The sequence below is a fragment of the Trachemys scripta genome, chromosome 1, assembly GCF_013100865.1.
Source record: "Trachemys scripta elegans isolate TJP31775 chromosome 1, CAS_Tse_1.0, whole genome shotgun sequence".
Lineage (NCBI taxonomy): Eukaryota > Metazoa > Chordata > Testudines > Emydidae > Trachemys > Trachemys scripta.
This window is the reverse complement of record NC_048298.1, coordinates 85,477,368-85,543,395: the sequence shown is the minus strand read 5'-3', so window position 1 is coordinate 85,543,395 and position 66,028 is coordinate 85,477,368. Positions and strand designations below refer to the sequence as shown.

The 66,028-nt window shown below is 45.2% G+C and overlaps 4 protein-coding genes and 1 pseudogene across 5 annotated transcripts; all 5 read right to left on the bottom strand.

Annotated features, from left to right (window-relative positions):
* Positions 1-243: 243 nt before the first annotated feature.
* Positions 244-1,085, bottom strand: LOC117870041 (histone H1). Its single transcript, XM_034757272.1, has one exon. It carries the CDS (start codon positions 1,065-1,067, stop codon positions 414-416), a length of 654 nt encoding a protein of 217 aa, XP_034613163.1. The 5' UTR covers positions 1,068-1,085; the 3' UTR covers positions 244-413.
* A 1,870-nt stretch (positions 1,086-2,955) lies between these two features.
* Positions 2,956-3,915, bottom strand: LOC117879149 (annotated as a pseudogene).
* Positions 3,916-10,214: 6,299 nt separating this feature from the next.
* Positions 10,215-21,356, bottom strand: LOC117879144 (butyrophilin subfamily 1 member A1-like). The gene is made up of 8 exons (XM_034774128.1): positions 21,211-21,356; positions 19,994-20,071; positions 17,199-17,546; positions 16,531-16,809; positions 15,310-15,429; positions 14,875-14,895; positions 12,894-12,920; positions 10,215-11,663 (listed from the first exon to the last, which is right to left on the bottom strand). The coding sequence occupies exons 2-8, from the start codon at positions 20,064-20,066 to the stop codon at positions 10,912-10,914; spliced, it is 1,620 nt and encodes a 539-aa protein (XP_034630019.1). The 5' UTR covers positions 20,067-20,071; positions 21,211-21,356; the 3' UTR covers positions 10,215-10,911.
* Positions 21,357-34,057: 12,701 nt separating this feature from the next.
* On the bottom strand, positions 34,058-50,368 carry WBP11 (WW domain binding protein 11). The gene is made up of 12 exons (XM_034774114.1): positions 50,146-50,368; positions 47,387-47,500; positions 46,688-46,719; positions 45,508-45,601; positions 44,779-44,975; positions 43,143-43,276; positions 41,818-42,017; positions 40,171-40,362; positions 39,375-39,476; positions 38,304-38,612; positions 36,113-36,295; positions 34,058-35,213 (listed from the first exon to the last, which is right to left on the bottom strand). Exons 2-12 carry the CDS (start codon positions 47,448-47,450, stop codon positions 34,795-34,797), a joined length of 1,926 nt encoding a protein of 641 aa, XP_034630005.1. The 5' UTR covers positions 47,451-47,500; positions 50,146-50,368; the 3' UTR covers positions 34,058-34,794.
* Positions 50,369-57,683: 7,315 nt separating this feature from the next.
* Positions 57,684-65,822, bottom strand: SMCO3 (single-pass membrane protein with coiled-coil domains 3). Of its 2 annotated transcripts, XM_034774094.1 has the most exons (3): positions 65,399-65,822; positions 62,475-62,698; positions 57,684-58,725 (listed from the first exon to the last, which is right to left on the bottom strand). In XM_034774094.1, exon 3 carries the CDS (start codon positions 58,722-58,724, stop codon positions 58,047-58,049), a length of 678 nt encoding a protein of 225 aa, XP_034629985.1. In that variant the 5' UTR covers position 58,725; positions 62,475-62,698; positions 65,399-65,822; the 3' UTR covers positions 57,684-58,046. The 2 variants fall into 2 exon arrangements, with proteins under 2 accessions (XP_034629985.1, XP_034629993.1); XM_034774102.1 differs by lacking the exon at positions 65,399-65,822 and having other exon boundaries at positions 62,475-63,368.
* Positions 65,823-66,028: the final 206 nt, after the last annotated feature.

Genomic DNA, 66,028 nt, shown 5'->3' with positions numbered 1-66,028 from the left:
AAAGACTAACAGATTTATTTGGGCATAAGCTTTCGTGGGTAAAAACCTCACTTCTTCAGATGCATAGGAAGAAGTGAGGTTTTTACCCACGAAAGCTTAAGCCCAAATAAATCTGTTAAGTCTTTAAGGTGCCACCAGACTCCTTGTTTTTGTAGATACAGACTAACACGGCTACCCCGATACTTAGTATCCACAAAATATTTCCTCTTAGCTTCCCCCAAAACGACAAAATAACTTTTAAAAAGTTACTTTGTAATCTTTCACCATTTCGTCACAAAGGGGAAAGGATTTGTTACTGCTGTTACGGTGAAGGCACGAGTGTTTCAGCTCCTTTTGGAAAAGGTGGGTGGCTCTTAAAAGAGCCGTTGGGTTTGTTTGCACGAGTTAGACTCTATTTTCCTTTTCAAGCCGCTTTACTTCTTTTTGGGCGCTGCCTTCTTAGCCTTTCCTGCTTTAGGTTTGGCAGCCTTGGGCTTGGCAGCCTTGGGCTTCACGGCCTTGGCCTTAGCCGGGCTCTTAGCTGCCTTTTTAGGCTTGGCGGGTTTGGCCTTTTTCGGGCTCTTGGCCGCTTTCTTAGCCGCGGAAGCCGCTGGTTTCTTGGCTTTCTTCGGGCTCTTTTTCACGGCCGCAGCTTTTTTGGGTTTCTTGGCGGCGCTGGCGGGCTTCTTAGCAACTGGTTTCTTAGGCTTTGCCGCTGGCTTTTTCTTAGGTACCTTTTCCTTGATCTCGCCAGGCTTCTTGTTGAGTTTGAAGGAACCAGAAGCACCAGTACCTTTGGTCTGTACCAAGGTGCCCTTGCTCACCAAGCTCTTCAGTCCTAACTTGATGCGGCTGTTGTTCTTCTCCACATCGTACCCTCCGGCGGCCAAAGCCTTCTTAAGAGCGGCCAAGGAGAGCCCTTTGCGCTCCTTGGAAGCGGACACCGCCTTGGTGATCAGCTCGGTCACGCTGGGCCCCGAAGCCTTGCGGGCTTTTGAGCCTCCTGCCGCCTTCTTCGGCTTTTTAGCAGAGGTTTTTGCCCCAGGAGCGGACACAGCAGGAGTGGCAACAGGCGCCGTTTCCGACATTGTAGCAGACGTTCCCTACGAATCAGAAGAAAACAATTGGGCTAGAGTAGGTCAGATGCCTGGTATTTATAGAGAACAGCTACTCTGTGATTGGTGCGTTAAAGAGCCCGCCCAGCTGCAAGCCAGAAAGTACTCTTCTTCCCGTTCAGTTTGTGTTTCTTGGAAGTCAAAAAAGTGTGTTTTTTGCAGTATATCCGCCACCGAATCACCCCCACTTTATAGCCTGTGGAAGGGGAAAGAGGGTATTTTCATTCAGTAGAGTTTCCCGTTGGAGAAACAAAAGGTGAGTTTTAAAAGAATCAATAAACCGCGAGTCCTGGACCTGGAGAGACCTCGGGAGAGAGAAACTTTTGTTTTTCCTTCTAAATAAAAACTGCACCGTGTACAATGAAATTTCCAAAGTAATGAAATGTTATTCTTTAAAGGGTCTTCTCCCAATCAAGGCTCAAAGCCAGAAATTTGAATCAATGTTTTCATAGTAAATTGATTTCAAAGAGAAGGAAGTAACACAAACTCGTCCCTGAGCGTTGAATATGGATTAGAAATTAGCTTCTTTGACCAAAATCTTTTACCCTCCTTAAAACATGAAATGTTAAATTAACAAACCATGGAACAATGCGAGGAGCAGATTGAAGTCCCGTGAGGGACTGTTTGTGCCCCAAAAGTGGACGACTTGTTAAAGCAGAGCAGTTCGTAGTGTGCTGCCCTGTGTACAATACAGAGCTGCTAGTTCTCTTATTCCTGTGTTACAGGAACATTCATTATCATAGTAGACAAGGTCATAGTAACTTCAGGTGGAAGAATTATTGGCGAGGTTTTATTAGATTATGAAGAAAATATTAACATTCATTAACTCAACACTGCGTTTCTGAACTGATCCAGTAACCAACTTTTGAAATCCTAATCCATTGTTTAAAGGGCATGGCTATTGCTAAAGTCTTTTCATTCTTGTACATTACAAACTTGGGCAAATTGTCACTGACCTTTATCTTTGCTCTAGGTCATAGGGGTTCTCAAACTGGGGGTCGGGACCCCTCAGGGGGTCACGAGATTAGTACATGGGGGGGTCGTGAGCTGTCAGCCTCCATCCCAAACCCTGCTTTGCCCCCAGCATTTATAATGATGTTAAATATATTAAAAAGTGTTTTTAATGTATAAGGGGGGGGGTCGCACTCAGAGGCTGTGTGAAAGGGGTCACCAGTACAAAAGTGTAAGAACCACTGCTTTAGGACTAGAACATTGCATATTACACATTATTGTTCAATTAGTGATGGATTTATATTAATGAGAAAATTTAAAATAGAAATAATCACACAAATCTCTCTTACAAGATAGAAAGGCTTGATGCAAATTTTGAGAACAAAATTATAGAATAACGCTAACACACACAGGGAAAGAAACAGAAGAAAACATTCCCTTATTATTAAATCAAATGCAGAGCTCTCCCATAATTGGAAGGGCGCATCCCTTTAATAAATCACAGGTTTTACCTTGTGTTGTTACAAGTGATTCCTAATGGTACTATATATTAGAAGGTTAGATTTTAAATCAAGAGTAGCCATTTAAAAAAGTATTTTTCCTGTTACTTTTTCCTTCCATTTGTGACATTTTTGAACCGACAGACCAGTTTCATATGCAACATCTAATCATAAATGGGGACGAAATCTCTTTTGTTATATCAAATTAACCAATCAGTAACTGGCAATATCCTCAATCTCCCACAAACCTTAATGTATCCAAACTACAGAGGAAATGGGGTTAGACAGTATGTGTTATTCTAATTTCTATATTCGAAATTAAACGTGTTAAAAACTGTTCTATGTAACTAAGGAATTTGAAACCCCCTTTTAAAGGAATTAGGGTTTCACTATTATTTTGGGTTCAAATGGACCAATCAATATTTGGGAGACAGTTCTTTAAATATGAGCATAAAAAAAACCAAGGCAGATGAGATAACTTGGGTAAAATTGTTATTTGTCACAGCAACATTAAAAAAATTATATAGTCAAACAGGATGGATTCAACATAGAATTCACCATAATCACTTATTTCTATTGAATTAGTATTTATTTTTCTCGTTGGTTTACTATATAATCTGTTTTGCCCCATCGATATTTATGGAACCTGGAAAAACAAAGGCTTGATGCCTGGTTTCCCCTCCCCCGAAGGGGCTTCCATTACTCATGAAAAGTAATGGAGGAGAGGGGGAGAAGAGAATCACTAATAAATGTTTAAGTTGTTTGTTTGTTTTTTGTTTTTTTTGGACGACCCATACTAAATGGGGAGTTTTCTATTTAACAAACAGGGCTGCTCCCTCTGTTTGATGACATGCAACTCTTTTCATGAGACAATAGGTGGCTCTGAAAAGAGCCTTTGGTTAGTACTGAAGTTGAAGTGTTCACCTTTCTTGGTCAGTTTCATTTGCTTTTGGCTTTATGACTTTCGGTTTTCTTGGGCAACAGCACAGCCTGGATATTGGGCAAAACACCCCCTTGAGCGATCGTGATTTTCCCAAGCAGTTTGTTGAGCTCCTCGTCGTTACGGATGGCGAGCTGCAGGTGACGGGGGATGATCCTGGTTTTCTTGTTATCGCGAGCAGCGTTGCCGGCTAGCTCCAGAATTTCAGCGGTCAGATACTCCAGCACCGCGGCCATATAGACCGGAGCTCCGGCACCCACCCGCTCAGCGTAATTGCCTTTGTGGAGCAGGCGATGCACACGGCCCACCGGGAACTGCAGCCCAGCCCGCGAGGAACGAGACTTTGCCTTAGCTCGCACCTTACCCGCCCTGCTTTCCTCGGCCTGACATCGTAATCTGCTCTCTAGTAACAACTACCAAACGCACAATGTTATAAAGCTACCCAGGCCGCGTAATAGCGCCCTAATTTCTGTCCTTTTATCCTGTCCGTATGACTGCTAATGTAATTTGTGATTGGCTAAAAAATTAACATGGTCTGTTCAACCAATGGTGATGCGGATCTGAATCTGACCAATGGCTAGGCAGTAGAGCCTCTAGTTTCACCTTTCCTCCCTCCACGCCCCCTTCCCTTCCTGCATTTCCCAGAGGCTGTCTTGCTCGATCCACATTTCCCTCAGTAGTGACAATTGATTAACCTGTCTTTATAAACGTGAGGATCTTCTTTTACAGCGTGTACTTTGAATATGTATCTCCTAGAATATTTTAATGCTTTTCTGGCTGCAGAAGTAATAACTGGTCCTTCCACATCGGTGTGGTGGGATATTTAGTTAATTATAAAATTGATTCAAGCATGATTAAAAGAACAGAGTAGAATGTTTTTTCTCCCCTGCATGAATCTTGCCATAAATGAGATACTTGTATTTAGTTTGTTACTTGCCCCCAAGTGAATAAAAAGGGGATAATTAATGTCTTTTTAACATCTTACCAAAAGATCCAAGTATAATTTCACACTTAGCATGTATTTTATTTTATTGTCTGAAAATATCTCTATCTAAAATTTATACAGTCAAAATACCATTGCTGTGAGGAAAGCTCAGTAGCCATTCTTTGGTAGCAAAAATGTACAGCTATTTAGAAGAAAGTGTAAACAATTTGTCTCAATAGCAATCATGTATATCTTTTTAGGAATGTTTTTTTTAAATAAATAACCAAATAAGAGTATGTTACTCTGGAAACAAATCATCCAGGTTAAGTTTTACAGTGGTCAAGGCTAGACAACATTATCCCTTTGTATGTTCTGGAACCTAATACAGTCTACAGGACCGGCTCTAGCGTTTTTGCCGCCCCAAGCAGGAAGGGGAAAAAAAAAGCCATGATTGCGATCGGCGGCAATTCGGCAGCAGCTCTACCGCCGCTTTGTTCTTCGGCAGCTAGTCCTTTGCTCCGAGAGGGAGTGAGGGACCTGCCGCCGAATTGCTGCGGAAGAGTTGGACGTGCCACCCCTTGCTGTTGGCCGCTCCAAGCACCTGCTTGCTGCATTGGTGCCTGGAGCCGGCCCTTATGGTCTATCTGTGTGAGGAACAGTTTGTGATACCATTAGACAAAATGAAAAATATCTAACTATACAAGTCCAATTGACTTCAGTAGGACTTGTCCAGGTGTAAGGCTATCAAAATCTGACCCTAAAAGAGAATCATTAAACAGGTTCAGCACCTCAAGTTGGAGCAAACAGAGACCCTAACCTCAGCCCAGTTGTAATGATCTGCCCATGATAAAGATGTCATCACTGTTACCCCCTGTATTCAATATTTCCAGTCCCACCATGAATATTAGCCATCAACCAAATCTGAGTCAGAAACCACCTGGGAGAGGATCTTCATTGTTATGGAAGCTACCATATGTGGTTTAAGAGCAACATATAAGAGTTAGCAGCAGCACAGATAGTGAAATTACTGAGCACAGTAATGGTCTTTGCGAAAGAGACTGTCATTTCTGATATGTTTACCACAATGGGGACATGGCCTGACTCAGGTGTTTAGATGCTACCATAAAATGCATTTTAAATAATGATTAATAATTTGCAACTTCCTCAGATCTGTAAACAACTCAATTAGATTTGATTGAAATCCTGAGGGTCAAAAGGGGATAGTATGTAATTCTTAAATTAAATTTGTCCTGGAACTCTCAAAGTACTCTCAAACACCTCAATGAATCCACCTTCAGAGTGAAACACCCCTAATCCCAAGGTCTAATTCAAATAGTAAAGCCATTCCCCTTCCCTGGCCCTTCAGCAAATTAATTTGAAGTGACTATGTTGTTGGACAGAGCTATGCCAAATCACTATTTGTTTCAGCCAGCCAGATCTCAGTAACACAAACAAGGGTGAGCATCCCATCCTATATTTGAGGTGGAAACTGATGGTTTTATTAGTAACTTTCATGAATTAAACAGTACATTGACGTCACTGCCCGTTTCCCTAGATGCCCAAGAAAAGCATTGTTAGATGTCCAGCCACATTAAGATGACCAAATAGTGGCAGTGGCCAGGAAGTTTTGGTTTGAGGTGATTTTGGCTGGTTGGTTGGCTGTTCTATTTTGTTGTCCTATCTGAATCTAGTCCATGGGTTGTTACTAGAGCAGGTTGGAAATTTTCTGATCAAACATTTTTCTATCAGAAAATGCCAATTTATTAAAATTCAACCTTTTTGGGTGAGTGTGTCAATGTTGTCAAAATTCTGATGGAAAAAAAGGCAGGTTTCTGATTAACACTGCCATGGAAACCTGCCTGATTTCCTGTCTGGCTCCTTGGCAGTTCACCTGATGAGAAGCAGAGAGCCCAGAAGCACAAGTTCCCAGGGCATCAAGGCCCTGGTTCCTCAGCAGCCTATCTGGTAGACCACAGAAAAGCCCAGATGCTCTGGGAGCCATCGTGGAGGGCAGGCAGCTGAGCAGCCATTCCATGAAAAAATCCAAAATGTGTTGATGTTTCACTACAGAAATATTCCCCCCCCCCCAAAAAAAAACATTTTTTTTTTTCATGGAACAGAAAATCCCATTCTCATACAGCTCTAGTTGTGACCTTTTACATGCAGACCTCCCTTCCATAACCTATGCTTTTGGCACCTTTTAGATGGACTTTTCCAATGCACTCTCCATAGGGCTATGCCTTAAATCCATTTGTGAACTGAAACTTGTGCAGATTGTGGTAACTCATTTGTTAAGCAGGTTAATTCACAATGCGCACATGACACCAGTGTTCCAGTTTTGCACTGGTGGCCTATACACCTTGACGTGAAGTTTCTGTTTGTTGTAATGAAGCCTTAAAAGGACAGGCACCTCCCTTTATGAGGGATCATTTCTCTCTGATGTCATGTTGCTGCAACTGAGAACAGAGGAGGCATTCAAGCTGGAGATCTGTTGGTCTAGAAGATAAGGAGTTTGGGAGGACATTCTCCATAAGTGCTCCTCAGCTTTGTAATGCATTCCTTCCCCCTTTAGATAGCTCCAAAATGCTGACTGTTTAGGAAGATAGCAAATACTTGGTATTTTTTTTAAACAGGGACTTAGGATACACTAAAGGAGATATGGGGGAGGAGGAAATGTGATGAGTGGGAGATTTTGACTTGTAAAATATTAAATAACTGGTAAATAGCATAGCTGGTAGAGAAAGGAGACATGCTACTGAGGAACCTCCTTCACTGCTCCCATACCAAGGAGCGCCTGCACCTCCTGGATAAGGAGTTGCAAGTGAGAGGGGTCCCTGAAGAGAGAGGGCAGGAGCAGAACTGGAAAGAATATCCCACTGCCACCATAAGGAGGACCCAGCCATCTGAAGTTATTTGGGACCAAGCATGGTAGAAGTGGCACAAATGATTCAAAAAGGACAGGGAAGGATACGGAAGTGAGGCTGGTGCACCGTCCTCGGGCACCCCTTCAAAGAGCCTGTTTGGAACCCGACGATGGTTTAGTTGAGGGGGTTAGAAGGGCCAGGCCATTCCTACCCCTTCTCCTATAAAAATCCTGTCTCAGCCGAGGAGGATAGGATTGCTGCTGAGGCCTGAAATGTTTGCGTTGGGTTACCGGGCTGTGCATACCCAAGGATTTCATGGTAGCTCTAGAGTCCTTTAGGCTGTGGAGCCTAGAGTCAGTCTTCTCTGCGAACAGACCTGCCCCATCAAAAGGTAGGCCTGCATTGTCTGTTGAACCTCAGGCAGGAGTCCTGAGGCTGCAGCCATGAGCTATGCCTCATGGCGATACTGGAGGACAAGGTGGGCACCACTGAGTTTGCAGCATCCAGTGAGGCCTGTAAAAGGACCTGTGCCACTGCCTTGTCCTCCTCCACTATAGCTCCAGTTGGAACCAGCACCTTAAATTCGAGCATCGAGTTCCAGGAGTTGAAGCTGTATCTACTCAGAGTTGCCTGCTGGTTGGCAATCCTGAGTTGCACCCCCCTGTAGAGTACACTTTGACCCCAAATAAGTCCAGGCGCTTGGTGTCCTTGGACTTAGGTGCTGGGGCTTCTTGCCCTTCCTTTTCTTCTCGTTCACTGCAGCAACCACCCCCGAGTAAGGCTGTGGGTGTGTGAAGAGATATTCGTACCGCTTAGATGGGATGAAATACTTCTCTCCACGCCCTTCACAGTGGGAGGGATGGAGGCCAGGGTCTACCAAATGGTCTTAGCATTGGCCTGTATAGTCTTAATGAGGGGTAGAACCACCCTCAATTGGCTTTCCAGGGCCAGGATGTTGACCACTCCACCACCTCCTCGGCCTGCAGGCCCATGTTTTGCACCACCCTGCAAAGGAGATCCTGGGGGTGTGGCTGTCTATGGAGGGCAGTCCCGAGACAGAGCTGCTGGCAACCGCCAAATCCGGGGAGGAAGACAAGGCGGCCAATGGGGGAATAGGGTCCTCCTGACCCTCTCGCTCTCTAGGGAGCTCCCATCCTGTCTTGCTGACTGGGCCAGGCAAACCTGGATCAGGCTCAGGAACTGGGGTTGGTTCTGTGGGGGGTGAGAAACAGTACCTCCTTGGCACCCCTAGGGATGGGGCGACTGGCTAAAGCCTCCTGCACATGCTGTTCAGAGGTTGCCAACCGGGAACCTTTAGAGTCCATGGGGTCCAAAATGGCCACTGCACTGGTCTCCGCCACTGCGCCGGCCACAGCCCGGCTCCCACCTCAGGGCTTTCCCGGCCCAACCAGTGCCAGCCCCATTCCGCGTATCTAGACCTTGTTTCCAAGCCCAAAGACAGGGACCAAGACCACGATGGCCAGGGTGGTGCCAAGCAGAGCTGGCCTAGTGAGCGGTGCCATGAGGGTGGGGAGCGGTGCCACACTCTGGATCTGTGGGGGGTTACTGATCAGTGCCAGGATGACCAGTGTCGGGAGCAGGACCTGCTACACAATGGGGATCGGAGTCACGAGCGGGAGCACTGGTGCAACCTGGAGCAGTGCTGCAAGTTCGATGGGTGCCGCGATTGTGACCGGCACCGGGACTCTGAGTGGTGCTGGGACACCATCAGCCGAGGGATGGAGCATCACCAGTTTGCCTCGAGATGGTGCCATGTGATGCGGTAACGGAGGCTTGGCCCAAAGGGTGGGCAACCTCGGCGCTGTCATGGCAATGAGGTCCCTCATGGCCTCAAAGGTGTATGGAATGGATGGCAATTCCACCTCCTTGATGACCTGGGCCATGGAGTCCAACGGCACCGGACTCAACAGTCCCCCCCTGTGAGGCCAAAGTCAACAGTGCTGTCTCCAACCACTTGGGCACTGGATGCTCCTCTGTGGGACACGCCCCACTGACCGGTGGTGTGATGGGTTTGGTCACAGAGACCCCCTTAGGACTGCCACCTGATGTGCTGAAACTACCTCTGAGCCTATTTTCTCTGGTGACTTGGGACTCCAGAACCCTGTCTTGTTGAGCCAGACATTGTAGCCTGCTCCAATACAGACCCAGGGTCCGAACCACACCCCCAAAGCTACAGCCTTAACTGAAAACAGCTCAGCAAGTACTTGTGTTTCTAGCACCCAAACACCTAGCTCCCAGTGGGCTCCAAACCCCCAATAAATTCATTTTACTCTGTATAAAGCTTATACAGGGTAAACTCAAATTGTCCACCCTCTACATCACTGATAGAAAGATATGCACAGCTGTTTGCTTCCCCAGGTATTAATCACTTACTCTGAGTTAATTAATAAATAAAAGTGATGTTATTAAGTATCAAAAGTAGGATTTAAGTGGTTTAAAGTAGTAACAGATAGAAAAAAGTAAGTTACCAAACAAAATAAAACAAAGCACGCAAGTCTAAACCTAATACATTAAGAAACTGAATACACCTAAATCTCACCCTTAGAGATGTTCCAATAAGCTTCTTTCACAGGCCCAAACTAGAAAGGAGTCTGGTCTAATCCTTTCCCCTTGTTAGTTCCAGCTCAGGTGGTAACTAGCGGATTTCTCATGACTAGCAGCCCCCTTTGTTCCATTTCACCCCCTTTTTAGCTTTGGCACAAGGCAGGAATCTTTTCATCTCTCTAGATCCCCACCCCTCCTTCTAAATGGAAAAGCACCAGGTTTAAGATGGATTCTGGTTCAGGTGACATGATCACATGTCACTGTAAGACCTCCTTCTTCATTACCTAGTAGCTTGAAGATGCACAGAGAAAGGCTTGTAGGTAAACAAACCCATTCACAGTTCATTGATTCTGAAGCACTCTTAATAGCTTCCACTTAAGATGTTTACATCAGTAATACAAGTTTATAATTTATTCTCTTAACTCCAGACATAGACATAATACATCCAAATAGGATGAACACACCACGTAGATCATAAGCTTTGTAATGATACCTTACAAGAGACCTTGTGCATAAAGCATATTCCAGTTACATCATATTTACATTCAAGCATATTTCCATAAAACATATGGCATGCAACATCACAGGTGGGTCTCTGGGACAGAGATCCACTCCTCCCTTGCTTCCGGTGCTGCTTCTGTGCCAAGGAATAGGAGCAGTGCTGGGTCAATCCTGCTGGCTTTGGCACTGGGGAGCGGCTGTGTCGAGGGCCTCTGCCAGCGTCCTTCCACGGTGCTGCTTCCACCACTGCCACTGGGGCGCTGTGCACCAATGAGGTCAGTCCCAGGTCTTGCCGCACTGCTGGAGGTTGTGGTCTGAACACAGCCTCCACAAGGAGCTGCTTGAGGTGAAAATCTTGCTCCTTTTTTGTTCTGGGGCAAAACCCTTTACAAATCCTGCACTTGTCTGCTTGGTAAGCCTCCCCCTGACACTTTAAACAAGCATCGGGGGTGTCGCCCATTGGCATGGGCTTGTTGCAGGATTTGCAGGGCTTAAACCCCTGGGACTTGGGCATGTAAATTCCCCCAAGGAAATGCAGTCAGGGTAAACCCCACAGTCCAAAACTAAGAACCTATCCACATTTGTGCATATTGCCATATAGAGGGGATGGCTCCTCCTTCTGTACGAAAGGAGCCTGGGGTAGAAATGGAAGGGTGGCAGCAGCATCGTTGTTGAGGCTGGAGTGTTCTGCAGCCACATCCTTTCCATTATTGCCACCCAAGAGCTCTAATGTGGGGGTAGGAGATGAAGGAATGGAAGTTGAAGACATGGGGTCACAGAAGCCATGAGAGGGAAAGCAAAGTTGGAGAGGGTCTTTGTTTTTCCCATTTTTGTTCAGACCAGGACAGAAATAGGGGTATACATCCAGAGAGGAATTCAGGGTAAAAGTGTAGATGTGAGACATTTCTGAAACATCATAGAAATTTAATCTCTGAGCCTTACCATCCAAGAGAACCCCAACTACTTCAGATTGTTTGCCAAGTCTTAGTTTAACTGGAGGATCCACTAAGGCTATATAATCAGTATTGTTAAAAAATCGTATCCCCCAGTACCCATTCTCTGGCTTCAAATCTTGCCAGCCTTTCCTATTAGCCTTCCCGTTTGTTACCCCAAGATCCCAGTCTGTCTTATTTCCCACATACACTTCCCAGTAATATTCTCTCTCAGCTCTGAGGGTTTCAGATCCTAGCACGCAGGCCCATCCATCAAATCTCTCCGGAGTATCTGTCACCTCTTGCTTCTGGTCAGTATGGTTTACATGTTGGCAATCCGATGAAATATAAAGGTTGGGATGGGCTGTTTTAGGATCCAATCTGATTTGCACTGTACAGTTAAATGGAGACACATGGGGGTTAAACAAACCAAACAAACCAAACAAACCACACGCATGGGTGATCTTTCACTTCCTACATCACCCAATTCATAGAAGCATCCCCTACATTCACTACCTGTCTTCCTGATTCCCTGAGGTCCCTCTACAGCCTTAAATAATTTTCAGAGTAGAAACATATTATAGTAAACATTGTTTCTTCTTACTCACCAGAGCTGTGCCCCGAGTGTATCCAAAATTATATCTGCTTACTTTACTGACTAAAATACTGCTTCTTGCTCCTGTGAGTAAAGCTCTGCGCACATACAAAATTTGTATCTGCATCTGTGATCCGCAAACGTGGTTGGCGGATATAAAGCGGATACCTGCAGATTTGCAGAGTTTTACCTGTGAGTGCCACACAGATAAGAGAGTTATCTGGATTCCATTCCTTCTTGTAGTTTATTAACAGAAGTCTTCATTAAATCTCAGTTACACCTGGCCAAATGCACTGAATGGGGGTTGCACAGGTGTCAGTGATGGCTTAAATTTGGAGACACTCAGATTGCAGGAAAGACCCTAGCTGGACTTTCAGAGCCCAGATTGTGTTTTATAACTGGTGGCTGAAAAGGTATCTTTTTATTAGGAAATTTTGCTTAATTTACAATGGAAATTCTTGACAGACAATAACTATGGAATCCCACTGGACTGTTTTTACAAACAATTTTCAGGGGGGGGAGGGGGAGGGGAAAAAAATTACAGTGATTGGCAGAGACTCCCTTTAGGTCACTCTGGAAGGTACTGTCCAATTTCACACACATTTAGAAACAAACTCTGCTCTCAGTGACACCAATGTAAATTAGAGTAACTTCAATGATTTCACATAACTACTAACTTTCATGTGGATTTATCCCTCTGCAATGAGGTCTAGTCAGGTCCCCAAGAAACCCAATAATAAGAAAAAGGAATTTGACGCAGTGGTGACAGAGACTGGGACTGTGAGCTACAGCTTTCAGGAAGGCTCACCAGTTCCTCTCCTTTTTATAGTTCCCTCCCACCCATTCTTTGAATAATCATTCCTCTCCAGCAAGAGGGCAAGACACTAGATTTAGCTTGTCCACCTCCATTACTGAGGTAAGTTCTTCAAGTACACGGAGCAGAGGACAGACCTTCAGAATGTGATGCTGGACTAAAAAGGAGGTAATTTCACTGAGATCCCGAAGTAACTTTTTTTGGTTACTCACCAGCTGAGTTTCGGGCCTTCAATAGCTCTGAAATGTGAAACAAGGGAAGTTAGGAAAGAATACCAAAGTTAATGGAGTTTGCACTATAAACCAGATTGGGACACTCCTCTTACAATCCACAGAAAAAGAACTAGCAGTCTCAAAACTGGTAAGTTAGGTATGTCACTGAGATAGAATTCTTCTGCCAGATTTGAAATGAACCGGACAAGGAGTTCATTGGTTGTGACCCCCCCCCCCCTTTTTTTTTTTTTTTTTAAAAAGGGCCAACTCCAAAAGTTCATACTTACACTTAGACTCCACCTATATACACACTGAAATACCTAAAATAAATTACCTGACTTTCTAAAGTATCAGAGGGGTAGCCGTGTTAGTCTGGATCTGTAAAAAGCAGAGAGAGTCCTGTGGCACCTTTAAGACTATCAGAAGTATTGGAGCATAAGCTTTCGTGGATAAATACCCACTTTGTCAGATGCATGTCTGACGAAGTGGGTATTCACCCAGGAAAGCTTATGCTCCAATACTTCCGATAGTCTTAAAGGTGCCACAGGACTCTGACTTTCTAAAGTGATGTATACCCAGCAGCTTCAGTGAAATCAATGGGAGCTGCTGGGTGGTCAGTACTTTTGAAAAATTGGGCCTCTTATTTTGCTATTTAAATATGAGCTTAGAAACTTAACTTTAAATACTCACTTAAAAAAAAATGTCCATAGGTATTTAGAGTTTAATATAGACAGAGATATCTATACCTGTGTATTATCTAGCAAGAAAAACAGAACAAGGCAGGAAGATAAAACATAGTTTACTGAATTCAGTTAGTTGAGATCTAGTGCACAGGACCAAAGATTACTTTAATTTGATATTTTAAATAAGTTCTCCAGAATGGAACGTTCACATCTGTCAAGCTGATAGGAAGTTCTGGAGACCAAACCAGGGAGCAGCAGGAAGCAACCAGAGAAGGAGTCCTTCACTCCCCATGTCTCTTCCATGGAACTCAGGTAGCAGGTTGGAAGAAATGCTTTTTTCAGCATGCTGCCATTCCCCCTGCTGTCAAAGTCCTCCCCCTCCCTTTATCCAGCATGCACTTTGCCCACTATTACCGAGCACTTTGACATATGCCAGAAGGAGGCCCCCCATTTTTGAGCAACTCCTATGGAGGAGTATTTAGGAGCATGAAGAACGGAGAAGTCAAGACAGCATGGGGAGAAGTACATATCCTCCCCTTGCACATGCACCCCCCTGAGTGGACTTTCTAAGGTCTGATAGAGGTCACTAAAAACTAGAGACTAAGAAATCTGCTGTTTCTAGATATCAGTGAGATACATAAAGTTAGATTTTTCAAAAATTAGAACAGCAGTCACTCAAATCAAAGTCTCAGATTCCCCAAACTGCCTTCTCAGATTAACCTCAACTTTCAATATAAATAAAAAACACCTCTTCATGCTATGAGATCACACATGCCAAAATTTTAAGAAGAAAGTAAGTTTGGGTTTTGTTTGTTTTAAGGAAATTATAGACAAAGGTCAAAAATTGGCTTATAATGACAACTGTCTTCGAACCTTAACTATGGAGTCACTAAAGCAGCTCAAAAAATCTAACATCAGAAAGACAGGATCATAGAAATCCAGTCACAGCCAGCAATATCCAGGATACCTGTGTGTTCTATGTGTGGTTGGGGCGTGTGCCAGCAGGGCATGTGTAAAACATTAGTGAACTTGAACACGTTACAAGTTATAACGGTTATCCCACACTGAAAAGGAGAATCACCAACTGTCTCACTCAACAACCTAAGAGGGGGGTGATGCACCCATCAGTGAAGAGACAGACAATTATCCTTCTGAACGAATCCTCAGGCTCCTGAGAGAGAAACACAGACAAACATGATAGAACAGCAGGGACTGGGAGAGAGAGACAGTAATGAAAAGAGAGAGGAAGATGCAGAGAGAGATCAAAGGAGTCCATTCTAGAAAAACAAATTACATACCTTTTGCAATTTGAAGCTTTCCTGAGGGAAGAAAAGAGAAGAGATGAATGTGCAAAGAAGAGACCATCAACTGGTATTATACCTACATCAATGTGTCCATCCTGAGCCAACCTATGCAATACCCTCATCCTGAGTTGAGGGTACATTCCCATGATCAAAGGGTCTCCTTCCTACAGAGATCTACTTCAGCAAAATATGATAAAATGTTGGTAAAAGTAAGAGCCCGGAAAAGCTAAATGGCCCTGAGAATTTCCTCTGTTACAAGAGGCAGAACCAATCAGTCACAGGAGCTGAAAATAGTAACATTTGTATCTTATTGATGTTTCTGTCCCATCACACATTCCCTACCTATTTCTTGCTTTTAATCTCTATCTTAGGATGCATTTGTCTATGGAGAATATTCTACACTGGGAAAGGACCAGGAACGTAACGTACCTTTGGATTCTCTCTCTGTTTTGAATATGAAGCCTGTAACCACACCCAATATAACGAGCGACAGACATAATATTACTGTGGTGACTATATATGGGTGTTTATCATATGGGAATAAATCACCTGAAATGAAAGGAGTGGGTTGTTAGTTCAGGAAGAAAATAACTTTAAAATTGGAAGGAGTCTCAGGGTGTCTCACTGATATTCTTCATGCCATGTGTCCACATTTAAGACACTCCATTCCAGAGGTGGGCAAACTACGGCCCACGAGCCACATCCGGCTCACGGGACCGTTGTGCCTGGCCCTTGAGCTCCCAGCCAGGGAGGCTAGCCCCCGGACCCTCCCCCGCTGTCTCCCCTCACCCGCAGCCACACCACCGCGCAGGCAGAGTTCTGGGCGAGGGGTTGCACGCTCCTGCTGAGCGGATCTGCAGCATGTTTGGCTCCGGCCGGGAGGCGAGGCTGCTAGACATGCTTATCTGAGCGTCATGGTAAGGAGGTCGGGGAGTTGGATAAGGGGCAGGGATCCCAGGGGGCAGTCAGGGGACAGGGTGTGTGGATAGGGGTCAGGGGATGGGGAACAGTGGGGTTGGATAGGCATGCGGTCCCGGGGGGCCTGTCAAGGAGCAGGGGTGTGGATAGGGCTCGGGGCAGTCAGGGGAGAGGTAGCAGGGGGGGCTGGGTGGGGTCCCAGGTGCGGTTAGGGGACAAGGAGCAGGGTGGGGTTAGGATGAGTCAGGGATTCTGAGGGGGACAATCAGGGGGCAGGAAGTGGGAGGCGTCGGATGGGGGCAAGGGCCAGGTTGTTTGGGGGAGGCACAGCCTTTCCTACCCGGCCCTCCATATACTTTTGTAACCCCAATGTGGCCCTCGGGCCAAAAAGTTTGCCCACCCCTGCTCCACTCGCTCCATAAGCAGCTCTAAAGCCCCCATCCTCCATGAATCCTACTGGGATCCTCCAAACTACAAGCATCTCATCTAGATTCCCTCATCCACCATAAGCCCCAGCTACAACATACGATACTATGCATTTTTAAATGCTATATAGAAAATAAAGAGGAGATGTTCAGAGGGACTAGAAATTCCAAGAAGGCACACTGTAAAGCTCCTGCTTTCTGTGGTTCTGTCCTGCCCTAACCATTTATGTCCAACCATTTATGTCCGGCAAACCATTACCCGGTCTTCTACTGCCCGGACAAACTCTTTGGAACAGGATAGCCTTACTGGAAAGTTGCAGCGCCGACTGTCTTGTCTGGTCCCAGAAGTTGCTTTGGAGCTGACACACCAGGACCTGGTTCTTGTTATCTTTCACATCCACGTGACTCTGAATATTGTGTAGACCTTGAACATCTTTTACAGATGACATAGTTGAGTTCTGTCTTTGACCATGCCTGTCGGTCCAAAGTATTGCTGGTTCCGGATACCACCCTTCTGAACTGCAAGTGAGTGTCACTGCCTGGTCCTGGGAATGGTGCACAGAGATTGTGGGGCCTGTGCCAACAGCTGTGTCAAAGCAAACCAAGCAATATTAGCTTACTCGACATGGAAACACCATTACTTTGTTCCCATTGGGAGGGAAAGGATTCACCATGTTGGTATCATTAACATGTGCATTGATGCTCTCTGATAATGTGTAGCCAGCAGAGGAACATCATGGCCCTCTGTAGCCACAGCCAGTCACCAAGGCCTCTCAGTAACTGCTGCCAGCTGCCATGGCATCTGGGTGACTAGAGGTGGATAATAACTGCTTAGGTATCTGGCAGAGATTTGAAATGAAACAAAAGAATGCCAGAGGAAAATGTGTGTGTGTTTGCAGGGGATACATGTAAGTGAAGGACATGTCACCTGCTAAAACAGAAAAGCAATTCACTGACAACAAGAGCCTACTTTACCTCCAACCTTTAACTCCACAAGGCCTTCCAAATAATTAAATTTGTTGCCAACAAAGCAGACATAGCTGCCTCCATCTGCCACCTGAACCTTCTTTAACAGTAGAGAGACATTGCCATTGGGAAGCTCCTCCTTGAACAGCTCTGTCCTTCCCCGGTAGTGTGAGTTCTGCTTCTGCGGGGCATCCTGCCCATTCACATAATGATGGGTTAGGCCAGGAATCTCACTGCTATGCCATCTCACTTCCATCTGTTTGGCATCGGTCCTAGGCGAAAGTTGGCATGGAAGGATGACATCTGTGCCAACTGTGGCAATCACTGAAGAATCTGATCCTTTCAGGGTAAAGCTTTCTGAAAGGGATATCATGAAAGGTATTAATTACACCGGCACCTTATTGTCTATTCAGTTCCAACATCGCCAAACCCCACCTCCACCACATTCTGGATTATAACCATCTGCATTCCCATCACTGTAGTTCTCCTCGCTATTACTACCAACCATCTTCATCACCAAAAACCAAAACTCCAACAGAGTGACAAAGGAGACTATGACCACCATTACACAGGGGGAAATCATGCAGAGGAGCATCCTGGGCAACCCAAGCATCCAGCAGGTAGAATGGGAGCTACTCCTTTTAAATCTGATAGCACTGGGAAAGAACATGGCATAATAACCTGAAAATACTAGAATTGCTTACCACCAGCCCTATCCAGCATCACTCAGCAGCACTGTCAACAGCCCATACATCACCACTCACAACTCTCACCATCTTTGTTACCACTACCATGGTTCAGGCAGATTTCCTGCTCACTAACGTGTCTCTCCCACCCAGCCACACTAACCAGTATGCCCTAATCCTAAAATGGGGAGCCAAGAGCAATGGACAATCCCCCAGCAAGTGCACATACCACTTTTCAGGATCGAGCCCTGTATTTGCAAACATTTCTTAGAGACTCCATTCAGCACCTGTCTTGATTTAAGAGACTCACAATGACAGGTGAGCAGGGAAATGTCCTCTGTCCCATTTAGGAGATACATGGAGTAAAATTAGTGGGTGATCCTCTGTCAAATTCACTCCCACCTCCTCATCCCAATTTTGAACTAATGTCCTAGGAGTAAAAGGCTCCATAGCCCAAATCCAACAATACTATAAGCCATGTGATTCCTGAGCCAGGTGTGTTTATGATCTATGTCCAGGTGCGAGGTGAATGGGTGATTGGTAAAGAATTAAGGTTCTTGATAAAGAAGGAGAAATATTGAGAAAATTCATTCACTACTGATTTTCAGGAATAAAAGCACAGAGTTTGGGCCATTTGTATTCATGGGGTAAAATTCAGTCAATCACAAGTACTCAAACAAGTGCCAGGCATTTGCGAAAATGTTTGTGAAGCCTGAAGCGTCATGAATTTTAACATAAGTGAGCACTCATTGGAAAATTCACAGTAGAGGTGCGTTACTGGTTATTTACCAGCCATTTATTATTCTCCCGTGTAAAGAGTTCATTCGCAATATCAGTAGGCAATAACAATAGCCCGTGAGTTAAGTGACCAATCACACAACAAATTGTCAAAAGTTTGTTTGCATGTACGTTATTTGCTTCAACCTTACTACAGAACAGGATTGATGCATGGATCTGATCAGAAAGGGACCTACATTAGGGACAAACAGTTTGATCAGCTTTAGTTCTTGATATCTTACACCACCACTTGGGCCTAACATAGTACACCTCTAGCCCAATATAACGCTGTCCTCGGGAGCCAAAAAAAAAAATTTTACTGCGTTATAGGTGAAACCGTGTTATATTGAACTTGCTTTGATCCGCCGGAGCACGCAGCCCCGCCTCCCCCGGAGCGCTGCTTTACCGCTTTATATCCAAATTCGTGTTATATCGGGTCACGTTATATCGGGGTAGAAGTGTATATTGTTTTATGTTTTTGTGGGTTTTGTTTACTTGTTTGTTTCACCTAAGTAAATATATGCAAGGAAAATTATCCCTTCCACTCCCATTCTGGTAGAAATACATTTTAAAAAAAATCACCTCCCACCCCCCGGATCTCTTGTTTACAACCTCTCTTTCTCCTACAGCTCCTTTCTTCTTTGCTCTCCATAGCCCTAAGAAACCTTCTTTCTATTTCACCAACCAACAAATAATGGAGATATCCCATCTCCTAGAACTGGAAGGGACCTTGAAAGGTTATCAAGTCCAGCCCCCTGCCTTCACTAGCACGACCAAGTACTGATTTTTGCCCCAGATCCCTAAGTGGCCCCCTCAAAGATTGAACTCACAACCCTGGGTTTAGCAGGCCAATGCTCAAACCACTGAGCTATCCCTACTTCATCTCCTTTTTCCCCTTTGTCTCTAAATTGCCTGAGCAAGTGGCCTTGATTTCCTATCCTCCAGCTCTCTTTAATCACTTCAATCCCACCCCAACAAATTTCACTATTAGCCTCCTCCTTAACCCAAAGGGCTTGTGTTCTATAATTATTCACTTCCATTCTTCTACTGCCCTTCATAATGTGGATCAAATTATTGTCCTCTTTTCCTTTCTTCCCTGGACTTCTGCTCTTATGCAGTGCTGCCATTCAAACTGTACAGCAGTGCAAGAGCCGTCTCATGAACAACCCCTATTTCTATGTGAATTCACTCCTCTTGTTCCCTCCCACCTGCCTTGGTGGCACTGTTGTGATTCTGTCCACATGGTTCTTGGGTAGAAGTGGCCCCTTCTCCCACCACGTGGCTAAGGTAAAGATCAGAGAGAAGGTTGTGACTTGGGATCCAGGTCAAGATCCTGCTTACCTGAGGAGACCAGGATTCCTACATGGCAGAAGAAGGCAAAGGCCCAGAGCCCACTCCTGGCAGACAGTTCCATAACCCCTAGAACACAAAACAGGAGAGTTCACACCAATGTCCAGAAAATTCTGGGGGACGGGTCTGGAGAGCATTCACAAATCAAACCACACTTTCTGCCAGGTGAAAATAATATGAGGTGCAAACTAAATTTTTCAGGCTATAGTGGGAGAATTAGGAGTTTATAGTCTAGTCCAGCGATGGGCAAACTTTTTGGCCCAATGGCCACATTGGGGTTGCAAAACTGTATGGAGGACCGGGTAGGGAAGGCTGTGCCTCCCCAAACAGCCTGGCCCTCACCCCCTATTTGCCCCCTCCCACTTCCCATCCCAGAACCCCTGACCCATCCAACCGCCCTATCCCAGGACCCCCCACCCCTTATCCACCACCCAGGACCTACCCCTTATCCACACCCCCACTCCCAGTCCCCTGACAGCCCCCCAACCCCTATATACACCCTCACCCCCAACAGGTCCTGCAGGACCCCACCCCATCCAACCCCCCTGCTCCCAGTCCTGTGACTACCCCCCGACCTCTATCCACACCACTTGACAGGTGGTGGTGTTCTGTCCCATCTACTGGCACCAAGACCACTTAGAGAGATGAATGAGTTTGCACTACAGCCTTAGCTAAGAGCCACTAGCTGTTAGCTAAGGCTGTAGAGCAAACTCATTCATCTCTCTCCATGTAATTAGATGGGACAGAACACAGCCAGGAGGTGTGCGCGTTACACCAGCACCCCCACTATACAAATTGTCCCAGCACCCCTGGCTCCTGGCCCATGATGGGATTGTAACAAGTAATAGTCACATACAAAAGCCAGGTGCTGCAGCATAGACAGGTGCTGCCTGTAATGACGCTGAAGTGCCTTGCCACAGGCGCACAGCAGAAGGCCCAGCGGGATGGGAGGGAGCAGGGCACGCCAAGCTGCAGGGCAGGCCCAGCGCTTACAGGCCTGAGCTCACCGCTGCCATGGCCAGGAAGGAGCCACCCGCCCGATGACTCCCGGTCCCGCCCTCTTCAGCTCACCCCGCAGCGCGCTCCCCATTCCCTCCCACCCTCCGCGCTGCGCTCCCGGAGCTGCAACCCCGCCCTTCTCCGAGCCGGCCCAGCCCTGCTGCGCTGGTGTCCGCTACAGGGAGCCGCCCCGCGAAGCCCCCTCGCACCTGCAGTTCCTCTTCCGAGCCCAGCCAAGTCTGCGTGGGCCGCGGCTGCAGCGCCCCGCTTCTCCCCTCGCTCCGGGGGCCGAGGCGCCCCACACCATGGAGGAGGGAAGCAGGAGTGAAAGCAAGTCAGGACACTAGGCGGGGCCTCAGGCGGAAGGGGGGGCTGGGGGGAATCGGGAATCAGCATCCTCCACCCAGCCCCTCCAAGCCGCCTAGGCCTCCCGTGTTGATATAAAGGGCCTGGGGCTCCGGACGCTGCTGCTGCGCTAGCCCTTTTAAATCACAGGTGTAGTGTATTAAACTGCTCCGCGTAGGAATGTGCTACCGGTAGCAGTTACCGATACGTAATGGAATAGAAACTTATCCAGAACTGATCCCTGGAGAATCCCACTCATTATGCCCTTTCAACCTGGTGAATCACTGATAACTACTGTCGGAACTGTTTTCCAACTAGTTTTGCACCCATCTTATTTTAGCTCCATCTAGGTTGTATTTCCATAGTTTGTTTATGAGAAGGTCATCGGAGACAGTATCAAAAGCCTTACCAGTCCTACAGATAATGGGATGCATTAACAGGTGTGTTGTGAGCAAGACACGAGAAGTCATTCTTCCGCTCTACTCTGCTCTGGTTAGGCCTCAGCTGGAGTATTGTGTCCAGTTCTGGGCGCCGCATTTTAAAAAAGATGTGGAGAAATTGGAAAGGGTCCAAAGAAGAGCAACAAGAATGATTAAAGGTCTTGAGAACATGACCTATGAAGGAAGGCTGAAAGAACTGGGTTTGTTTAGTTTGGAAAAGAGAAGACTGAGAGGGGACATGATAGCAGTTTTCAGGTATCTAAAAGGGTGTCATAAGGAGGAGGGAGAGAACTTGTTCACCTTAGCCTCTAAGGATAGAACCAGAAACAATGGGTTTAAACTGCAGCAAGGGAGGTCTAGCTTGGACATCAGGAAAAAGTTCCTAACTGTCAGGGTGGTTAAACACTGGAACAAATTGCCTAGGGAGGTTGTGGAATCTCCGTCTCTGGAGATATTTAAGAGTAGGTTAGATAAATGTCTATTAGGGATGGTCTAGGCAGTATTTGGTCCTGCCATGCGGGCAGGGGACTGGACTCGATGACCTGTCAAGGTCCCTTCCAGTCCTATAATCTATGAATCTATGAATCTATGAATAACATTTTCACACACACATATGTGTGAGAAACTGCAATCTGTAGAGATATGCTACCTGTAACTGCCATATATGTGATGAAGCTAATTCCTACAGATAGAAACTGCAATCTGTAGGGATGTGCTATCTGTAACACTGCAATCGGATGAAGCTAATTCCGACAGATAGCAGTTTCTCACACTGTAGGTATGTGAGACTGCTATCTGCTTGAATTAGCTACATCAGATGGCCTTTTTTAGCAAAGTAGGACCTGTCGCTGCTGCAGGTGTAGGGATATAAAAGAAGGTACTAACAGTGATTCCCCCAAGTGACAGTGACCCCCTCATAATTTGTCCCCCACACTTTAAAATCCAACAGTTTCACCAAGTACAAAAATCTTTTGGGTCTTCTGTTAAAACTTGTAAGCTACTGTCTGTAGAAACCATTGATTATATCTATCCTGTGAAAGATACTTTACTACTATGTAAAACTTACAAACAAGTTAACTGACTTTGTTCTTGAAGTAATTGATACAATGTAAACAAACACTATAAGCTGTTTAGTGACTTTCACTTCATTCAACGTCTGCTAGGACAGACCCCCACCCTCTGTGATTAAAGGGCCAGGAGTTTCAAATGAATTAGCACACACCCCGAAAGTGGTGGAGACAGTAAATTAAAATATGGTTAAGATATGGAATGTATGTTGATGAATGCTTGATGTACATAAATGGTTAGGGAGGTGTCAGCCTAGAAAAGGAGTATCCATTGGCCGAAGAATGTGTCAAGTGGATGACCAGGCAACCCCCGGAGGGTAAACTGGGATCCACCCCATCACCTGGAAGGGTGAGAAACACAAACTTTGGACAGTGTGGAGCCACCAGGAATGTGCCACTTTGGACAGGAATGTGCCATCTGCTGATTGAGTCAGCAACAGCAGGATGAAACAGCTCCCATAGACTAACATAGGAACTAATTCCTATAAGAATGGACTCTAAAGACTGATGACTTTGAGTCTCTGGTTCTGCTGCCAGCCTCCAGGAGCATCAGGTGCACCTGACACAGACTCGGCTCCATCCTCATGATCAAGATACCTGGCCAGTAACTTGGCATGAGCAACTTCTAGGCTGGTAACTATAACACCTATACAGAACTTGAATGAATGATTGTGTGAATGAATCTCTCTCTCTCTCTCTAGATGTGTGTGTGTGTGTGTATAAGAAATAAGTAGTCAAACAACGTTGTTTACTTTTATCTTTTGCTTTATCAGTACATTTACAATAAATGTGGCATCTTTGCCTTATCCCTCTTAATAAGATCCTGCTGGTTTTTATTCTATTGGTATAACATAGGTAGCACAGTCCTAAAGATAGCAGTTTCTGACACATACATGTAAGAAACTGCAATTTGTAGGGATGTGCTACCTGTAACACTGCTATATATGACAGGTTTCAGAGTAGCAGCCATGTTAGTCTGTATCCTCAAAAAGAACAGGAGTACTTGTGGCACCTTAGAGACTAACAAATTTATTAGAGCATAAGCTTTCATGGGCTGCAACCCATCTGAAGAAGTGGGTTGTAGCCCACGAAAGCTTATGCTCTAATAAATTTGTTAGTCTCTAAGGTGACACAAGTACTCCTGTTCTTTTTGACTGCTATATATGTGATGAAGCGAATTCCTACAGATAGCATTCTCTCACACTATAGGCATGTGAGACTTCTATCTGTAGCAATTTGCAACCTGTAGTAGATAAGGTGCCACCAGACTCCTTGTTGTTTTTGTGGATACAGATTAACACGACTACCTCCTGATACTTGACATAGTAACCATAGTGACTCTATGCTGACATAACTTGAGTTAACCCACACTTAAAGTGTAGATATGGCCTTAGGTATATTAAATGTATGAGGGTAGACTAAGATTCATTCAGGTGTTTAGGCTCAAGGCATTGGAACTGGCCTTACTGCACCTTACAGGCTCAGGAACAAAGAGGCACATAAAAAAAAGATATCATTTATTTATTAAAATTTCTTGATTCAAGGGTGTATAACTCATGATTTTAGAATTCTTGTGGTTGTAAAGGTATCTTGGGGTTGTAGATGTGTGTTCATTATACACCACTGCCTTGATATAACGCAACCCGATATAACACGAATTCAGATACAACACGGTAAAGCAGTGCTCCAGGGGGGGCGGGGCTGCGCACACTGGTGGATCAAAGCAAGTTCAATATAACATGGTTTCACCTATAACACGGTAAGATTTTTTGGCTCCCGAGGACAGCGTTATATTGAGGTAGAGGTGTATTTTGAAAGGCAAAGCTATGAAAGGGTTGAACAAAGAATTAGATCAGTCCCTTAGGATAACTACATTGGCTATTAGCCAAGATAATCAGGGATGCAGGCCCATGCTCTGCATGTCCCTAAACTGTCCTTTGACTGCCAGATGCTGGGAACGGACAATGGGATGATTCACTCAGTGCCAGTGCAAGGAAGTTTCGCGCCCTAGGTGAAACTTCCACCTTGCGCCCCCCCAGCCCTGCGGCAGCTCTCCCCCCCCCCCCGACTTGAGCCCCCTCCCGGAGCAGCTCCCCCCCTGCCCTGAGGCACTCCCCCCACCCCCGCGGCAGCTCCACCCCCGGTTCAGGGAGCCGTGCGGCAGCTCCTCACCCCAGCTACGCCCCCTCCCCAAGCACGCCGTTGCTGCTTCACTTCTCCTGCCTCCCAGGCTTGCAGCACCAATCAGCTGTTTGGCTCCGCAAGCCTGGGAGGGGAGGAGAATTAGAGCGGGGGCGCCATGCTCGGGGAGGAGGCAGAGCAGAAGTGAGCTGGGGTGGGGAGCTGCCTTGGGGGAGGAATTGGGGGCACTGCTTTTTGGCACCCCTAAATCTTGGCACCCTAGTCAACTGCCTAGTTTGCCTTAATGGTAGCACCGGCCCTGGGTTCACTGAGTCATTGCCCGTCTGATTATTCCTTTAGAAGCATCTGGCATTGGCCACTGTCACAAGACAGGATACTAGATTAGGCGGACTATTGGTCTGACCCATGATGGCAGTTATAATTTTCTGCAAAAATTACAATAGATTTTTTCCCAGGGAGAAAGGCATTAGAGGAGATAGTATACTACCTTTATTGAGTATTTGAGAATCAAGTTGTACACAATGGCATGCGGAAAAACACTAAGGGCTAGACAGAGGCAAAATAGCAGTTGCAAAAATGCAATCCCCATTGGTGGATTGACTCAAAACAAAGTTTTGACACTAGGCCAGAAATTCAGTCAGCTCTAAAATGAGAAGAAAAAAAATAAATTTCAAAATTCAGGGAATTCAGGGAATCCAAGCAGCAGATAAGACAACTTGGGAAACTGCTAGGAGACTCTATGCAATCAGATACAGTGATAAGGGATGCTTTGTTTCTGAGGGGATATGTGTAAAATGTTTCACTGAATTAAGTCTCAGGGATTATCTATATTGGCAAGTTAAAATGCTCTAACTTGCTGGCTCAGGGATGTGAAAAATCACCCCCCAGAGTGCAGCAAGTTTGAGCACTTTAAAGTGCTAGTGTGGACAGGCTCGGCCAGCGGCAGCTCCAGGCACCAGCGCTCCAAGTGCGTGCCTGGGGCAGCAAGCCACGGGAGACACCCTGCCGGTCCCTGCGAGGGCGGCAGTCAGGCAGCCTTCGGCGGCATGCCTGCGGGAGGTCCGCCGGTCCCACAGATTCGGCGGCAATTCAGCTGCGGGTACGCTGAAGCCGCGGGACCAGCGGACCTCCCGCAGGCATGTTGCCGAAGGCTGCCTGCCTGCCATGCTTGCAGCGGCAAAATAGCTAGAGCGGCTCCTGGGCTGGCTCCCAGTGCTTGGAGCTAATCCCCTCGTCGAGGTGGATTACCAGGAGCACTGGCACCTGCGTCAGTGCTTTGAATTTTGTAGTGTAGACATAGCCTCAGTAGGTTAGATCAGACAAAGAAGAGCTGCATTGACTAGGCGTTGGGATGCCTGCGCCTTTAAGAACCCAGCCATGGGAAGCCAATGCTGAGAGGTGCTGTCTGTAAGAGGGGAAATAAAAAAAGCTGCTTTGCCCCCAACCATTTTTGCAAACACGGTTGTCTCAATCCCACTGGGGTAACTGTTACCCACTGTGCCCCTGCCTGTGCTGGGTTTTGCCCTCTGTCACCCTCTGCCAGCGCCTCACCCCGAGCTTAACTCCCGCTCCCCCCACCAGCCCTGATTTTGCTCTTTAGCCCCTCTCCTAATCCTGCCTCCAACTGCTTGACCCCTCCACCAGTCAATTTCCACGTCCTGCTCAGATCCTGGCCACCCCCCTGCTCTGATTCATCCCCTTTGCCCCTTTTTAACCCCTGTCAAAAGCAGTTAGTAGATGTTTACGGCTAATAAGGGCAGGGTGAAGGGCAGTGGCTTCAGCAGGTGAACTGAGCATGCTCAGTACACCGTAAGTAGCACATTCCTCCGGAGAGTACTTTAATACATTACACCTGCCCCAGGCCAACTGCTCCCTTTGCCCCTCCCCCCCCCCCGCCCGTCAGAGGCTGGGGGGGGGGGGAAGGGGCAGGAACATTAAAGCGCTGCGGCGTCCTTTGCTGGGGGTAGGAGCGCAGCAGCGTTAAAGCACTGCTATGGCAAAGGATTGTCCTTAAAGCGCTGCCCCTTCCCCCATCGGCAGCCCTGCTGGTATACACCCTACCAGCAGGGCCTCCCACAGGGAACGCAAAAGGAGCAGGGCAGCGCTTTAATGTGGGCTGGGTATGGGCCAGTGCGGGTTCTTACCGGTACACAGTACCGGCCCACTTTCACCCCTGAGCGGAAGAGAAACAAGGGGCCCCAGATGTGCTAAAAGCAAAAGGAGAAGATCAGGCTGGGGCTGGAGCAGCCTAGATGTTGATTAGTACACTTCAGGTGTCAGTTTTCTTTATCCATCATAAAAAGTAGGGTAGAAAAAGACAATAAATTGTCACTGAGGCTTTAACCAAGTACAGAGCAGCTGAGCAAACATACCTGTTTGTAATGAGAACAAGATTTTCAAGAGTGACTAGTACTTCTGGGTGTCCAACTCAAGTCACCCTAACTGGAGAGGGTGATTTTAAGGAAATGCATTTGAGTATCAGCCCTCCAAAAAGCCCCATTAAGCCATCTCAAGATGGGTACCCATTAATTTGGGAATCAGTATTTATTCCCTAAAATCTTGGTCTGGGCGTGTTAATCTACAAATTTAAAGCATGCTTAGTGACATCTGTTCCCTTTGAGTGATTGTACAGAAGCAGCTGTTGGAGGAGAAGAGCTTATCAAATTGAAATTTTATACTTAATTATAAAAGTTCAGTGTCTGGCATGTTAACATTCCCCTTCTGAAGTTTATTGTGTGTTTTTTAAATAATTTTAATAAACCTTTATATTTGTATAGAAATAACCACCTTGCAAATGACCACCTGAATCGAAGCACTGAGTCTTAATTCGGTATCCCAGACAAAAACTAAGATGTAGTTAAGTTTTAAAATGTTGTCTATTAAAAAAGTATATATGTATCCACACCAGCTGGAAAGCTCAAGGGGATAAGTAGTAGCCCTTTGAATCTGACCCAGCCAGTGTGAGTTTAAGGCCTACCTTGAGCAGAAATCTGGAAAAAATTGGGAGGTATATTTAAAAGAATAGAAAACTTGCCTTATGGTGATACTTAGTTAACTAAGCGAAGCTTAAAGGATGACTTGAACTCCTCCGTAGCCCATCCCAAGCCTGTTTGAAAAAGACGGAAGGATGGTGTCAGGGTAGCAACTGACCCTAAAACTTTGCCAAAGTCATCCATAAAATGAGTCCTGTGAGCTAATTCCATATAGATGGGATGAAGGCAAGGAGGAGGAGAAAGGGTGATTTGATTACAATCTGTAGGTACCTACATGGCAAACAAATATTCAATAATGGACTCTTCAACCTAGCAGAGAAAGGTGTAACAGTCCAATAGCTGGAAGTTGAAGTTAGACAAATTCAAACTGGAATGACAAAATTTTAACATTGAAAGTAATTGACCATTAAAACAATTTATGAAGGGTCATGGTGGATTCACCACCACTGAATTTTTAAATCCAGATTGGATTTTTTTTTTTCTAAAAGATCTGCTCTGGGAATTAAGAGGTTAGACTAGATGATCATAATGGTCTCTTCTGGCCTATCAACTATATCATAGTTAACACCAAATACTAGAAAGTCAAGGAAGTCAGAATTAAGTCCTAATCTCAATGCTGCCCAGATCTCTACTCAACCTCCCCCTACTGACGGAAAAAACACCTAGTTGTCAGGTGAAATTTCAGTTTCCCCAACTAAATTATACAATTTAGTATGGATTTTAGTTTTATGATTAGCTCACAACCTTCCTACCTATACCAGAGAGAGGGGATCTGTCTACAGATGAGGAAAATGTAAGCACAAGTTAAGGGCAGATTTTCATAACCTCAGGATCAAAGCTTAAAAAGCCTCAGTAGAGGTCCCATGACAGCTGAGTGCTAGTGTCTTATAGATTGTGCAGCATAGAACGTAGAGAATGGACAAACAGGAAAACACTGCATTTTTCCACCTCTTCTCTTCATATTCCTTGACTTGGGTATTGCCCTGAGGGAAGAGGAACAGGCAGTAACCAGCAGGAAGCATAAGGAGGTAGCCCCCCAAGCATATATACTAGCTCCCCTTTCCCTCAGTGAGTATGAGAGATATTGGTCTCTACACCAGATACTTAGAAGAGAAGGAGTCTCCAACCTATTGCTAAAGAGCAGGTGTCTGAATAATATCAGGAAGATGAGTGGGTTTAGTACAGTGCGATATCCAATCCATATTAAAAGAGTGGATAAGGTGAACTGGATCCAATGCAATGGTACACTGTCTTTGGACCAAAGGTTGTGGTGGATTCTCTGTCACTGGAAATTTTTAAATCAAGATTGGACTTGGGGGGGGGGGGCACTATAAAATTCACACACACTGCAGTTCGACCACAGGTATTGGATTTGAAATAGGATTTAATTCAGGCAAGTCCAATGGTCTGTGTTATGCAGGTCACCCTAGATCACTGATACTCAAACCTGTGTTTCAAGAGCCAAATTAGCGATCATCGTTACCCAAAAGAGCCACAGTAGCGTGAATTCATTGTTTCATTTACTATTTTTATATATATATTATTCTCACAGTGAAATGACTGACCAAGTACTATTTTATCAACTACAATTGGTTAATAACATAGTAAAAGCATCCTGATTAATAATTACATCACACAGTGTTTTAATATCATGTGCTGCAAAGAGCCACTTGCAGCTTATGAGCCTCAGCCTGAGTATCACTGCCCTAGATGATCACAGCTGGTCTTCTGGCCTTAAAATCTATGAGATGCTGTGGGGTTTAGTCCCCATTTGGTCCAGAGAAATTAAGGTACTGTTATCTCTTGAACACAAGTAGGTGGACTAAAAGAGCAGGAGGTTTGTGTTCTACATGTGGTGAGAGTGTAACAATACATATGGTTAGTATGTAGATGTGTGCTAGCGGTAGTCTGTAGTTCACACTGGAAAAGGAGATGGAGGAGTATGGTGAATGGAACTAGCAGGGTTTTATGGCCTATAGGTGGAAGGAGAGTTGGCTTATGAAGAAAGGTCAAATTTAGAATCTCAATTTGTTAAAAAGTGAGGAAACACTAATGTTTAACTAACATTTTTAGTGCAATATTCTCAATTTTTACATAATTTAACAGAATTTTTGCATAGAAGTTTCCTTGTCAGTGAAACTATTATTTATAATTGTAAATTTGTAAGGGTATGTCTACACTACAAAATTAGGTTGATTTTATAGAAGTTGACTTTTAGAAATTGATTTTAAACAGTCGATTGTGTATGTCCACACTAAGCGCATTAAGTTGGCAGAGTGTGTCTTCACTACTGTGGCTAGCATCAACTTATGGAGTGGTGCACTGTGGGTAGCTATCCCACAGTTCCCGCAGTCTCCGCCACCCATTTGAATTCTGGGGTAAGCTCCCAATGCCTGATGGAGCAAAAACATTGTCGAGGGTGGTTTTGGGTACATGTCGTCAGTCAACCCTCCGTCTGTGAAAGCAACGTCAGACAATCATTTCGCGCCTTTTTCCCCATGCAGATGCCATACCACGACAAGCCTGGAGCCCGCTCAGCTCACCGTCACCGCTGCTGTTGCGAGCATTGTAAACGCCTCGCACATTATCCTTGAGTATATGCAGAACGGGGCTAAGAAACACCAGCACGAGGAAGATTTTGATGAGGACATGGACACAGACATTCCTGAAAGCACTGGCTGTGGCAACTGGAACATCATGGTGGCACTGGGGCTGGTTGGTACAGTGGAATGCCAATTCTGGGTCAGGCAAACAAGCACAGACTGGTGGGACCACATAGTGTTGCAGGTATGGGATGATTCACAGCGACTGCAAAACTTTCGCATGCGTAAGGCCACTTTCCTGGAACTCTGAGAGTTGCTTTCCCCCCACCCTGAAGCGCCAGAATACCAAGGGGAGAGCTGCCCTGACAGTTGAGAAGCGAGTAGCAATAGCTCTGTGGAAGCTTGCAAGGCCTGACTGCTACCATATCAATTTGGAGTGGCCAAGTCTACTGTGGGGGCTGCTGTGATCCAAGTAGCCAATGCAATAGTTGACGTTCTGTTATCAAGGGTAGTGACTCTGGGAAATGTGCAGGTCATAGTGGATGGCTTTGCTGCAATGGAGTTCCCTAACTGTGGTGAGGCGATAGACAGAATACATATCCCCCTCTTGGCACCGGACCACCTACCAACCAGTACATAAACCGCAAAGGATACTTCTCAATGGTGCTGCAAGCACTGGTGGATCACAAGGGACGTTTCACCGACATCAACGTGGGATGGCCGGGAAAGGTGCATGACGCTCGCATCTTAGGAACTCCAGGCTGTTCGAGCAGCTGCAAGAAGGGACTTACCTCCCAGACCAGAAAATTACCATTGGGGATGTTGAAATGCCAATAGTTATCCTTGGGGACCCAGCCTACCCTTTGCTCCCATGGCTCATGAAACCTTACACAGGCAGCCCGGACAGTAGTAAGGAGCAGTTCAACTATAGGCTGAGCAAGTGCAGAATGGTGGTAGAATGTGCCTTTGAACATTTAAAAGCTCACTGGCACTGTTTGCTGACTAGGTCAGACCTCAGCACAACCAACATTCCCATTGTTATTACTGCTTGCTGTGTGCTCCATAATATCTGAGAGAGTAAGGAGGAGACGTTTATAGCGGGGTGGGAGGTTGAGGCAAATCACCTGGCACCCGATTATAAGCAGCCAGACACCAGGGAGATTAGAAAAGCACAGCTAGGCGTGCGGTGCATCAGAGAGGCTTTGAAAACCAGTTTCATGACTGGACAGGCTTCAGGGTGACAGTTGTGTGTGTTTCTCCTGTAAGCCAACCACCCTCCCCCCTTCGAAATAAAGTAGCTATTGTTTTGAAACCATGCATTCTTTCTTTATTAAAAAAAAATTAGATAACGGACAAGGTAGCCCAGGTGGGGTGGGGGAGGTGAGAAGGGCAAGGCTACATTGTTTATTGTAGCCACACTACAAATCCACCTGCTTGAATGACAGCCTTCTGTTACTTGGGCCATCCTCTGGAGTGGAGTGGCTGGGTGCCCGGAGCCTCCCTCCCCATGTTCTTGGGTATCTGGGTGAGGAGGCTATGGAACATGGAGAGAAGGATAGGCAGTTATACAGCGGATGCAGCGGGGGTCTGTGCTCTTGTTGGCTTTCCTGCAGCTCCAACAGCCGCTTCAGCATGTCCGTTTGCTCCCCCATTAGCCTCAGCATTGCGTCCTGCCTCCGCTCTTCGCGCTCCCTCAATTCTTTCCTGGCCTCTCTGCCACTGAATGCCTCCATGCATTGAGCTGTGTCCTATCAGTGCGGAAGGCTTGCATCAGCTCGAAAAACATGTCATCGCAAGTGCGTTTTTTTTGCCTTCTAATCTGCGATAACCAGAGACGGAGATGATAGGAGCATAGAAACATTTACACCTGTGGGGAGATAATAAGGGAAAGTAAAATTGGGTTGGCTTCTTATGCCTTCATAACATATGGGAATGTTTTCAAACTGCAGCGCCCCCCCTTTCCCAGAGCAAGCAATGGGTTGGGTTTCACATTTAGGAGGGGCTGCAGTATTCAGGTAAATGTACAGCACACACCTACCCCCACCCCACCGGGTGGCTATTCTCTGGGATGATCCCTTTTAGCCGAGTGCAAACAGCCCAGCATGAACAGGGTCCTTTTACTGTTCCTTTACAAAAATTCCCCTAATTCAACCAGGTGACCATGAACACTATTGCTTTTAAATTCTATACTGTAGTTACATATGTGCACTCACCAGAGGTGCCTTCTCCGGCTTCAGGGTCGGGGATCCTGCCTTGGGAGGGTATTGGCTCCAGGGTGATGAAAAGTTCTTGGCTGCCAGGGAGAACGGATTCACCGCTTGCCTGCTCTGCATTCTCCTCCTCTTCCTCATCCACAATATCCTCCTCCGTGTTCCGTGAGACTCCCCCATTGCAGGTGTCCACAGACAGTGGTGGGATAGTGATAGGGTCCCCCTCTAGAATGGCATGCAGCTGTTCATAGAAGCGGCATGTGTGGGGCTCTGATCTAGCGCGACCATTTGCCTCCTTTGTCTTTTTGTAGGCTTGCCTGAGCTCCTTAACTTTCACGCGGCACCGCTGTGTGTCCCTGGTGTAGCCTCTATCCAACATGCCCTGTGAGATTTTGGCAAATATATTAGCATTTCTTCTTTTGGATCGGAGTTCTGCCTGCACAGATTCTTCTCCCCATACAGCAATCAGATCCAGTGTCTCCCTTTCGGTCCATGCTGGAGCTCGTTTGCGATTCTGGGACTGCATGGTCACCTGTGCTGCTGAGCTCGCCACGCTGACCAAACAGGAAATGAAATTCAAAAGTTCCCAGGGCTTTTCCTGTGTACCTCGCTAGTGCAGCGGAGTTCAAAGTGCTGTCCAGAACGGTCACAATGGAGCACTCTGGGTCAGCTCCCGAAGGCCAATACCATCAATTTGCGTCCGCACTACCCCAAATTCGACCCAGCAAGGTCGATTTTAGCACTACTCACCTCGAGGGAGAGGAATACATAAGTCGATTTTAAGAGCCTTTAGGTTGACGGAACAGGGTTGGTTGTGTGGACACGGTCATTTTTAAATCGACCTAACACTGCTAAATTCGACCCTAACCCCGTAGTGTAGACCAGGCCTAAGTTGTTTCTACTTCTAACTTGATATGCTTTCTCATCAGTCCAAGGGACATCCAGTGTAATCAAGTATTTTAGGCTTGATGTAAGTTAAAGCTTTGCCTGCATAAACAGAGGAGCTTGTTAACTGTTGCGAGCTCCACATTTCAGTTCTCATAATGACATGGTCCACCAGCAAAGGTTGGTGGGCAAAGGGGGATTATAAATTACAAGTGAAGGTTATGAATGATACAGCAAAGTACAGGTGTTCTGACACATAGTTTCAGTAGGTTTGCTCACAACTTCATATAAAGCATTTTTTAAAAGATTGTACTTAATTCAAAATCTAGCCAGGTAGTTCTTCCATGAGGTTCAGTGCAATAGTCCCTTCCCAGGAGCTACGCACAGCCTTTCCCCTAACTGCATTAATACAAATACCAGATCACAAAAAGACAGGTGTTTTACTACATCAAACATTTATTGTTTTCATGAGACACATTGAAGTTTTCCCTGTCAGCAGGAACCCAACAAGTTGACTCTGGAGGGGACAGAGTGCAAAACTCCCATAAAGTATATGCAGCAAAATACCTTTTTGATTACCCCTTTGCAGGGAATGATCGATCAATTTCACTGCAACTAAAAACACAGTATTACAAAATATTTACAAAAGACAACCAAAACGGAACATAAAAACTTAATGACCAGGTGTGTGTATGAAATGTTGCCAACGCATTTCCAGTACCTCAGGAGTTTATTCTAGCATCCGACCCAAAGCATTTGGAGGGTGAAAAGGTTCCAGTGGGAGTGCCAGACATACTCGTCTTTCAGTACCAGTGTCCCGCAAAATAGAAGAAAGACCCAAGAAAGGTTCCATCATAGTGTCACTTCTGGATTTTAGTCTCCTCCGACAAAAGAGACAGAAGTGGCAATTCTGGCTCTGAAAGGAAGGCCCCCACCAGAACCTGTCTGCAATGGTCTCTATTCTGAAGCCTGTTGGTAAGTTAACCTGTGGGTAGGTGGAATATTCCATCACGCAACCCCCCTCCCCACACACACTGAAAATGGGGCAGGGGTGGTCTCCTTCAGTGACTGGGTCTATTACAGGAAATACACCTCCCCCCCCCCCTCCCCAAAACAGTAGTCTGATTTGATCTGAGCAGGTAGGAGGGTTGACCGGGATGAGGGTACGTCACAGTAGCCCCTCCATTTCCTTCATGAAGGCTTCATACACATCATCCTTAGTCTGCACAGAGACAGGGGCAGAGGAGCCAACCTTAGGGGTTGCTTTGGTTAATTGGAGAGCTGGTTCATCATCATGTTTTCTCTGGGAGACAGCAGAAGCCCCCTTATTCTCACGTCGCACTCGCAGGGCAGTGGGTACAAAGCGGGTGATCTCTGCTTTGGGGTTGGTAATTTGCGGCTTGGCACTGATTGTGGCTGTGGCTTTCTTCTCAATGGTAGCTCCACTGGTGTCATCCGCTTTGGGGCGCTGGATCAGACTGGGTGGGGCACTCAGCACCCCTGGGTTTGGAATGGGAGCCGGCGGGAAAAGGCCTGGTGGAGGCCCCAGAGGTGGACGCAACATGCCCGGACGAGGAGGAGGGATACCTGTGGATGGGGGGACAGAAAGTTTGAGCAAGTGGAAACAGCACTTGGAAACAATCCAGAGAAAGCTTGTAAATTGGAGGCAGGGCCCCTGAGTTAGAGTAGCAGTAGGTAATCTTACAAATTGTTTTCAAGCCCCTCAGCATCAGATTGTTCTCCATCAGGAAGAACGTGCACACACATTTAGGAAATTCTAGATATTGGCCTTGTATGGAGGTTAAGGCCCCAGTGTATTCCCCTCCCTTGAATTCCTATACATACATACATATACATATACATATACATATACATATACACACATATATATATATATATATCCAGTGCTAGAACACAAGGAACAACCTCCCATCATGTGTATGAGAATTTCAGAACTATCAGCAGCATTAACCAGTGGGGTGTAAATAGTCCCTGCTTCAGCAGTGGACAGCTGCAGGGACTGTCCTTTTGTTCTGTTTGTACAGTGTCTAGCACAATGGGGTCCTGGTCTATGGCTGGAGCTCCTAGGCCCCAAGAAAATACAAATAATAATGTGAATTCTAACAGGGAAGTCAATGAAGAGGCAATCTGGACCAGTTCTGTGATATAGTACAATAAAAACAAACTTTGACATAACGGGAATTCAGACCTCCAGGTACAAGTCTGCACAGAACAGCAGGGACTTAGCCATTGATATTAAATGGAAAGTAACAACTCCAAGAGACCTGCAATGGAGGGGAACTGGTTACACCGCCCAATGCCGTGCTTGTAGGAATGTAGCCTGAATGTAGGCACATAAGTAGCATGGGATCGTCTGAGGCCAGAGCACTGGGAAAGAACGTTTCCCCATACCACATGTACTAACTCAGACACCAGTGGGAAGGTTTAAAATGAAATACACATAATAAGGAAGTAGAAAGATTTACCTGGTGGTGCTGGAGGTGGCAAACGAGGTGGAGGTCCACGTGGGGGAGGGCCGGGTGGCAGTCCTGGAGGTGGGCCTGGTGGAGGGCCAGGGGGCCGGCCAGGTGGAGGCCCTGGTGGTAAGAGTCGTGGTAAAGGCCCACGCAGACCTGGCAATCCTGGAGGTCTCAGGAATGGAGGAGCCCCTGAAAATATACACACACAAAACAAAAGCTACTGAACTCATGGGCATAAAAACATGGCATCATGTAATATCAAACAGCACCAATATCAGCCAACCCTCTACATAACTGATCTTCTAGTCTTATGGTTTCTTAACCCCTTAGACAAAGGCTATGTCTATGCTGTGTGTACAGATATTCATGCTTGCTCGCATTGAGCTAGTGAAAGTATAAACAGTAGTGCAGCCAGGGTAGCATGAGTAGGAGAGGCATGTCTGAGCCATGCTGAGTACATATCTACCAGTTTCAGGCAGGTTTGTACTCAGCACAGTTCACCCCTGCCTCCACTGCCACTACCTACCTTTCCATAGGTACGCTATTATTTTCTACTAGCTCGATGAGCGCTAGCACAAATATGTATTCATGAGCAAGAGAATCACACCCCTATCTTGTAGCGTAGGCACAGCCCCAGACAATGTGGTGTCTTGGCTGGTCAAACCAAGTCAGTTCTCTCTCTTCTCACCACAATTGTCCCTTCTGTTATCTTATAGCAGAGGCTCCAGCGCTGAGCTGTATTCCCAAGAACACAACATTCTGATGTGATCCTTCCAGTGGGCAGGTATTTGAAAGAATCACTTTGACAAGCTGGTCCCTGAACTAGAGTCATCAGAGATTTCCCATTTGAAAAATATGTCAAGATTACATTAAAGCCTATAATCCTGTCATAATGACATTACCAGATTTTACCAATGTTTTATCCATTCTGGTAGTGCCTCTTTGGCAACTGTGAAAGCCAGTTACTTGTGGGGATTTTATGCTTTCTTCTCGATGTAGCTGACTGTGCAATATATTATGATGGAGGGTATTTTCTTCCCGATCCCAAGTGGTCACCAGCTTTTGGCTTGAAGCATAAGAACTATACCTGGGCAGCCCCATGAATCTTAGGGACTATCACTGAAGAGATCACTGCTCATATAAAATAAATAACTTTTGGGAAATTTAATGAGTTAATATACTGCAGTATCAAATTCCACAGTTGCGTTAAAAATGTGTCCTTTCCTCTATTGTGGCAACATCACAGATTGGCAAAAGGGGAAATCCTATTTCTCCTATACAGACAGCTTTTACAGAGACATTCAAGGGCTCCATATCACACCACATTCCCAAGCCATTGTATTCTAGTACCAGCACTTCCATTTCTTGAGGAATCGGCAGCCCCACCTAGTAGCTGTCTGGGAGACTCTCTCCCCACCATGTACTGCAGTGACTCATTAGCTGTTCTCTCAAATGTCAACAATGCCTGAATTTAAATAACTGAAGATAAGGACTTCAATGTAAGACCTTTCACTCTGGAATCTGCTTCCCCCACTGTCCTGGTAGAGTCAGACTTTGTTGATTTCATGGAAACAGTAAAGGTGGAGGGCTGTTGTGGGTTTGGGGTTTTTTTGTTTTGTTTTAGGGAGGGTGAGAGGAGCAGAACTGAAGGACATGCCTTATGTTTACTTATTAAAATCATGTTTGTTATTCACTGTATGTGTGTACAGGAATAGCACTGGACTCATGTTATATATTGTTCTAGATGTCCTAACTCTATCAAAGCTAATATTCTATTTAATGAAATTAGATGGTTAGAGAACGGGTTACAGAGATTTTCATTTCTAGGCTAATTTCTGCAATCTAGTTCAGATAGGTAGTGACCAAATCACTCCCCATTGAGCTATGTGAAATAAGTTGCTGTCTCCCTCCAGTTCCTGGTAAAATAGGTGTTTACATTGCAAAACCACCATCAGAACAGGCACCAATTGGCCATCTGTTTCACTAGGGAGGCCTTCTACTGAATAAGAATGGTATTAAATTTCCATCACCTAAGTATGTTTCCCCTTCCTGGGAAGGGTTGAAAACACCTTCACAAGACAGTTTAAGAGAAGCCTGCACTGCTACTATAACTGGTTGGGGAATAGGACTGGGATTGGAACCTAATGCCTTTCAGCAGCAGCAAGTTAATTTAAACAAAAGTAAGCTAAGTGTTCACCTGGTGGAGGTCCAGGAGGAAGACCAGTAGGTGGTCCTGGAGGCCTCAAGGGAGGGGCAGGAGGTGGTCCCAGAGGGGGAGGCCCAGGCATGGGCGGTGCCTGTATCTGAGTTGGAGGAACAGGCTGTGGTGGTGGTTGCTGCTGTTGCTGTGGCTGAGAGGGTGTAGTAGATGACCCAGTCTCTGTACGCAACTCCTCCTTGTGTTGCTGCTGTGGTGTCTCTTCAGACTCAGAATCATCTTCATCCTCCTCTTCCTCCTCTTCTGAATATTCCTCCACTTCTCGCCCCTCCTCAGGGATTTCCTGACCTGAAGACACAGAAGAGAAGATACATTTATAAGCACTACAGAAAAACCTGAGATGGAGGATCATCTCCGCCCCCACAAAATGGTGATGGGGAGGAGGGAAGAAACTGGCCTCAGTTAGCTATTATACAAAATAGGTAACAGGAAAACAGTACAGCTCTCGCTGGTAGCCTTCCATCCTCCATGGTAGTGCTGTCTCATTATAACCCCATATTTTCAGGAGTTAACAATTCCTTTTGGGCTGAAATGTCTCTTGCATAACTTCACACAGCTACGGTTTGGGGATTTTTAGGGGGAAACACGTGGAAAATTGATTTAGCCCTTTGAATTATACAAAAGTAAAAAACTTTCACTTTTTTTAAAAAAAGGTGATTTTATAGGAGCAGAGAAGTGAAACAGCTGACACTTCTAAGTGGACACAAGTGCAGTTCTGAATGAGGAAGGAAAAATGAGCTCAAGTTTGGAGAAAGACAGCTTAGTATCGATGAAGTTATGAGGTTGCCTTTATACATCTTTTATGGGCATCTTAATCCTGAAAGGCTTTAGAATATTGAGAACATAGTAAAGTTGCCTCAAGAGATAAATTACTTAAACAGCAACTCAGTTTTAAGTTCTCCCCAGCTCTTTCCTCCTCTTAAAAACAGAAATATTAATGTTTCATTAGTCTAAATTATCTTCATTAGGGTTGAGAAATGAAGCAAGCAACAATATTTTTTTTAAAAAGCTAAATATTTTGTTCACCAGCTAGGGAACCTATGTTCTCACCTGCCATTCGCAACATCATGGCCTGAAGTGGAGTCAGTTCCTTCATGTTCTTTTTCTTTTTCCGTGACTTCCCAGGCATGTCAGCAAACCGCACACTAAGCCCTGCAGAGATAAGCACAGGGAAAAGAGAGAGATTAAATATATACAAGTTATCATTTGATGTGGATAGCAAATTAAATATCTCGTGACTCTTTTCAAAATAGTAAGAATGTTAATATCGGTGTTATTTGCCTTATTACATCCTGCTGACCTAAAATTTCCATCAGTTTCAAATAAATACATTGTTCCTGACTATCACTTATATAGTTGAATGGATGGTTGATGCTCTTCTACACTGAGTGAAGTAATCTCTGTATATGATTAGCCTGAAATTCAATTATGTATCTTGTACAGTTCTTTTGAAAAGTCTCAAGTCATTAAAGTGTGGTTCTACTCTGACATGGAACTAAAAATTGCATTGTGGAGATCCTTGTTTCTGACTCAATGCTCCAGGTCAAGTGTGTATATATTTTAACAAGACAGCTAAATTTGAATACTAATGTTGCAACCTCAGCCTGGGATCTCAAATTTCAGCTGGGTGCTTTCTGACTCATTTATCAGCAGTAATAAAAATTCTGTAATAGGAACTTAGGTAATAATTTAGTTAGTTGAACCAGAACAGAATTCAGTTTGCTCTTCTTTCAGCCTCATGACTACAGAACAAAAGAAATAAGAGTGTCACTTTTCAGGCTATAATGCAGTTCTATTTTCAGTCACTTTTCAGACTATAATGAAGTGGAGTTCCCACCGCACAAACCTGATTTCTTGTCTTCACCCTCCCTTTCATTGTCATTGTCACGATGCAGGAATTCATCGCCTTCGCTGTCTGCATCCGATCTGTCACTATCACTGTCATCACTACTGTCATCATGCCTGTCTTGATCCATGTCCTCAGGATACCCTTCATCTTCACTGGTACTGGAGGCATCATCATCGTGCCCTCGCTGACCTGAGAACGAGAGAGGGGAATATCAGGAAGCAAAGCACACCAGCATGGAAGAATGAGAATATACGTCGTCTTAGGTTTATTTCTATGGTTACAGAACCCCCATCCCAGATAAACTCCATTCCAGTGAGGAAAGGACATACATTGTCTAGCATTTATCCTTTCAGCTCCCTCTCCAAGTGGAGAGTTAATCAGTTCTATTTCTGATAGAAGACAGTAATTTCATTTCACTATCTAGGAATGGGGAGAGGGGAACAAAAGGGGAGTTAAAAAAACCTCTAGGATGGGGATCTTATTTGAGGTTGTTTTGTTACTAATCCAATCAGCTATCACCATTGCTTGTTTTTTGGCTACTGAACAATATCTGCACCCTAAAATTCACCAGTTCATTTCTATTTATCCATTTCTACCTTTCTGAATTTCTCTGGTCACTCTACTTTGTGCCTTTTCTAGTCCCCCAAGTCCTAATGTTATGTCTACATAGCACTCCATTATGTGCATAAGCTGATAAACTTAGTTTCACTATGCAATATATGGAGCTCCTGCAGGAATTAAATGAAATAGGAGGGTCTAATTAGTTTCCCTTTTGGTGCTACTAATCCTACAAGTACTAATGAGAATCGCTTTGGGTGGGAATGAAAGAATATGCACAACTTTTCTGAATGATGCCAGCTGGGGAGATTTTAAAATGCGGGATCCCACAATCTTGTAGCCATGAACCCTGGGGGGAGATTTCTCTCCCATTCAACAATGTACTAGTGTAAAACCAAGTATTTGAAAGTTATAACTTGAAGCTTTGACATTTGATAAGTAAATGTAATTGATATTAAATTAACTGACTTTAAATTACGCAGCATCCCAGCACCTCCCAAGCGGTTTAGGAGCATAACTATTTAAATGAAGGACGCTATCTCCAAAACTAAAGGGGCATGCAGCTGAGACTTTTGCTCACAGAAGTCTGAAATGGAAAATTATCTGTCTCCCAGTAGGATAGTTTTTCAGATGGTTTTGTTCAGTCAAATGATAGGGTTTTCTACCATTTCCCTTAGTTAAATCTCATAGACTAGAGAATAATTTCCTATTAGCAGCAAAGGCTTATTGATATCCAGTCTCGTTTCCCCCCTTTATTCAATTTCATTCCATTCCACTTAACTATAACCATCTAGACAGGTTCTTCATCTCAGAGGATTCAATACCCTTCAAACACTTGCAAATGTATCTTATCTTAGTTATCATTTGACCAAGCTATGTAGTTATTTCAATCTTTCATATAGTAAAAAAATTCTCTGTGAACCTACAGAAACCAGTCTGCACATTCCCTCACAGTTAAGTCATAATGGCAATGCCAGTGCACACCTCATTCACTGTAGCACTATCAGTGGAAGAGCAGACAGAAGTCAAGGTAAATCTCCAGTACAAGGATAACAGGTCTGGGACAAAGGAGGATCAACTTATTACCTATGTCAGGACTGTAAGAAATCTCTTCCTCTCGCCTCCAAGGGGCCATCTCTAAAGTGAAGCCTACTTTACGGCCATACATCTGTAGGACTTGAGGTGGGGGAGGCCCTGGAGGAGGTCCAGGGGGCTTCCGACCTGGAGGTAACCGTGGAACACCAAGTCCAGGAGGTGGAAGTACAGAAATGGGCCGGACTGGAGGGCTGGAAATTAACAAAAAAATCATAAAGGGGATACACACGAAAATCTGTCCCAATTCCTCACAATCACCTTCACAGCAACCATTTAGACAATGATCCAACTGTCCCTGTCCTAAATGCTATGAAAATACATTAGAAATGTACAAAAACAGAGTAAGGCATTATCCTTGCCCAACGAATTTATGAACTGACTCAAAAAAAGAGGTCATCAATTAAACGTGGGAGGGTTTGGAGACACTGCTGATGGATATTAGAGATAAGAAAGCTTTATGGAAGAAACAGGCTTAAAGGAAGACAGAAGGAGAAGAGTAAGGACACATGGGAACTGGTGCAAACATAGGGAGCAAAATGAAGACACCATGAAGCTGACAGAAATAAAAGGATGCTAAGTAATCAGTAAGAGGAAAGGGAGAGCAGGAAGATGTGAGAGAGAGGCCAGATTAAGGGTATGTCTACACTACGGGATTATTCCGAATTTACAGAATTCAATTTTTGGCAACAGATTGTATAAAGTCGAGTGCATGCGACCACACTAAGCATATTAATTCGGCGGTGTGCATCCATGTACCCAGGCTAGCTTCGACTTCCTGAGTGTTGCACTCTGGCTAGCTATCCCATAGCTCCCGCAATCTCCCCCGCCCATTGGAATTCTGGGTTGAGGTCCCAATGCCTGATGGGGCAAAAAACACTGTTGCTGGTGGTTCTGGGTACAGCCTCCCCCATCCCTCCGTGAAAGCAACGGTAGACAACCGTGAAATAGAAGCTTGAATTTAACACAGCAGCAGACAAGAAGCCTATGAAAGTATTTAAGACAAAAGAAATATCACAGTGAGAACAGTGGGAGAAGAACTCTAGCAATGGAGCTTAAGGTGGACTAATGTGCAAAAGGAGATATGCAGGAAGACCAGAGACACTTATCAGAGTCAGTATGAGAGATGACCAAGGCACAAAGAAGGATTTTAACTGCAAAAACAGAGGGGAAATACATATAGAACTTAGGATTCATCACTCCCTCAGGACTTCCAATTCCCCTCTCCCAAACATCACTTCTATCAACAACCCCTTACACCCACCTGCAACACATGGGTGTTCAGCATTTATAACCCCTCCATGACACTTCCCTCTTACCCATAGGCTGATGTTTTCTTGAGGATAGAAGGTGGTTGAGCCCCCGGGAGGGGGATGTCCTGTATAAGGATGTTGGAGGGGGCATGAGGCATGTCTGGCAGGGGTATACTCTCCACTTCAACATGTTGTGCATTCTGCAAGAAATACAAAAAGCAAGCAGGTTAATCTCTTAGGAGGCAAAGGGAAGAGGATCATGTGCACACTCCTCACTTTATAGAATACAGAGGGTAGCGAGTCAGTTCCTTCCCTCTCATAAAAATGGTTATTCAGAAGGTTGCCTGTCCAACTGGTATGTCACTCTCTGTGTTAGACCCCTGAATGAACATTTGGAGAAACAGATCACGAGCATAAAATAATTAAGGCCTCTTTGGTCAATGGTAACACACAGAGCTCAGCTAGCTGAAAACATTTCCCCATTCAAATAATCAAAACCTGATCAGGCTTATATTCCTCTTAAGATACTTAGCCCTGGTCTACACAATAGTTAGGTCAACATAAGGCAGCTTATGTCGACCTATGTCAGTGTACACACTACCATCTTGCTCCCTCCGATGTAAGTGCCCTACTACACAGACAACTCCACCGCCACGAGAAGCATAAGGCTTATACAGGAGCAGTTAGGGCAAGCAGTGTCCTCCTAGATACTGTCTTATTTACATCAGCTGTTGGCTGTCATTCTTGTCAATTTCTGGCACCATGCTGGAGCCATGAAATTGACAAAATAGTCATCCCTGCTCCCAGCCCAGGAGGGGGCTCCCCGCTTGGAGCTGGGCTGCTGCCAAGGTCCGGGCTCCCCCATCCCAGCTGAGCTGCTACCCAGGCTCCCTGCCAGGCTGCTCCCGGGGTCCTGACTCCCCGCTCGGAGCCCAGGCGGGCACCCCGCTTCCAGCAGACAGCTGATGGCTGAGAGCCAGGGGTAGCCAGGCTCCCAGCAGGGAACATAGAGGCAGGGAGGGAAGCCTGTGGGGCAGCCAGGCACCTGGTGGGGAGCCACAAGTGGAGCTCAAAGCCCGGCTCTGCCTTAGGTTGGTGGAAGCACTCCTGGTGAAGACGCACACCACTGACTGAAGGAGGGGACAGTGGACATGAACCACCACAGTAATTACGACCTTAATAGAGGTCGACTTAAGTTTTTAGTGTAGACATGCCCTTAGTTCCCAAACAAAGATATACTGCAGGCAAGAACACCATGTCCTTCAGAGTATCTGGGAAGCACCCATTATAGGAAGGATTTATAGTTGAGTGGGACAGAGCTTAGGGACTCAGATACTACAGCAGAACAACAGAAACACTTGTAAATAAATGCTGAGACACACTCATTACATGCATACAAACTTAGGAGGGTTTTAAAACAAAATTAGCTTAATTCCCGTTACAAAAGACATATCTCACAAGCCAGGGTATGCAAGATAGTTAGGGCTTCCATTGTAAAACCATTCCAAAACCATCCTTCCCGGTAACCTTCCAAGAAATAAAATATAGTACATCACAGAAACACTGAGGACATACTGATGGTTCATCGTGTTGTCCCTGCTAAAGTACTATGACTGAGGAGGTGGCCAAGGTGCACGGTGCACAGCTTGGTGAAAATACTCAACGTGGCAGGGACTGAGGACCAAGTCTGGAACAATGTTACCTTGACAGCATCGAAGTATTGGCTGAGCTGCGATCTCTTCTGCTCATACTCCACTTCCAGCTTGCGCAGTTCTTTGTAGATGTCAGGATTCTCCTTCTCGTACAGCCGCAGAATTCGCTCAAAGGTCTCACGCAGCTTCTTACGCTTGTCCTTCAGCACCTTCTCATTAAGTTGTGGCTGCTGTACTGGGTTAAACTCTGATCCGGGAGAGTAGGACCAAGGCAACAAACAATTCCAAAAAGAAAATTATAGGGGAGACTTGCAACAGAAGCCATGATTACCCAATTGCATATACTGCACACATGTTCCATATATCAACCTCTGGAGACAATGACAGTGACTATCTGGAGACCTGATGGAAAGCTGATTCAGACCCTTAAGGGGGTTGTCTCCTTTTACACAGCCATTAGAGACAATATGCACCACTCCTATCCTTTTGTCTTCCATAGGAACGTCTAGTCATCCAAAATTCTCCAATATCCAATTACCTTGAAAAAGTTCACCATCTATTCCCATTCCACGAACCATTTACCCCCTTTTCTTCTCCAATCTTTCTAACAAGCAAAAGCCAGTACTTGGCAAAGTTTCCACAGTACAACCCACATAGTCACTCCATTAACCCCTAAACCCATCTTGTCCCATCTCTCAATTCTCACCTCCCATCTTATCTGATCCTTCCATCTCCCCTCTCATCCTAAATGCAAGTCCCTCCAGATGGTACCCACTCACCCATCTCATCCAATTTTTCCATGTCCCGAATGATCTGTTTGGGATCTTTCATCTTAAGTACAGCTGCTCGGACCATCATCCGCTGCTTCTTGTTCTGAAAAGGTCAGAGAATAAAAAATCAGGAATAGTGTTGTTGTTCTAGGATAAATAGGGGAACAGATATAATCTATGACATCACATTTCTCTTTGTAATTCAGGTTTCCAGGACTTCTAAATGTGCTCAAAGAACTCCCTCAGGAAAGAGAAATAAATTCATCCATTCTTTTCAAAGTGCTTTACGAATGTTAATCACTCCACACCACCCTGTAAGGTCCATTTTAAAAGTGAGTTAAGCAGTGGCTCTGAACCTTTCCAGACTACTGTATCCCTTTCTGATTTGTCTTGCGTACCCCCAAGTTTCACCTCACTTAAAAACTACTTGCTTAGAAAATCAGACATAAAAATACAAGTATCACAGCACACTATTACTGAAAAATTGCTTACTTTCCCATTTTTACCATATAATTATAAATCAATTGGAATATAAATACTGTAATTATATTTCAATGTATAGTATACAGAGCAATATAAACAAGTCATTGTCTGTTATGAAATTTTAGTTTGTACTGACTTTGCTAGTACTTTTTCTGTAGCCTGTTGTAAAACTAAGCAAATATCTAGATGAGTTGCTGTACCCCCGGAAGACCTCTGTGTACCCCCAGGGGTATATATACCCCTGGTTGAGAACCACTGAGTTAAAGTACTTTCGGGTATTCCATATACACTGTGTCCCTGAACTGCCAATTGTTGTAATATTAGTCTTTTTCCTCCTCACATTTAAAAATGTTTCTCCCGCCCCAGTTGCTTTGGAAAAGACCCACACAAACAACAGGGGAACACAACGTGCTATAAAATGAACAAAGTAAACAGAGAAAAAAATCTCTTTTTTTTCTCTTCTATTTTAGGTATTACGAGTAGAAGTTGTAGGTTAATAAAATTCAGACAAATGTGATTTAGGTTGACAACATTCCTTTAAATTACTTGGTCAGACAACATTTTCCACAGAAAGAAAGTGACTCCTGAGAAGCCAACCAGAAAGGCTGGATTCTACCTATTGTCTCAAGCCCATAACAGTTGGGAATGTGATGCATATTAGAATGGTGCTGGCCAGGTGTTCTTAGGGATGGTAATAGTGTCTTACCTTCTTCAGCTCCCTCTTCCGGGCCTCCTTTCCTGCAAAGGAGAGAAATGACTAATTGAAAAAGAAGCAAATATAGTCGTAACTCTTCCCTTGTGACTACTGAAGTTCTGTTTCTTAACAGCTTGTGATTTAAAAGCCAAATTTTATCCACCCCCACTTTCACAGTCTCAGATATTTTATTAGAAACAATCATATTTCATACCCATTATAGAAGAAGGAAGGCGATAGATGGCCATACTGGCAATCCCACTCCTCCAAAAGCAGAGATATTTCTATACACACCCACCTAATTGATGTAACAAGTTCTGGAGTAAGGAGTCTTCTTGAAACAAGACTATATGAATTTAATGCTAATTAAATGATTAACACCCTAGAAACTGAAATATTCTATGCTTAGAATAGAAAAAACTTTTTTTTTTAAATCTACATTTTGGACAAACTTAAAACATTGCTAATCATGACCATCTGAATTATTTGATAGTGAGAGTTGATCTTTTTGCTTGTTTCTAGATGCTTATTTGACCATCAGAATCTTAGTAGTTACACTAATGCAGGAGGAATAGATGTGTGTAGTCTTGTTTCTTCCTCTAACTACACAATGCTTGTGGAATCTCACCTGACTCCCAACCAGCTTTCATTCCCATTTTTATCTCAGATGAATTAATCATTCTTACAACAAGAAATGTAGTGACTACTTACGGGCCTGATCTGTAGGGTTCATGAACTTCCCACTCTTGGTGGAGGATGTTGATCTCCGCCCCATTTTGACCAATTTTTTTTACTGCTTCAATAAGACGGGGAAAAAAAAGACACCTGAAAAAGAAAAAGCCATGTCACATGCTGTATGTAGTAGTCAGAATACTCCAGTTCCTCCTCTTCCCCCCGCCCCCCAAATTAGTGCTTGTTTTCCCAGAAACTCAAATCTCTGTCGCCTCCCTAAATCCCAGCTCTCAAGAATGTGCAGAATGCCACTGCAGACTCAGGCAAACATACAAAGCCGCACAACCACACCATTTTGTCAGCAAATGACTATTGCATCTCATTCATTTCAATAATCAAATGAAAAGTATCATGTTTGTATTTACTAGGGTTTTGCACACTTTGTTGCTTCTGTAATTAGAGTAGAGCCCTGCTACTCAACCTAAGCCCAACTACAAGTGTCAGGCCCGGGTCGGGTGTGAAAACAACCAGACCCTCTTGGGCTCATGTCGGCTTGGCGATGGGGTCAGCACCACAACGGCTGCATGCTCTGCTCCTGGTGGCCACCACCACCTTGCTGCGCTGCGTGAGCTGCAGAGTGAGCATGCTGAAGAGTTCAAGTACCTCTCACTCTACAGCTCACACAGCGCAGCAGGAGTTGCTGGACAGCAGGAGCATGGCCCACAGCTGCTGCAATTCCAACAGCAGGGGCAGGAGGAGAACAGCAGCGCTGATTCAGGTTTGGGGACAAATGTCAGGGTTGGGTTGGAAAATGACTCAATCCTCTAGGGTTGGTCAGCTGGGTTTAGGTCTGGTTCAGGCATTAGGCCTGAACTGACTTGTAGGGCAGAGCTCCTTGCATTCCTCCCTCTCCCCCTGCAACAACTCCCTGTATGCCATCATCTCATCCCTCTCTCTTTCTGGGACTCCCTGAAACACTCCCAACCTCATGACAGGATTTCTGAGTGCCATCCAATCCTCCCACTGCAGGGTCCTCCATTCTCCCCCTCACCTGGGGTTCAGTGTGATCTCCCATTTCACTCCCATGCCAGGGGTTGTCCCACATTCCCCCTTTCCTCATAACAGGGTTCCCCCTTCTTTCCACACTTCTCCACTAGCATACATGCCATGGCTCTGTGTCCCCCTACTCTCCCCCCTTTATTACTTCTCTTCTTTCTGTCTGGGACATAAACCATTCAGGATGTGAACATCACACTCTATTGGGAGGATGGACAGAGAAGAGACAGTATTGCTATGTTGCAAGGTGTTGGCTTCATCAACGAGTTATTTAATCTGTAAACAACTACAGAGGTACTTGAAGATGTGGGCAGCTCTACTAAATCAATGGCAGGAGCTCTGCATGTCCCCCACTTTCCCCTTCTCAACTTCCTCAAAATCAATAGTGTTCTTCTGCCCACTGATATCTAGAACATTCTTTGAAATTTTAGAATTAATCCAATGCAGTGTTCAAAAGTTAGTGTGTTCCATTAAACAACCATCCAAATGGAAACATGACATCCAGTTGAATTTAAGGCTACACAAGATCTGTGGTCCTGCTGCAGCCTACAACATATACCTCTCTGTACACTGTTTCCATACATCCCATACCAATCACCTCTCTATCACAGGGATACCAGGTTATCATCTGCCCTCCTTTATGTGAAGAGTCTCAAAAATCTGCATTGTTGAACATCTGGATTTAGAATTTTTCTTCATAAATTGTGTCTCTAGTACAAAGTGTGAAGATCTGACACCACACTAACCTTTCCTCTTTTTATGCAAATGCTCTAATTTCATTATCTGGAGTTAGAAAGTTTGGATATGAAGACAGGCTAGTTTATGTGTAATTGAACTTTTAATCTTCTTGCCCTTAAGGTACTGAGCATTGAACTAAGATGCCCTCAGTATGTGAGCAGACTGGGCCCTTACTGAAGAGCTAGAAATGATTGCGTTCAATATACTGTTTAATTCAACATTTGTAAAATGCTTTTATCTGTACTGTCTGGTTATAAAGCGCCATAACAGCCATGCGTACAACTAAAACAGTCTAGCTTTTCAGTTCACTGATAAAATAAGCCATCTCTTATGGATAGTTAAGGCAACACAAGTTTGATTTCTCAGATCATTATTTCTCTAGCCAGGAATACTATGGGGTGGGGAGTTAACAGATTTATACCTCTCACATAAGGGTCCCAAACTCTGCATTTTTCGGGTATGTAATACTGAGGTCACCTCCCGCACCATCCCGCTCCGAACACCCTGAAGACACCAGACCCTCGGGTCATTAACGTGTTCGCAGCCTTAACTTCACCTTGTCTCTGTGCAGGACAGTTAGGTACAAGCCCCCTCCCTGTACAGACTCCAGGCCTGCAGGACACGAGGTCCGAGCCAACAGTGAGCCCGAGACACAGATACGGTTGGGAACAAGCCCTTGCTCTGCTGACCGCAACCGGCCTAATACCGATACCTGCCCCCCGTTACCCCGCCCCCTGAGAACTTCCCCGGCATCGCGGCTCCTTCCCCGCAGAGCCGCTGGCCTGGGCGCGCCGGCAGGCGGGGGGAGAAGAGACCTGGGGAACCCCCTCCCTCTCCTGCAGTTCCACGATACCCCCGGGGGCCCTGTAGGTCCCTGGGCTCCTCCACTCCCCCTACGGGGGGGAGGGGGAGGATGGCGATGCCGCGCGCAGGGAAGCAGCCCGGGACGCGCAGGAGCACAGCGAGCGGTCGGTCTGTCTCCCAGCCTGCTCTGCTCCTCTCACCCCTCTGAAGGGCGGGAGCCGAGCTCCTCTGCCTCGCTGCGGGGCGGCGGTTTCTAGGCTGTCCCCTCGGCTCCTCGCCTCCTCGGCCTCGCCGCCATCTTCAATGGTCGCGGGCGGGACGCGCGCGCCACTTCCGCCCCGGAACCTCCGGTTGGGCCCGAGAGCCTTAGAGGTGCCGGAAATCGGCAGCCAGAGCGTCGCCCGCCTCGGGCCGGTCTGAAACAGACCTCCTCGGGCTCTATGGTGCGGCGGCGGAAGGGAAGCGGGCTCTGCCGACCATTAGCCCAGTCACCCGAGAGGAGGCCACGTGACGCTGCAGCGGGCGGGGCGGTAACAGCGGAGAGGGAGAGCCGGCTCTGGCGACGCCGCGATGCTGCGCGGGCCCAGAGGGTCCGACGGGCTGGGGGCGGGACTGCCCATGGCCCCCCCGCTCCCGGGGTCACCAAGCTGCGTCACCCTCTCTGAGGTCCCCCCACCCTCAACCCCTCGCCTCCTGCCCCGCCCCCTTATTACGTCACCCGCCCGGCTCCTAGCCTTGGCTCTCGCGCGGCTTCTGCCCCCGGGCTGTGCTCGGTGCCCTGGAGCCCTGCTGGGAGCTTTGCCCTGCACCACCCCCGTTTTCCCGGCCGGCGTTCCCGGGCTTCGCTGAGCCCCTGGTTCTTGGGCCCTTCGCCCCAGGGGAAGGGGCTTTTGGTTTGATCCATCCAGGCCCGAGGGGCAGCCATGGCAGGGCTTGTCCACACCTGAAAGGCTACAGCACGTCGCTGCAGCGCGGCGGTGTAGTCACGGCCTGCGCCGATAGGAGGCGTTCTCCTGCCAGCATAGTTAATCCATCTCCCGTCCCTAGGCGCCAGGTCTACGGAAGAATTCTTCCATCGGCCTAGCACTGTCTACACTGGGCGGTGGATTTTCACTCCCCCAAGTCACGTAGCTGGGTAAACCTAACTTTTTCGTGCAGACCAGGCCTAAATTGCAGGCACCAAATAGGCTTCCTGCACTTTCAATCTCTCTCTTCTCTGCTCCTACTGCCTAATATGTTCTGCCCATTTCAGACCAGCACTTCCAGAGTCTACATGTGCTGGTTTTCCTCTCTTGTACCAGGTCCAGGCTAAATGTAGCTACATGTAATATTACCAACTCCACACAGTCAAGAATCATGAGTCAGTCCTCCCCCACCCCCCAAAAAATCTTGAGATTGGTTTAAAATATAAAATCTTAGGTTCTTTTTATTTGCATTATAATTTTTGAACTTTATTCTCCACTTAAATAACTTTTTCATCCTTTCCTCCAAAGTCATGAGCACTAGAGCCTTCTTTGTTTTAAAGCTGAAATTCTTACATAATTACACATTTAAGGAGCTGGGACTTTAAGAAAAACACCAAATGTTACAAGTCTTGGCAGTACTGTTATATGGCAGGGTGCTTTAAATACCAGTAGCTACTTGTACCCTGATCTGCAGGAGGGTTCTCATCTTTGCTGCCAATAGGGAGCTGAACTAGTAGCAACATGGGGAAATTTTTTACCAAAAAATAAAGTTCCTAGTGGTTACAACTGTAATCTCTATCCTTTTTTTTTTTTTTTTAAGTCCTCCCTCAGGTACTTCTAATCTCTACCATACGCCCTTTCACTCCTTCTTCATTCTCTCCGAATGACTTTTCCTTCCTTCCTTCCTTTCCATCCAGGATTAGGTTGACCTTACTACTGTGATCAGTGCACAATTTTTTTCACAGCCCTGAGCATTATAGCTAAATTAATCTCAATTTTTAAGTGTAGACCAGGCCTAAAAGGTGACTTGATTATGGTGAATTAGAACCTTCATGGGGAGAAAATACCAGGTACCAATGCTCTTTAATCTTGAAGAGAAAAGGATAACAGGAACCAATGGCTGGAAGTTAAAACCAGAGAAATTCAAATTAGAAATAAGATGCATGTTTTAAACAATGAGGCTGATAAATTATTGGAAGAACCTACCAAGGGAATGGGTGGATTCTCCATCTCTTTATGTCTTCTGATCAAGACTGGATGCAAACACAAGTATTAGGACTCTATGCAGGTGAAACTATGTGAAATTCTATAGCCTGTGTTAATCAGGAATGCAAATGATGATTTAATTGTCCCTTCTGGCCTTGAAAGCTGTGAATACATTAATCAAACTTCTGGTTAAGCATCTACAAGTCCATAAACTTTTCCCAAGCTCTTTGGTCTGGGGTTGTTATGAAAACAGAAATTCTAATTTCAGTTAAATTGGACAATAAGTATAGCATTTTCTCTCAGTTATTTTGATATTTCAGGTCTCTGGAAGTCACTTAAGTGCATAGGTAGGTGACAATTATAGATACACGGAAAATATTAATCAAGATTTCTTCCCTGAACCTCAGGAAATATTTGGGAGGGATTGCGTTAATTTTGGAGTGAAGTTTCAGGTCTTGTACGTTATCAGAACCAGTCTGACCTATAACCTAATCAAATATATATTTAGCTAAAATGAAGCTGTGTGGTCAGAAGTGACAAAGTCTGATGGCTGTTTAGTTGCCCATGTGAAATGAGGTGGTGATCACTCAGTCGCATTCCTGCTGCACAGGTGCCCATGTCACAAAAGTTGCCATACATTTGGGGCACTAACTGACCCTTGGCAGTTTCACCAGGCAAGCTAAGGACTAAATGAGCCCTGTGAACAAACACCTCTATAACCCTTAGAAGTGGTCCTGGTGGTCTTGTGACACTTCCCCCTGGCAGATGATGACCCACTAAGTAGCCAGAAGAACACATGGTACTGGCAAGAGGACTAGGGAAAGCAGACATTCTTTCCTATTTCAAGAAACATTGTTTCACTTGCAGATGACACTTAGAAGGAGAAACAGCTAGGCTGCTTCTACTCTGCCTTCTCTTTATTGACTCTGATGATTTGCAGTGCATTTTTTTTTAAATAAATAAAAACATAACTGTAAATAATATGTAAGTGGGGGATTGGTCCCACTATTGTGGGGAACTTTCCTGGCTTATACATTACCTCAGTGGCATTGGCTAGCGAAAGGCTGAGTCCTCGTTCCCACTCCCTTTACCCAGAGGCCCGCCTGACCTTGAGGACTCCCCTGCCACTCTCCTGTGTGGCAGAGTCCTCGTAACCGCAATAAGGTTGGGCCCATGATTCCTGGGGGGCTTAACCCCCAATCTTATAGTCACTTAGGACAGGGACTAGGGTGTCCCCACTCCGGGGTGCTCTCTCTCTGCTGGATGCTTTCCCGACCCACTGATCATTACATATAGTTCAAGCAAATACAATGTATTTAACAGCAATCAATTGAAAAAATAAGGAAAAATGGGCAAGGTTAAAGAAAAACACATAACCCCGCTCTGTGGCACAGGGACATCACAAACAGCAGTCTCTAGAATATAAGGGAAGTTCACAGTCTGTTCCTCACATGTGCCGGGCCCCCTGGCTAGGTGCTGGCTGTGCTGCAGGGATGCTATGGGTTGGACACTTGCTCTGGCGGTGACCACATGCCCTCAGGCTCTAAATGGCAGGCCCTTTCTTCCCAGCATCGCCCCTCCCCCATGCCTTCGGGGTTATGATCCCCCTCCAAGTCTGGCCTGTCTCCAGCTCCCTGGGCTGCTTTTCTGGCCCCTCTGGCTCTGGTTGCTGCAGCTCTCCTCCCAGCACAGGTTAGGGTTGCCAGGCATCCGGTTTTGGATCGGAACGCCCGGTCGAAAAGGGACCCTGGTGGCTCCAGTCGGCGGTGTTAAAAGTCCAGTAGGCAGCGCAGTGGGGGCCTAGGGCTAAGGGAGACTCCCTGCCTGCCCTAGCTCCACACAGCTCTCAGAAGTGGCTGCCAGGTCCCTGCAGCCCCTAGACCAGTGGTTCTCACACTTTTTTTTCCGCGGACCACTTGAAAATTGCTTAGGGTCTCGGCAGATCACTTAATGATCTTTCCAAATGTTGTTTGTACTGTTAGCTAACTATTGAAAAGCGCTTTGGATAAAAAAGCTATATAAAAATAACCTTAATAATAATTAACATTTTTTATTCTACAAATAAAAGCACACAACTCATATTTTAATATCAATAGTCTTACCTTTCTAATGCGATGGATGTGCCCTCTCTCCTCGACTGCAACAGCCCCCGAGCTGAGGCTGGGAAGGAGGGGGCTCTCTCCTCAGCAGCCGCAGCCCTAGAGCTGGGAAAAGTTATCTCTTTCTCTGCACCACAGCCCTGCACGTCCCAAATTCCCCCCACACCCTCTTCTAACCCCACTGCCCCCTCCCACCTACTCCCTATTTCCCCAAGACCACCACCTCACCTTACATGTGCATCTTCTCCATGGTCCAGGCACCTAATTAGTGGAGCCACGCCTGCACGGCTCCACTAATTAGGTGGGTGGCCCTTCATTCTCTTGTGTGCAGCCGCCCAGGCGCGCACCTTAGAACTATCTGCCAACCACAGTTTGAGAACCTCTGCCCTAGACACATGGGCGGCCAGGGAGGCTCTGTGGCGCACTGCCCCCGCCCCAAGGACGGGCTCCACAGCTCCCATTGGCTGGGAACCACAACCATTGGAAGCTGCGGGGGCAGCACCTGTGGCTGCAGAGCCTCCCCGGTCACCCATGCGTCTAGGGTCTGCAGGGAATGGGACCCTGCACCTGACCCCCTCCTGCACCCCAACCCCCTACCCCATCCCAGAGTCCCCTCCTGCACCCCAAACCCTTCATCCTTGGTCCCACCCCAGAGCCCACATCCCCAGCCACCTGCCCCAGCCCGGAGCACCCTCTTGCATCCCAAACCCCTCATCCCTGGCCCCACCCCAGAGCCTGCACCCCAGCCGGATTCCTCACCCCCTCCACTCCCTAACCCCCTGCCTCAGCCTGGAGCCCTCTCCCACACCCTGAACCCCTCATTTCTGGCCCTACTTGGAGCCCGCTCCCCCAGCCCAGAGCCCATACTCCCCCCGCACCCCAACCTTCTGCCCCAGCCCAGAGCCCTCTCCTGCACCCCAACCTCTCATCCCCAGCCCCATCCCAGAGCCCGCATCCCCAGTTGGAGCCCTCACCCTCTTCCTGCAACCCAACCCCCTGCCCCAGCCTGGTGAAAGTGAGTGAAGGTGGGGGAGAGCAAGTGGGGCCTTGGAGAAGGGGAGGAGGTGGGGCAGGGGCCTCGGGGGAGGTGTTGGGGCAGGGGTGTTCGGTTTTGTGCCATTAGAAACTTGACAACCCTAGGAAAGGTCTTCTCCCTGGGCTGCTTTTCTGGTTTTCTTTGGCTCTGGCCAGCACAGCTAGGCTCCCCAGGTCCTGCTCAGTCCTTAGCTCAGCTCCACTGTGGCCCAGGGACAGTTCCAGCTCACACAGAGGATGGGATCCCCCTGCCTCCTGACTCCCTCATTAGCCTGCCTTTGCTGTCAATCACTCTGATCTGGAGCACTGACCTCTCCCCATTGCCCTTGAGGACTGTTAGTCTCCTGATTTCCCCATTGACCCTTCCCCTTTCTTTTGGTACTGGAAGCTAGTTAACCAAAAAAAAAAAAAAAACCCACTAAGTTTTAGTAAGGAGCCAACAGTCCACTTACAAATAAAAATAACCACCCAAATTATACTTTTAGAAAGAAGAATTTGGTAAATGTCTGGGCTAATTTACAGTTGACTTTAGCCTGTTTCAAGGTAAAGCACAAGGTTCCTCCTGTCTGGTTTATCTGCATATACCTCTCTGTGAGGTAGCTGCCTGCTCTGGATCATGCAGGACTGCTGACCTGCCACAAGCCTCTGTGAGGTCACTGCCCCCATGCTCTGTATTCTGTGGGACAGCTTGCCTCTGATAGGAGCAGTTCACAGAGATGAGCACCCTCTTCTCCCTTCTCTTTCCCCAGTGGATTTGTCTTTCCTTCTTTCCCACCATTGTCAAGGAAATGTAGAAAGGTGAATGAAAATTTTTTGTCTTTACATGTTAATAATTTTTACTGGGGATTTCCTAATGGTTTATGGTGGTTTGTCCCCTCCGGATATAGATTGCTAGGTGTGTGTCTGTAGGTGCTCCCAATGCCCTTTTGCTGAATGGATCAGACAAACTGAAGTGTACACAACTGCATTGTCTTCTAGTGCTGCAGCCTACAGAGACCTAGGAAAGGGAAGGACAAGGGGGAAAGGGAAAGAGGGATATAAAGAGAAGGAAGGGAGATAGAAGGAGAAGAAAAGATTAAAAAATGGAAAAAGAGAATGGGAAGGGGATGAAAAGAGGAGAAGGAGCTACTCTGTTATCTTCCCAATATAGTAGTTTTTCACAGATATGAGGTAGTTATTACTATTATAGAAAACCACTGCTAAGTATTAATGAATGTTTCTGAATTGTTTAGTCACAATATCATATTTGTGGAGTATGAAAAGATGGACCTGTGTACAGCCCTGGAATCTTCTTCTTAGCATATGCACAATGTGCCTCAGGTGGCATGTGACCAGATTTCATCACCAAATTTGGTCTGCTGTTTGGATCATTAACTTCCCTGGCCCAAGCCAGGTAATTATGGGGAGCATGAGATGAACACTGATCTATGAATGATAATCTATATATGCAGAGTAATTTATATATGGCATCCTATAATAGAGTTTGTAATCTTTCTCTTAGTAAGCACTGTGAATTATATAGATCTGGTTTGATTTTTGAGATGGAAGGAACACATACATACGGACTAAATCAGCCACACACAGGGAGAAGAACTCTCAAAACCTATAATGTATATTTCTAATTTATTTTAAATTACAATTTTTCTGCAAAAAACAAAGCAGAGAATCAAATCACAGCATGTCAGAGAGAGAGAGAGAGAGAGAGAATACAAATCAATTTTTTTACTCTAGCCTTTTGTTTACAAAGTATGCGAGTTAAGGACATTTAATTTTGTGCTATTCCTATAATGATGTATGAAACTCAGAATTGTATTGAACAAGCCCTCTGTATGCTCACATCACTAGCACTTTAAAGGAAAATAAAATAAAATAGCATAACAAGTCCTATGATTTATAGGCCAACAATCCTGCAAACACTTTTGCATGTAGTCCCAATGACCCTAATGGGACTACATATGTACACAAGGTTAATTACATGTGTGTTTATAGGAGCAGGGCCATAATGAGGATACAAAAAGTTATTAAGAGATACTGTAAATAAAGCCCCTGAATACTAGAGACAACTTCTCTTAACTATAGTGTTTAGGGAATTTTCCAAACCACAAATCTGTCAGGATTAGAATTTATTTTAAGATGGGCACTGGATGGTTCCACCAATCTGGTACAATAGTTACAGGAAATAGCAGTTAAATATTCCTTGATCTGCCCCTATAAAGGTTACTGAAATAAGATGCATCTACATTAGAAAAGATTTGCCAATATAGTTACTGCAGCAAACCCTCCTACTGTAGATGCATCTTATTTCAGCAAATACATTTATTTTATTTTATTTTATTTTATTGCCAATATAACTACATCTCCACTAGGGTTCTTGTGGTATAGAAATGTCATTTAAAAATCATGTCCCTAACTGACATTACTAATCCAGCAAAAGTGTCTAATGTAAACCTGGCCTTTTTCCAAACTGTAGAAATTATTGATAGTTATGATGATGATTTTTGTACTTCAAGCATTTGGAAGTGGATTGGAAATAACCAACTTGGTTCACATAAGCTACCAGACCTCTGGAGCAGGTACTGTCATACACTACCTACTTGGAGTGGGCTTGAACCAATTACCTATTGGTATATTTCTGTGCTAATCTCCTGAGCCATCAAGGCCCCCATTTCCATGGCTATCTTATGTGCTGCTAAAAAAGAAGTAAGAGCGCTCACTCTACCATAAAGAATCAGAAAAGTTAGTATAAGCATAATTAGTGTGGTCATTGTGACAGCCAGAGAGAATATTAAAAGCCATTCATTTAATTTTACATTTCACCATAGAAGTTACTTCAGTTATGGCATGCTGATATTTTTCTGAGGCTGCCTTAAATTCGGCCAGATGCTCCTCATAACTTTTAACAATTGCCAGAAGTTGATCCCTCTCGACTGCTCCCAGGATGGCCTGGAGGATCACATCAATACCCAGCCCAAGAATGGCAATGCCAATGCCTCCAAGAACAGAAGCACCAATCTGGGCTAGCAAAGTGACCAGCTTGTTAACAGCAACAATTATAACATTTGAGCCGACTAATTTTACAGCTACCATACCAGCAATGGAAGTAGCTTCTCCTAGAACAATCGAAAAAACTTTGTGTGCTATTGCAATTTTCTCCACCTCTGGCTCTTTGATATCATAAAGCTTTTGGTACAGCATTGGCTCCAGCATTTCCTTCATTTCTTTGTCAATCTTCCATACTTCCCGTTGGATCTCACTCATGGCTTGGATGATAATGTCACAGTTTTCCTTGATGGTGCCACCCTTTTCCATCTTAATCTGGGCAATTGAGCACCCCAAGTGTGCATTCAGTACTGCAATCAGTTCATCTGTGGCATGGAAATTAACCAACATGCAGTCCAGCAGCTCCTGGTGCAGACGGATCACTTCTTGACGTCTCTTCGGGTTATCTGGGTAGAGGAGGTCACTCAGAGCCATTCTTCAGAGAAGAGCAGCAGAGAGAGGAAAAATAAGGTTTGTTACCCATCTTTAAAACCCAGAACACTGAAAGGCGACTGGAGTGCATTGGGAACTGGGATACAGAGCTTCTAGGTCAGTGATTCACTTTAGACCCAACAAGTCAAATCCAGAGGTGTGACTCAGTATGTCTTGAAGTAGTCTTAAGACGACATCATTTGCAACTTCTGTATCTGTCCAACATATACATTACACCAGCATAGACTTCCTAAAACTTGTACCTGCTTAGCATTGTGAACTGACATCACCCTTGAATTTAGTCCAATAAATGAATCTGAGTGACTGCAAGGGAATTTGAGTAGGTGTAAATAATTCCACCAATGCTCTAGAAGAGAGGGAAGTAGCAAGAAAAGCAGCTCACAGATCAGTGTTGGCACATGTTTAAGGTAAAGTAGACTAGTCCCTCCTGTAGCATATACCATCTTCTGGTTCTTTGGTCCATAAATTAAACTGACTTGACCCCCTTACACTTACTCACATATTAGCAAGTTGGTATAAAATAAGTCTAAGGGAATCTGAGAAAGTCAAAGTCAAAAGCATGTTCTACACACAGTTTTTGTAACAATATAATAATTTCACATTACCAAAATAGTTATGACAGTAAAACCACTAGTGTGGACACAATTATACCAGTATAGTTAGGCTTGGCAGGATTGGATAACAATGAATAGATGGGTGCTAAACATTTATTTCAGCTGACACACTGAAATCAACGAAAAAATAGTCATTGGTAACAGCACAAGTGCAGCCTTCCCTCCCCCCACCCTATGGCCCCAGGAATCAGGTGTGATTGGCTCTGTGGCAGTGAAGAGAGCCCTTTGCAGTCCCGCCGTCACGGCCCTGCTGTCACACTAGCTGGAAGTGCTGGGTCTGGGGGGTCTCTTCTCTGTCCCAACAGGCCTGCAGCCTTTCCTGCACCTAGCCTTTCCAGGATTCGGGTGTCACGGGTCCTGTAGCAGCAAAGGGAGCCCTCTGCAGCCCTGCTATCAGGGTTCCCTGCATGGCTTCGGGGCAGGTGTCAGTAACACCCAATCCATGCAGTCACACAGTGTGAAGAAGACTGCGGTTCTGGTGGGACAGAGCAGAGAGTCCCAGCCAGACCTGCAAGGAAGAGGAGGAGGAGTTGCCCCCAAGTTCCCATCCCATGCAGGAGCCATTCAGCGGCAGGTGGCCTCCCCCACACAGCTGAGAGCTCATCCTCCTCTTTGCGGCCCTGGCCAACGGTCTCTGCTCTGCCCCGCCAGGACTACAGCCTTCCCCGCACTTTGCGCCTACAGCGATCAGGTGTCACCGGCCTCACAGCCGGTCATAGAGGGAGCGCTCTGCAGCCCTGTTTTCATGGCCCCACTCACTCACCAGCCAGGAGTGCAGAGGTTATCCGGGCAGGAACTGTCCTGCAGCACCCTGTGGCTTGGGCCTCGTCCTCCTTACAGGGCCAGGAATCTCTGCTCTGGCTGGCCAGGACCACAGCATCCCCCACACCATATGCACAGGTGTATTGGGCCCCTCGACTGCGCAGGGAGCCCCCTGCTGTCAGCACTGCCCTAATCCCAACCCTAACCCCCCAAGAATAAACATTTTTTGGAAAAATAAAAGTCATTATTGTTGAAATTGAAAAAAAAATTGAATTTTGCAGAGCCTAAGTATTCCTGTTCCCATAGGGGAATAAGTAATCCTGGAATAAGCACCTTTATACCAGTATTAGCCACAGTAGGGGGATGTATGGCTTTAACTATACCAGAATATTTAATATGGTGTGTGTAGCCAAGGCCTAACTTATACCACCTTACACATCACCTAATATATCTCACTGTATTTTAGTCCTGATATTTAACCTAAATGTTCACTTTCTTAATTTGATCTCAGTATTCCTGTTTATTTCCCTATCACCACAGAAATTTTCTCCATCCATCAAATATCTGAAGATGGTTATCTTGTCCCAAATTTATAGTTAGCGCATGCCATTTAGGCACTGTCCATATTAAGGGGTGATCCTTAACTGCACTGCCCTAGTTGGAGCACCAGGAGGCATCTTGCCTCAGAGATAAAATCTCTCTCTGAACAATCCTGGGCACACAAAGAGAACATATCCACTTCCACACCCTTTTGTGGTAGTGACCTTGTCCCTGTTGTGTGTCAGTCCTGCTCCAGTGCAATTGGTGGGAATACTATAGCCCCATCTCCTCTCACACTTCTTTTGGGAATGCTGTGTGCCTGGGAAAGTAGGAACTGAGCAGACACTGCTCCCCTGGCTGCAAGGTCTGCAATTCTACCTGAGTGCACAGGCTGCTTACATTGGCCTAACCACTGTAAAGGCTAGGCAGAATCTGGCTCTTAGTTATCACTTAACCAAGCTGTAATATATCATTTTAGCTCTTTCAATCTTTCCCTACAGGCTCCCCCCTAATAATTTGTGTTGTTCTTGTCTAAACAGTCTCCGGTTTGTCACTATTTTTCTAGCACTGAAGCATGGAGAAGGGAGTATTATTCCCCTGCTCCAGGACATGTTGCCTTTTTATATGCAGCCTAATATTTCTTGGTCTTTTTTGCTTCTGTGTTACATTAACAAATCATCCCTAGTGTGCTATTCACCTTCATCCCTGGGTGTATAGGTTTGTGTGTTTGTAGTATCCTCCTTCTCATTGACAATCTGGGTTTGGGGTTATTTTTGTGTACTAGCCTGTCTTTTTCCAAGATAAGTCTCATTTTGTTATTGGTGCTTAGGTAATACAACAATAGGCACCTCAGAAATATCTAAGATATGGTAGATCAGATAGCTATTTCTACTACTAGGATCCTTCATATCATTTGTCTGTCCTTACTAGTTTTTGCAACACTTGCCAATTTAGAATCAGCTATCACCTACCTGGTGGTAATCCACTAGACACCACTCCCTTCCACAGCAGATGCATTGCTATATATAATTTTTTGAGTCGTCCTTCAACCAGCCTTCAATCCAAGTGACCGTGCTCAGCCACAAGCCAATTGGAATTTATATAATTAGTAACAAATTGTGTGGAAAATGTACATTGATTTATGAAAATCCAAATATATTACATCTACTGCATTTCCTTCACACGCTTCTTTTGAAGTTCTCAAAAAAAAAATAGGGCAATCACTTCAACTCATGCTTCTTTTTCCTTTCAGGATGGAGAAGGTATTGTTCATGTACACTAAGAGTTTATGATTTTGATGAAAAGCCGTGAACTGAACTGAAACAAAGCCTTGTGAAAGCAGGTATGATTCCTTATCAATTCTACCTAAGGAAAATAGAGAGCAGGCTTCTTTCTGACTCAGAGTGGTATTTGGGTCCTTTCCCTCTAATGAGTTCTTTGTTAAATGTTGTTGGTTAGTACTGTATTGTGGAAATTTAGAGAGGATGAAATGTGCTAAATGGAGTGCAACTTTTGTGAATGTCATTAGTATAATAGAAATGTAAGAGATGGAAGAGGCCTATTAGTTCATATTCTTTATCGCTGGCCAATCTAGGATTATTTCAGTTTATCCTATTATACCTCCTCTGAACATCATAAGCCTCTCTCTCTTTGGCATTGACACTTTTCAGATGATGTTATATTACTTCTATAGTCAAATAGCCAAGCTGTCCATATATATTTATTTAAATCTTTGTGCATACTGTAAGTCAGCCTCTGCAGCCCAACAGAAATATTTTTAAGGGATTCTACACAGTAAATCATAAAGGCTACCTACCTGCCTTTTAGTCAGAGCTCTGTAATCAGCTGTAGGTGTGCAGGACAGTGAATTCTCTTTTCACTGGATTTCTCTGGCTGTTTCTGATGGAATGTGATGACTTAGGTCAGCAGGGATTGTTGCTTCAGTTGGGTCCTGTTGCCTGCCTGGTTTGTAGATTATTTTAGTGTAACGCTGCTCTCTGGACTCTATACCCAGCCTCAGCTCATTGTTTCTCCGTCCCCCTTTCAATTTTAAAATTGTTTAGTTTATTTCATGTTGGTAAAATAATTTGATTCACAACCCTAGAACCTGTAGCCTTCTGTTTATGGAAGGAACAGGTACAGTACAAATCCATATGCGTCTAACGCTTGTTCCATCAAAAATATTTCTAAAAATATATACTTCATAAACTTGAGTGCCCGCCAAACATAATCACAAACAGCTAAATGTTGCTATAGCTGTAAATTTGTGAATTCCAAAAGAAAAGTCATGGGCAGTCCAACACAAATAGAAGAGTATATACCACAACATATCTGCTTGGTAGTACAAGCTTCTGTCACAGCAGGGCAGTCTGTACTCCAACACTACACTAATCCCATTTAAACTCCATGCTGGGAGTCACACAAAAAGACAGACTCAGTCCCATGCATCACACTTGGGGTAGGAGGACCTCTGGCATGTTAGATGCAATCACCGGGGCCACACCAACTGATAGACCCTTCCTCAAATCAAGATGGATACATTCTGAGAATGACAGGAAAAGCTCTGTTCTACTGCCAGGTGGGGAAAGGTTAATCCATAATTTCCAGTTTGGTTTTCTTCTGAATGATGAGACATTGGTTCAATACAGAATCAAGGCACAAAATTCCTCTTGACTTTAGAATTTTGGGTGTGCAAGAAATGGGCACAGAGAGAAAATTCTAACTACATAAGCACTAATTTTGTGCAACATTCTGATTTTTGTTTTATTTTAAAATCTCCCCTTCAAGTACTGACCAGGGTCATCTAGTTTAGATTGCAAGACCCTAGTGGATAGGGGTGCAGGAATGTGCCTTTTTGTCTCTCACTGATATGGAGATACCATCACCTAAGCTTTGTTCCCTTTAAGCATTCATTCAGTTTGTGCAGGGCTTCCTGCCAAATTCAACTCCTTGATACTACATCCATAAGGCTTCTGGTCAGTGCTAATCCTTTGTTCTGGAGTCTTCATTTTCATAGAATCATAGGGTTGGAAGGGACCTCAGGAGGTCATCTAAGTCCAACCCTCTGCTCAAAGCAGGATTAATCCCCAGACAGATTTTTGCCCTAGATCCCTAAATGACCTCCTCAAGGATTGAACTCACAACCCTGCATTTAGCAGGCCAATGCTCAAACCATTGAGCTATCCTTCCCCCCTGTTATAGGTTGGAATGTGATTGGCAATCATTTAACAAGAAACGAACAGTTATTCCTCCATGTACACTAGGAAATACCATATTTGTAAATATTTTAAAATTTGTTTAATATTTAAAAATATTTTCTTTCTTATAAATCCCACATGCCAGCCACTGATGCAGTGCTTGGAATTCTTCTTGGTTTCCATTTTATTACCATTAGTTCTTTAGTCATTATTAGAACTTATATTATCTTACAGAAGTACATAACACATTTCAGGCCTGATTCTGCTCCTACTGAAGTCAAAAGGAAATTTGCAACTGATTTAAAAGGAAGCAGAGTTGAGCCCTTCTTGAGCAGGAAATACACATCCAACAATCCTTCTGGCCTTTTGAGATAGATCAAAATTAGTGCTGGAGAAACCTCATAAAATTGTCATTTCTTTTCAATTTAGATGCTTATCTGAACTGTATTAGTCTAAAAATCAGACTGGGAATGTGAAGAGAACACAGAGTTTCTTGGGAGATAACTGGTGGTTTCTACTGGGATACAGAACACACAAATTGTCTTTCTCATGGTTTTTCAGAACTTCCACTTTCAGCCCAAACCAGGAAATTCAGGGATGCCTGACTTTTTTGTTTAAAGAATGTTAATCACAACTCTTTCAGAGCACTTGAGTTTGGGGGAAAGATTTAGTCTGGCTTGCCCATCACTAATCTTTTTTGTTGACATCTCAATGCACCAGAGGGGGCGGGGGGGGAATCTAGCACTTGAAATGGAGCTAACAGAGGTAGAGAAACTCTTACTCTTCACCACCCCTGTGCAAGAAGTAGGGCAGAGTTTCTCCCTAGCAGTCAAAAGAATGATAAAATGAAAGCCCAATCAGTGAGTTTGCTTGTGCCTCAACCTACCAAGAGCTGTGGAATGCTGGCTAAGCGATGTGTATATAACCTTAGTTGGATATCAGGATTACAGCATTCAGCAACACGTGCATGCTGAGAAGATGCTCACTGCTCCAGAATAAGGAAGAAATAGTGTACCTGACTCCAGTCCTGAGTCATTCTGGCCTGTAACTGAAGAATGGCCCTTATGGACCGAGTACCCTTCTGCTTCCTCCACAGAGGACCGTGCTTTAGTTTTGTGTGGCACACACAGTATATACATACGGGAAAAAATATTAGATTTAGCCAAAACAATTACATCTAGTAAGGGTGAAGACAGGTATATTAGTTCCCAAAGACTAATAGTAAATCTAACAATAAATAGCTAAGCTGTCCTTCCTCAAGAGGAATGTTCTCATTCCTACTCTTAATTCCACTTTTCTGCTTACACTTAAAGGGTCAGATTCATTCCAAGTGTAAGCATCAAAATCAGTGGCATTGCACCTGCTTACATCAGTTCTACATTTGACCCAGAAAATAAGACACATGAACTGTAGAGGCTAATGGAGGATACACTATTTAGGAGGAGTTGTACTATAGTTCTGGTTTGAAAAAAAAAACTGTATGGTATTATTACTGGAGATTTACAGCTCAGGATACAAGTACTGTACTTCTTAGATTCCTCACCTGTGTCTTTTGATTTGTTTTTCAGTGTCAAATCTCTTCTCTGGAAATGTTGTCCGTCTTTGGTGCAGAGAGAGATAAACAAAGGGTGCTCGCAGCCAGCCAGACTCTGTATGATTTCATATACATATATGTCTCTTCCACCAATACAATATTTCGAATCCTCAATCAGCACCTTGGCACCAGCTTCCCCATCATTACCGTGAAGGAAAACCTCAGCATTAAGGAGAACCTTCAGCTCCTGATCAGTACTCTGAAAGAGATGCAGGCTGTTGTGGAAATGAAAGACAAAGATGTGCAGCAGAGCATCAGCCAGCGTTTATATGCTAAGATTGCTGGGCCCATCACTTCTCTGCAAGAGAAGATTACTGTTGTGAAGGACCTTTATGAAAATTATAAGGGAATCCTAGGAAGTATCAGTGGTCCAATCGCTGCTGTGCTACTGAAACACAGCAATCTCCCTGAGTCTGTAGAGTCTGCTATTCATCATCTAGTGACTTCCCCTGCCCTGTCCCTCCAAGTGGCTGACCTTCTCCTGGGCCACAATGAAATTGTCAAAATATTCCCAACTGTCACTGAGAACAGCCCTTCAGGGAGTAGGATTCAAGAAGCTAGACCTCGCAGTCCATCAAT

Coding starts and splice junctions, on each gene's coding strand:
- LOC117870041 (XM_034757272.1), bottom strand. CDS start 1,067: ATGTCGGAAACGGCGCCTGTTGCCACTCCTGCTGTGTCCGCTCCTGGG.
- LOC117879144 (XM_034774128.1), bottom strand. CDS start 20,066: ATGGAACTGTCTGCCAGGAGTGGGCTCTGGGCCTTTGCCTTCTTCTGC. Junction 17,547..19,993: donor AGGAATCCTGGTCTCCTCAG/GTAAGCAGGATC, acceptor TATCCCTTTCAG/AAAGCTTTACCCTGAAAGGA. Junction 14,896..15,309: donor AACAGAGAGAGAATCCAAAG/GTACGTTACGTT, acceptor TTCTTCCCTCAG/GAAAGCTTCAAATTGCAAAA.
- WBP11 (XM_034774114.1), bottom strand. CDS start 47,450: ATGGGGCGGAGATCAACATCCTCCACCAAGAGTGGGAAGTTCATGAAC. Junction 45,602..46,687: donor GGAAGAGGGAGCTGAAGAAG/GTAAGACACTAT, acceptor TGACCTTTTCAG/AACAAGAAGCAGCGGATGAT. Junction 40,363..41,817: donor TTCTTACAGTCCTGACATAG/GTAATAAGTTGA, acceptor TCTCGTTCTCAG/GTCAGCGAGGGCACGATGAT.
- SMCO3 (XM_034774094.1), bottom strand. CDS start 58,724: ATGGCTCTGAGTGACCTCCTCTACCCAGATAACCCGAAGAGACGTCAA.